The sequence below is a fragment of the Pelobates fuscus genome, chromosome 5 (genome assembly GCF_036172605.1).
Source record: "Pelobates fuscus isolate aPelFus1 chromosome 5, aPelFus1.pri, whole genome shotgun sequence".
Lineage (NCBI taxonomy): Eukaryota > Metazoa > Chordata > Amphibia > Anura > Pelobatidae > Pelobates > Pelobates fuscus.
Genome location: NC_086321.1, coordinates 335,150,779 through 335,222,867, shown reverse-complemented (window position 1 = coordinate 335,222,867; position 72,089 = coordinate 335,150,779). Strand labels below are relative to the sequence as shown.

The window sequence follows — 72,089 nt, the reverse complement described above, 5'->3', positions numbered from 1 at the left end:
TGCATAACAGCATGAGGAGTGTGGGTTTGTAAGTCTCTGACATAAGTAAGAATCCGTTCATTTGTAACCTGGAGATCTTGCATGCCTTGAGCAAGTGTATCGACTCTTTGATTCAACATCGTCAATTTTGAATCGAAATCTGCTGGATCCATTACAAGGCTGGATTAATCTGTCACGTTCACATAGAGTTTGAAGGAGCTCAACTGCAGATTTCTGATTAATTAGATGTGAATGTGAGGAGTTGAGAAATTGAAGAGATGACAGTTCACCAGGAAGTTAACTGATACTGTGTCTTTAATAATTTTGATTTAATAAACACAGGTACTGTATCTTTAAATGGTTCAAGTTGCTGGGTGGATTCTTAGATTAATTTATACAATTGAATTGAAGCAATAATATGAAGGAAGCAATGTAGCTTTAACTTGCAGAGATTCGTTTTAGCTTAATTGATAGAAAACATCTCATATGGAGGTAGAAAGGTAGATAATTAGGAATTACTCCTATAACGATAGGAGGATGTGTGAGCAGGCTGAGCCTGAGCTCAGTAGTCAGGGAAAGTTCATATAATACAGCGAGGTAACTTAGCTTCCAGAGGAGTTGAAGTTGGTTCCAGAGTGCCTTCCGGAGAGGTTCCGTGGAGAGAGGTCGAGAGGAGTCAAGTGCTAGCCGTGGTCGAGGAAGGAGAAGGAGGTTAGTCGTTTACGAGTCCGGTTCGGTACACAGGTAAGGTTTGAAGAGAAAAGTTGCAGCCGGTATAATTCCGCGGTACGCTGTTCATTAATCCAGCGTCTGTTGCCTGGCGCGGTCGCATTATGTAGCGCAATGAGACCGCGTCAGAGGGGGGTGTGGTTACAGTCCGTCAACCCGGAAGAGACAGGCAGTGCAGGTAACGGCCATGACAGTATCAGAACAAATTCAAATAGCACAGTGACAGCAGTCTGCTTTTATAAATATCTAGGTATGTTGCTAGACCCCAATCTATCCTTTGGCCTTCACATTGAAAACATCTCTTCAAAACTTTACCCAAAACTAAGTGCCCTGTACAGAAACAAATCCTGCCTAAGCTCTACAGTAAGGAAACAGATAGTGCAACAAATGCTAATGCCGGTCATTGATTATGGGGATGTAGTGTATGCACCCGCACCGCAAAGCCACCTTCATTAAATTAATACGTTATATAATTCCTTGTGCCACTTTGTACTAGAATGTAATTACTTTACCCACCACTGTGACATGTTAAAAGAGCTAAACTGGCTGTCGCTGGAATCCCGACGCACTCTTTATCTTTGCAACCTTGTGCATAAGAGCATTTCTGTGAAGCTCCCACCCTACCTGAGTAGAATGCTCTCCCCAGCTGTTCCCACCTCCTATAACCTCTGGTCCATTACTAGCGCGATATTTAGCATACCGCCATACAAAAATAAAGTGGCTCAATCATCCTTTTTTTCTACAGAGCACCACACCATTATGGAATAACCTCAAGTACACAGTCAAATCTTCATTTAATCTAAAATCTTTTAAGAGATCTATGGCAATATACCTCAGCACAGAATGCACCTGTCATGGTTGAATATATTTATTACCTGTAATGAAATAAATTTATATATGTGTGTATATATATATATATATATATATATATATAGTTTGTATATTGTATTTTTGTAATATTGTATCCTATTGTAACAATGCAATGTTTTGTGGACCCAGGACATACTTGAAAACGAGAGAAATCTTAACGTATCCATCCCGGTAAAATATTTTATAAATAAATAAATATAATGTTGTTGTTTGCTAATCTATGTTCGGGAATTTTCCCCGAACATAGATTTGCGGGATTCCATTCGCGAGTAAGCTAATCTATGTTCGGGGGAATTCCTCCGAACGTAGACCTGCTTTCTAGTGCATGCTTGCTACCGTTTTTCCCCCGAAACAAGACATCCCCAGAAAAAAGCCCCAGTGTGGTTTTCGGGGGAAAAATTAATATAACGGCATAAAAAGGGGGTAAAAGCCGTTTAGTAAATCTTCCCTTCCAGAGACACAGGCACAGCTACTGTAGACACCATTACACCGAACTGGAGAAGCATATGAATGCTCTCAAACATACAAATGCTGTAAAGAGCCTAATAGGAAAAACCATACGAATAGGTTTACACTCCTAGCAGTCAAACTGGAACAGCATACAATAAATCCCCCCAAGAACGAGACAAGGCTCCGTTTTGAGGGTCAAGCAGGAACAGACAGAGCTGTGGGTTTATTGTTCTTATATACACATTCTTTCACATTAGTACCACCCACAGGGTTTTGGAAAACAACCAATAAACATGTACAATACACTCAGACACTCCCACAGAAAATCCTCCACTCTGCCTGTGATACAATTACCTTACACAATGGGTAATGTAATTATCACCGGCAGAGAAATACAGTTTTTCCACATTATTCATAACTTTAAAAGTATGCATCACATTCACATACATTTTCAGAATCAGCATACTCCAAATACAAACATATGTCAAAACCATCCAAATTGGTCCATTGGTTCAAAAGTCCTTTGTGACCAAATGAAGCATGGCTTTTCTGCCCAAAACCAGTTCCACAGTCTTCTATCCTGGAGATAATTGAGAAGTAATCAAATTATCTCCAAGAACAGAGGCAAAACTCCATTAGCCACATGGTAGCAAAATACAGTAAAATCACAAGGTTACATTTATTACATAAAATACAGACATGCAACATATCCCCAGATAGCTTAGGTCTGAGCGCACATTATTACTGAATGGCGCTCATACCACACACATACAGTTCAATTGCCATGGAGCCAAAGTCTTTTATTACACGAATAGGCTCCATGTCATAGCTTTCTGGGTTAAATGAGTGTCAGGGTACCTGAAGCCTCTACCTCTAAGAGAGGTAGAGACTTAGAAGTTTATCCGTCCGGACGGCATGTCTCCTCGGTTCCTCGCGGTTCATCCGGTCTTGCAAACGCCGGCCGCGAGGGAGCCACTTCCTTTTATAGCAGGAGGCCCAGAGGCCGACGTCATGACGCCAACCCGGAACGCCCTGTCACTCAAATCTGTGGAGACGAATCAGGACTCGTCGGAGGCGTGTCTTCTCTCCCTAACCAGCATACTTAACAGTGGCTATCTCATTTACTCATTGCCCTGTCGTGGTTCTAGTCCGCCTAGTCACACAGTGCTTTGTTATTCTCTTGTCTTTTGGTTCCGACCCGGCTTTGATATTTACTCTCCTGTCTTTCTGTTATCCTTGACCCGGCTTGTCTCTCGCTTACCTGTCTTCTCGTTCCCTCGACCTCGGCTTGTCTCTGACCATTCTATCGTAGTTATACGTTAAGTCCGGCCATTCTAAGGACCGGTATACGTATCTGCTACTCTTTGTACTCTGCGTGTTGGATCCCTGACCCGATCCTGACATTACGACAGGGCCATGGATCCTGCAGGTACAAATTGTCAGCTTGGTTCTCCTGATCCTAGGTTTGACGCCATGGATCATAGGATGGATCAGATGGCTCTAGCACTACAGGCGCTGCTGTCTCGTCCTACTAATCCACCTGAGGAGATGCGTAATATGTCTGCTTCTTCTGTGGGTTCAGGGCTAGAGGTAGCTACTGTAGGTGCTTCTTCCCGAGTTACCCCACCTGTACGTTATGCTGGTTCTCCTGAGAGGTGTCGTGGCTTTTTGAACCAGATTAGTATTCATTTCGAACTACAGCCTCGTTCATACCCTACTGATAGGGCAAAAGTGGGATTTATTATTACCTTACTCATTGAGAAAGCTCTGAGATGGGCTAATCCGTTGTGGGAGAATGATAATCCATTAGTCTATAACTATAATGCCTTTGTAGCTGCTTTTAAAAGAACTTTTGATCCCCCTGGCAGGAGGGTCAATGCAGCCAGATTACTGTTGCGCCTTAGACAAGACAACCAAACACTTGTGGATTACGCACTAGAGTTCAGGTCTTTGGCGGCAGAGGTAAAATGGAATGAACAGGCCTATATAGACGTATTCTTAAATGGATTATCTGATGTAATACTTGATGAGGTAGCGACAAGAGAGCTTCCCGAGAATCTGGAGGACTTAATTTCCTTTATCTCTCGTATTGACGAACGTCTAAGGGAGAGACAAAATACTCGAGATAGAACCGGTAAATCTTCCTTTACACTAGCACCATCATTTCAAATTTCTGAAACCAAAAATTCACAGGGTTCGGAACCTATGCAGTTAGGCCTTACTCGTCTATCAGAGGAGGAGAAACAGTTCAGGAGAAGGGAGGGACTGTGTATGTATTGTGGGGCCAGAGGTCATGTACGTTTGAGCTGTCCCAGTCGTCCGGGAAACGCTCGCACCTAAGTTTCTCTAGAGGACAGACCTTGGGTGTTTCGATTTTGTCCTCTACTCATAACTACAAAGAACATAGACTCCTATTACCGGTCTCTTTAACTTGGGAGAAGGGAACTTTAGAGACTATGGCATTGATAGACTCCGGCGCTGCTGAGAGTTTTATCGACCAAGAGTTTCTTACCAAACACACTATCCCATCCCAGTTAAGGAAGACACCCTTGGCTGTTGAAGCCATTGATGGTAGACCTTTAGTTGAGCCTGTGATTTTCCGGGAGACCATACCTCTTTACTTAACTACTGGTATTCTACACAAGGAGGAAATATCCCTACTACTCATTTCATCTCCTTCTGTTCCCATAGTCCTGGGATACTCCTGGCTTAAGAGACATAACCCCGTTATAGATTGGAGATCAGGGGAGATAGTTTCGTGGGGTCAGGATTGTCAAGAGAATTGTTTAAAGAAAGTGTCACCTCTTTGTAGTGTCAACTCACTTAATAACGCTACCGACTCTACCAAAGTACAGATACCGTCCCTGTATCAAGATTTAAAGGCAGTATTTGACAAAGGAAAGGCTGATACCTTACCACCACATAGGCCTTTTGATTGCAAAATTAATCTACTTTCTGGTACCATGCCCCCCAGGGGTCATGTATACCCTTTGTCTACGAATGAAAACTTAGTTCTAGAGGAGTATATTCGTGAGAACCTAGACAAGGGGTTCATTAGAAGATCCTCCTCTCCTGCTGGGGCTGGATTTTTTTTTGTTAAAAAGAAGGATGGTTCTTTAAGACCCTGCATTGACTACCGAGGTCTTAACAAGATAACCATCAGAAATGTATATCCGATTCCCTTGATCACCGAGCTTTTTGATCGATTAAAAAGTTCTAAAATTTTCACTAAGTTAGACCTTAGAGGTGCTTATAATTTGGTGAGAATTCACGACGGTGACGAGTGGAAAACTGCATTCAATACTCGATATGGTCACTATGAGTATACTGTAATGCCTTTTGGTCTCTGCAATGCCCCGGCGGTATTTCAGGACCTTATTAATGAGGTTCTTAGGGAGTTTCAAGATGACTGTGTGATTGTATACCTTGATGATATACTTATACATTCCAGGGATATTGAGACTCACCACGGACAAGTCAGAAGGGTTTTACACAAACTTCTTCAGCATGGCTTATACTGCAAACTAGAGAAATGCAGCTTTGACCAATCACAAACTACCTTTCTTGGTTATGTGATTTCTGGGGAAGGGTTTGAAATGGACCCGGAGAAGCTCCAATCCATATTAGATTGGCCTTTACCTAAGGGTCTCAAGGCTATCCAGAGATTTATTGGTTTCTCCAATTACTACAGACGTTTCATTAAGGGATACTCATCTATCATTGCTCCCATCACCAATATGACCAAACAAGGGGCTGACACTAAGAATTGGTCTACTGAAGCACTTCTGGCTTTTAAGACACTCAAGGAGCTGTTTGCTTCCGCACCAATTTTAGTTCACCCTGATACTACTCTACCTTTCCTACTCGAAGTTGACGCTTCTGAGACAGGTATAGGTGCTGTTCTCTCCCAAAGGTTGGGTGTAGATAAACCATTACATCCTTGTGGATACTTTTCCAAAAAGTTGTCAGGTACTGAGAGCAGATATGACATTGGTGACAGGGAACTACTAGCGGTTATAATGGCCTTGAAGGAGTGGAGACATTTATTGGAGGGTACTTTGCATCCTGTTACTATTTTGACAGATCATAAAAACTTATCCTATATTGGAGAGGCTAAACGACTATCATCTAGACAGGCTCGTTGGTCCATATTTCTCACTCACTTCAACTACGTACTCACATATAGGCCAGGTTCTAAGAATTCTAAAGCCGACGCCTTATCTCGCCAGTATGAACCTGCTGCCGTATCTGAGCCGGTTTTGTCCTCTATAGTACCCAAGTGTAACATTATTGCTAACACTACTCTCAAAGTCCATTCCCCGCTACTTGATCAGATAAGGAGCTTGCAGCATCTGGCACCTAGACTGACTCCGGCTTCCAGACTTTTCGTTCCTCCTGAACTCCAATTGGAGCTCTTACAGTGTCTTCACGAGAGTAAGGTGGCCGGTCATCCGGGTGTTCGCAAGACGTATTCTTTGATCTCCAAAGATTTCTGGTGGCCTTCGCTACGGAAGGATATTAAGGATTTTATCGGAGTTTGTGTGGTCTGTACTAAAACTAAATTACCGCATTCGCTTCCTTGTGGTCTTCTGCAGCCTCTGGAAATTCCTGGCAAACCTTGGTCCTGTGTGGCAATGGACTTTATTGTGGATTTGCCTGTTTCTAAAAAGCACACTGTTATCCTCACCGTAGTCGATAGGTTTACCAAGATGGCACATTTCGTACCGTTGCCTAAACTCCCGACTTCTCCTGAATTGGCGGAAATCTTTGCTAAAGAAATTTTTCGCTTGCATGGGATTCCCTCGGAGATCACTTCTGATAGAGGCTCCCAATTTGTTTCACGCTTTTGGAGATCATTCTGTTCTCAATTAGGCATCAAATTGAATTTTTCCTCCGCCTATCATCCTCAGTCTAACGGAGCTGCCGAGCGTACCAACCAGAAGATTGAGCAATACCTACGTTGTTTTGTTTCCGAACACCAGGACGATTGGGTCGGTTTGATTCCTTGGGCGGAGTTTGCGCACAACAATCTCGTTTGTGACTCTACGCATTCAAGTCCCTTCTTCATGAACTATGGCTTTCACCCATCTATTCTTCCCTCGGTTTCTCCTTCCCAAGGAGTGCCGTCGGTTGATGTCCATGTGGCCAATTTGAGGAAGTTGTGAGATCAGACTCGACAGATTCTTCTACACAATTCTATGCTGGTTAAGAAACATGCTGACAAACGTAGGAGGGCGGCTCCGAATTTTGTTCCAGGCGATAGAGTTTGGTTGAGTACTAGGAATATTCGCCTTAAAGTTCCTTCCATGAAATTCGCTCCTCGTTATATTGGTCCCTACAGGATCTTGACTCGAATTAATCCAGTGGCGTATCGTCTAGCTCTTCCAGCCGCTTTACGCATCCCGAACTCCTTTCACGTGTCATTGCTGAAACCTCTAATCTGTAACAGATTCTCCTCCACAATCGCCCCTCCGCGCCCTGTTCAGGTGGAGGGTCAGGAGGAGTATGAGGTTAACTCCATTATTGATTCTCGTGTCTCCCGGGGGAGAGTACAATATTTGGTTAACTGGAAGGGTTATGGTCCTGAGGAGAGGAGTTGGGTACCACAAGAGGATGTTCATGCTCCTCACCTTCGCAGGGCATTTCACTCCCGTTTTCCATCTCGCCCCGGCTCCTTCCGCCCGGTGGGCGTATCTGAGGGGGGGGGGTACTGTCAGGGTACCTGAAGCCTCTACCTCTAAGAGAGGTAGAGACTTAGAAGTTTATCCGTCCGGACGGCATGTCTCCTCGGTTCCTCGCGGTTCATCCGGTCTTGCAAACGCCGGCCGCGAGGGAGCCACTTCCTTTTATAGCAGGAGGCCCAGAGGCCGACGTCATGACGCCAACCCGGAACGCCCTGTCACTCAAATCTGTGGAGACGAATCAGGACTCGTCGGAGGCGTGTCTTCTCTCCCTAACCAGCATACTTAACAGTGGCTATCTCATTTACTCATTGCCCTGTCGTGGTTCTAGTCCGCCTAGTCACACAGTGCTTTGTTATTCTCTTGTCTTTTGGTTCCGACCCGGCTTTGATATTTACTCTCCTGTCTTTCTGTTATCCTTGACCCGGCTTGTCTCTCGCTTACCTGTCTTCTCGTTCCCTCGACCTCGGCTTGTCTCTGACCATTCTATCGTAGTTATACGTTAAGTCCGGCCATTCTAAGGACCGGTATACGTATCTGCTACTCTTTGTACTCTGCGTGTTGGATCCCTGACCCGATCCTGACAATGAGTTAATTCAGTAAATCCGAGAATCTACCGAACGCCAGGCCAGAAATACATGAATAGACCTTTCTGCATAGGAAAATAAAGTATTTAAATGCCGGTCCATAGTCAAAAGACAGCAGGCAGGCAACCAGGCTCCTCCAATGCACAGTGGCGAGATTGGTCTCGTCACACACGGTATTATCATCTTAAATGAATTCAAGAACCTTCGATACATGAGTGAAGCCAAAATATTTAATCTGAGACAAGGCAGGTAAGATACTTTTTTTTATCCAGGTTCACCTATATTATTACCTATAGTTCAAAAAAATTCAAAGCTGATGCCCCTTTTATACAATTTGCAGATGAAGATATGGGATTTGCTTTTCCAGCTCCTCAAAGTAACCTTATTGCCTCGGTTTCTAGGACCACTGAATCTCCTTTGTTGAACCAAATTCATATTACTCAGGTCTCATCAGTACAGAGTTCCTCTGTTCAAACAAATGCATTGTTTAAAACCTGCTGGCCATCCAGATATATTTAAACCATTTTCTGTCTAGGACTTTTGGTGGCCTAATCTAAGGAAAGTCGTTTCAGAATTGGAGTCCGTCTGTGTGCCCTGTGCCAAGGTAAACATTCCTAGAATGGCTCCTTGTTGGTTATTACAACCTCTCTCTATTCCCTTGAAACCATGGATCCACTTGTCTATGGACGTCATAGTCGACCTACCTCCTTCCAGGGTGCATATTTTGTATTTATGGTGTTTGCTTGATTCTCCAAAGCAGCTCAACTTCTCAAGAACTATCGTTCATTTTTATTCGGTAGATATCGAGGATACAAGGGTTTCCCATGAACATTGTTTCTGATCGAGGTAGTCAGTATGTGCTTAGATTCTGGAGGTAGTTTTGCTCTGAGATTAATTACTTTAGAACCCTAAGAGAAAATATTCAGCAGAATTTAAATTCCATTCCAGACAGCTACTTATGGTTCCGATCAATTCAGGCTGGGTGATCTATAATTACGTACCTGGAGAAATTGCACAATAATGTCTACTGACGATTAATGGGTTTGCTGACGATGAAATAAGCAATTGTCTTTCTCATCTAGCAAATAAGAAGACTTGACCACCCGCATAGTTTTTCATCAGATTTGTCTAGACAAACTAATTGTTAATGTGATATTTCAGGGCACTAAAAACAAATTACCGGTACCAGACCACACGTGACAAAGAGCTGAATACGTAGCTTTTTAGCTTCTCAAGATAGGTAGTGGGTAACCTACCTAGCAACTGTATGCATCACTCTTTGTTATACATAGGCAGGGGTCCTACATTTTACTATTCAAGAACTGGCCATGCTGTGTATGCCTCAGACAACGCAGCTGTTGACATGGCTAATTTTTGAAAAACACTCAGTTTTTCTAAGAATATGTGATTTACCTGTTATCGCTTTGCATTTCTTTAGTATTCAGTATTTAATATAATTTGTTCATTAATATGTTATCTACAAATCAATACAAGTCTTTTGTTTGTTTTACCACTTTTTTAATATTTTAACAAAACACACACATAAAGTCAAATAAAAAATAAAATAAAAAACTATATATATAGTCATGGGAAAAAAGAAAGTATACCATCTTTGAATTATATGGTTTTACATATCAGGACATACTCAATCTGTTCCTTAGTAGGTCTTAAAATTAGGTAAATATAACCTCAGATGAACAACTCATTACATATTACACTGTGTCATGATCAGGGGAGGGCTGGCAGCCTCAGGCCTCGGGGGCAAATCCAGTCAAGTGGCCCATTGCACCCCCGAATCAGCTCACCATCCATGCCCACCTTTTTCTGGTTTTATAACGGATATTGATGTTATGCTAATCAGTAGCTCTTTGCCATACCCGCTCCTTCACGGCTCTGACTTGCAATGTTTTTAGAGCGCAGGCTGAGAATCTCTGAGCCTGTGCTCTGACTCACTAACTGAGCGCCGGAACCACGAGGGAGAGGATATGATCTGACTGCACCTACTGCTGGTGCGCACCAGTGGACCACTAAGGAATCATTTAAATTAAAGGGACACTCCAGTGCCAGGAAAACAAATCGGCTTCCTGGCACTGCAGGTCCCCTCTCCCTCCCACCCCCATCCCATGTTGCTGAAGGGGTTAGAATCCCTTCAGTGACATACCTGAGACCAGCGCCGATGTCCCTCTGGCAGGGGAGACCGGTTGCGCATGCGCGGCCCCTGGCGGGGGAGAGCTCTCCATAGGAAAGCATTGAAAATACTTTCATTGCTTTCCTATGAGGATTTTAGCGACGCTGGAGGTCCTCACATAGCGTGAGGACATCCAGCGACGCTATAGCACAGAAAACATGTGCTATAAACCAGGACGTAGAACTCAGACAGCCACTAGAGGAGGAGTTAACCATGTAATGTACTTATTGCAGTTTATGAAAACTGCAATATTTACAGTTGCCGGGTTAAGGTTAGGTTAAGGTTAAGTTAGTGGGAGTTGGCACCCAGATCACTCCAATGGGCAGAATGGGTCTGGGTGCCTGGAGTGTCCCTTCAATGTGCTGGTGTCCTAAACTTGTGAGCTGTGTTGGCCACCGGGTGCCTCTGTTGTCATGGCACCCTACGTGACCCCACAGCTTGCACACCTCAAAGGCTGGCCTGCTGACAGACACACTGACACTCACTCTCAATAACACACACACACACACACACAAACCCTGAAAGACAAACACTCACTGACAGGCAGGCACATACACACACACACACACACAAACACTGACAGGCAGACACACACTCACTTCCAGACACACACAAACTTACTCACAGACACACTTACTTTCAGACACACACACTCACTTCCAGACACACACACACACACACTTCCACACACACACACACTCACACTTCCAGACACACACACTCACACTTCCAGACACACACACTCAGCTTGCACACCTCAAAGGCTGGCCCTGCTGACAGGCACACTGGCACTCACTCTCAATAACACACACACAAACCCTGACAGACAAACACTCACTGACAGGCAGACACACACACCGACAGACACACACACACACACACACACACACACACACTTACTGACAGACACACTCACTTCCAGACACACACACACACACACACACACTCACTTCCAGACACACACACACTCACTTCCAGACACACACACACACTTCCAGACACACTCACACACACACACACTTCCAGACACACACACACACACACTTCCAGACACACACACACACACACTTCCAGACACACACACACACACACTTCCACACACACACACACACACACACTTCCAGAAACACACACACTTCCAGACACACACTCACTTCCAGACACACACACACTTCCAGACACACACACACACACACATACACACTTCCAGAAACACACACACACACACATACACACTTCCAGACACACACACACACACTTCCAGACACACACACACTTCCAGACACTCACACACTTCCAGACACTCACACACTTCCAGACACACACACACGCTTCCAGACACACACACACACACTTCCAGACACACACACACACACACTTCCAGACACACACACACACTTCCAGACACACACACACACTTCCAGACACACACACACTTCCAGACACTCACACACTTCCAGACACACACACACGCTTCCAGACACACACACACGCTTCCAGACACACACACACGCTTCCAGACACACACACACACTTCCAGACACACACACACACTTCCAGACACACACACACTTCCAGACACTCACACACTTCCAGACACACACACACGCTTCCAGACACACACACACGCTTCCAGACACACACACACTTCCAGACACACACACACTTCCAGACACACACACACACTTCCAGACACACACACACGCTTCCAGACACACACACACACACACTTCCAGACACACACACACACACTTCCAGACACTCACACACTTCCAGACAATCACACACTTCCAGACACACACACACACACACTTCCAGACACTCACACACTTCCAGACAATCACACACTTCCAGACACACACACACACACACTTCCAGACACACACACACACACTTCCAGACACACACACACACACACTTCCAGACACACACACACTTCCAGACACACACACACTTCCAGACACTCACACACTTCCAGACACACACACACGCTTCCAGACACACACACACACACACTTCCAGGCACACACACACACACACACTTCCAGACACACACACACTTCCAGACACACACACACACTTTCAGACACACACACAAACATTCCTTGTTGCTCCTACCTTTAGGAGTCTTCTGGGTCCTTTCCCCAGGGTCCAGTGACTTCCTGCTCTTCTCTGCTCCCTCGCGCAGTTTAGTGATGCGGGGCCGGAATTACGTCATATTCCGGCTCCCGGCATCACCAGAGAGGGCGCGCGAGGGAGCAGGAAGATCATCAGCAGAGGCAGTGCTCCCTCGCCGCCTGCCTCCTTCCTCACGCGGCCGGTATATTCCTGCAGAGTAGGCACCTGCTGTCTGGGACAAGCAGGTGCCTACTCTGCCTTGCTACCTGGGCGCCCTAGGTGGCCAGCTGACCACCTGCTGGGCTCCCTGTAACAGGCCATCATCCTGCTCCGCGCGGCACCCCCCCTCCTCCTGGCGCCCAGGACCGGCCCTGCAGCGGCCGTTTTGCAAACGATATAGGGCGGCCTGGGGGGCAATTGCCTCCCTGCCCCCCGGCCCAGCCCGCCCCTGGTCATGATCTAACATAAATAAAGCCAAAATGGAGAATTCATGTGTGAAAAACTAAGTCCTCCTCTAGTGGACGTCCTCGTCGCCAGAATCCCCATAGGAAAGCATTAAATAATTAAATAATGCTTTCCTATTGGGAGGTTAATGCGTGCGCGTGACCATTGCCGCGCATTAGGTCTCCCCCGCCGGCATACGTTGGCGGGGAGCCTGACCCAACGCCGAGGGACATCGGCGCTGGGTTCAGGTAAGTGTCTGAAGGGGTTTTAACCCCTTCAGCGACATGGGAGGGGCACTCCAGGATTCTGTAGGAAAACAGTTTTGTTTTCCTGGCACTAAAGAATCCCTTTAACCCCTTAAGGACCAAACTTCTGGAATAAAAGGGAATCATGACATGTCACACATGTCATGTGTCCTTAAGGCGTTAAAGTCCCGCAACAGCATTTCATTGAGGTCTGGACTTTGACAGGGTCATTGCAATACCTTGATTCTTTTTGTTTTTACACATTCTGTTGTAGGTTTGCTGGTGTGCTTGAGATCATTGTCCTGTTACATGACCCAATTTTGGCCAAGCTTGAGCTGTCGGACAGATGACCTCACATTTGACTCTAGAATACTTTGGTATACAAAGGAGTTCATGATCAACTCAATGACTGCAAGGCTCCCAGGTCCTGTAGTTGCAAAACAAGCCCTTTCCACCACTGTGCTTGACACTTGGTTTGAGATGTTTGTGCTGATATATTGGGTTTCACCAAACGTGATTCTGTGCATTATGGAGAAACATCTCCAGTTTGGTCTCATTTGTCCAACAGACATTGTTCCATTAGTCTTGTGGTTTGTTCAGATGCAAGTTTGCAAACCTATGCTGTGCTGTCATGTTCTTTTTAGAGAGAATAGGTCTTCTCCTGGCAACCCTTCTGAAAATCCATACTTTGACAGTCTTTTTTTAATTCTACGGTCTTGAACCTTAACATGATATGGCCTGCAAAGTCTGAGATGTAACCATTAGGTTTTTTGCAATTTGTCTGAGCTTTGCAGGGTCTGACATTTGGGGTGAATTTGCTGGGACGTCCATTCCTGGGAAGATTGGCAATTGTCCTGCATGTTTTACAATTTTGAATAATCTTTCTCACTGTAGAATGACAAACTTTAAATTGTTTGGAAATGGCCTTATAACCCTTACAAGTTTGATGAGCAGCAACAGTTACTTCTGTAAGATTATTGCTGATGTCTTTCCTCCTTGACATTATGTTAACACACACCTAAATGCTTCAGACAAGCAAACTGCTAGAACTTTGGCTTTTAAAAAGGTGGTCACACTTGCTGATGATGATCAATTAATCAAGGACAGTTGATTAGCAGCACCTGTTTGCTACGTAGCCTCTTAATTCCTATGGAAGCAGTAAGGGTGTACATGGATTCTCTGTTTTGGCTTTATTTTTGTTTAAAAAATCATGACACTGTATCTCTGCAAAGAAGTGCTCACTAACACGGATTTGTGAACAATATTTGAGAGAAATAGGCCTTTTGTGTACAGAAAAAGTCTTAGATCTCAGAGTTCAGCTCATGAAAAATGAGGGAAAAAACTAAAGTGTTGCGTTTATAATTTTGTTCAGTGTATAAAGGGTTTGCCAAAATTCAGAGTATGGTTTGAGGAGTCAATATTTTTTTTATTTTTATTAATGAACCAATTTCAATGATATTTGTTGGACAATAAATGCTTAACGTATGGAGATTTGTTTGACTATGTACAGAAGATGACATCTTTTAAATGAGCTCCATTTGCTGCCTCGCAAAGTTAGTCTCTTTCGAATGCATTGTTCATAACATTAGTTAATGTTTGAGGCTCTAGGGGGCGTGGTTCCGGCTCCGTCCAAGATGGCCGCTTGAAGACAGAGCTCCGCTCCACCGTTCCCCAATTACAGCTTTTAAGAGCGGCTAAGCAGACTTAATGGGGCGCACTAAACGCCCGGAGCACCCCCAGACCCCGGGGAATCCCCAGCAGGGTCCCCTGGACAATTACCTGCAGCAACAGCCCAGTGCGAGCGGCGACCCGGCTACTCCCAAGATGGCGCCTACGCCGGAGCAGGGCCCAGCGCTCACCGCTCTGGAGCGAATTGAAAACTCCCTCAGGGACCTGACTGCTGCCATGGCCACTAAAACTGATCTACAGGTCATGGAGGCGAATATTCAGGAAACTATGAGGAATGAAGTGGCAGGACTTCGCGCCGAGATCACAGCGCATACAGGCCGCATCACTGCACTTGAAGAAGCAGGCGCGGCCCTGTCTACCCGCATGGCATCCACGGACACAGCAGTTTCGAGACAGGGTGAACTGATCCTGGCTATGCGCCGTCATCTGGAGGATGTGGATAATAGGGGTAGACGATGCAACATACGTGTACGCGGGGTCCCAGAAGCTGAGGGCCCCGAGGTGGCAGCGGACACCCTCTTGGAGCTCTTCCACCTTATTATGCAGTCATCCCCGCCCCCACAGATCCACTTTGAAAGGGCACATAGGGCTCTGCGGCCCAGGAACGCGGATGACGGTCCGAGAGATCTTGTTTGCTGCCTCAGCTCATTCCCGGTGAAGAATGCCATCATGACGAAAGCCCGGGAGAGGCCATCCTGGCCCTTCAGAGGAGCCCAAGTTACACTCTTTAATGATTTGTCCCCCATCACCCTGGAAGCCAGACGAGCTCTCCGCCCTGTCACGGCAGCGCTACGGGATCATAATGTGGTCTACAAATGGGGTTTTCCCTTTGCCTTGATGGCGAGACATCAGAATCGCTGGATCACTATGCGATGGCCGGAGGAAGTCCCACGTTTCATGGGAGAGCTGGGTCTCCCGTCGCAACCTATCACTAATTGGATCCTAGGCCCGCTGGGCCCACCGCCGAGAGCCCAGAGGGAACCCAGACAACGACAAACCAGAGCTCCCTCTGCCCCCCGTGCGGGAAGGTACCGGGAACCGACATCACCAGAGGAATAACCGCCCCATCTCTCATAATTGATGCTGCAACTCCGCCGGATCTGGGTCTCGGAACTCCGCTTAAGATGGCTGACTCAACCCCGACCACCATGTGAGACGCACGTACTACACTGCATACCCTAAGGTACTGTGGGGCATGTTTTTGGCACTTGGGAGGGGGATATTGGGCCCAGTTGGGTTTCCTTGAGGACTCCTACGCTTATGTTCTCCATACCTGCTTTATGTACTACTATAACTTCCTCGATATCTCAGCTAAGAACAGGCTGTATATACACGTTTTTGGGGTTTGGGCGGGGGGGTTGGGGGGAGGGGGGGGTGGATGTCTACGCTTCAACTGGGTCGTCCTCTGGCAACGGAATTCTCCATGTACTGGGACATTCGGTTGAGCACTGGACCTTATGTTGGGGCTTTGGGTGGGGGGTTCGGGATTGGGGTGGGGGGGGATTTGGGGAAGTACACCTACACATTGTTATTGCTATTTACGGATGTTAGTGCCCGGTATACTGTATATTATTGTGTATTTCATTGCCACTCTTTGAGGGCCTTGCTCGGCTGCCTGCACTTGTGGCACGTTGCGCCGTGTAAACCTCCCTACCGAACTATGCAATCACTTTTGACAAGCGATTATATGCCGGGTTACGACCAATCTAACCCTTTTCGTTGTAAACCACTGCCCAGTTCGTTGTGTTAACATATTTCATTCAAAGGTGGGGTCCTCTTAGGTGGCAATCATCTGTGAATTTCTAGGTAGAGAACATACGCTTATATGTAGACAATCTATACGAGCTCACTATTGGCATAGGTACTGCTCTACATGATGTCCGCCCTTCTTCCCCCACCCCCTCCTTCCCCCCCCCCCCCCCCCTCATGCCGCCTCCTCTCCTCTCCCCTTCCCCTCCCTCATCCGTGCTTGCCCGTTCCGGGAGGAGTGTGCCTACTAACTATAATGCAAGTATGACTGCAGAATTCAATGGTAGAAAATGTTTATGCCGTTTATTAGTGTTTACCTATCTGTTTGAATATATGTGGAGATACAGGTATTGATAAATGTAACCCTTTAGGAGAGATGGGTCTTAGGGGTTCCCACGGGCCTTCCGGTACTGGGGGGTTGGATAAGTAAACGTCACCCGCTGTTACGCCACGAGATAGGATGCTGTCCGTATGAGATCCTAAGGGAGGAGCGGGTATGGGAATCCGATAGAGTGCCCTGCTATGGGGTAGTACCTGGGGTGTGCCGGTTGTCTCTGTTAGTTACTTAATGACCTGACTCATCTATATTTACTTTCCCTCTTGTTTTGATATTACCATCCATAAGCCTTGACCCCGCTGTCATTCTCTGGGGAATTTACATAGCCCTTTTACAGTAGACAGGGGGAACGGTTAGGAGCGGATGCCAATTGTCTTTCGGAGAGATAGTTTCCAGGCGGAGCTCGAGCTGTGCCTCCACATTCTTACACTCGTGCTGTAGTTGCGGCCACATAGAGAGTGCTTGGGTTTCCTGGGCTGGTACCGGAACGAAACACCTCTAGTGTTGGTCGCTGCACGGGAATACCCCCCTCCATTCGGGCGGGGGGCGTAGATTTGGGACACCCCCAAATTCTGTGAGGGTATCGACGACAAGGATACATACCTCCTTTTAACCTCCTAACGGACACCTGACCCTGGTCCCCGGTCTCCTGTGGCTGACCCACCTTACGCCCACTACTCTTATCTCTAACTTCTCTCTCATCTTCCCCCCCCCTCCCCCTACTCGCTATCCCCCCCTTTTTTCACCTAGCATTGGACTGACTGTCGCGTTACCTGAGAGTTCTACACGGCACCACGGCAGCCCTTGTTCGTAGTGATACTACGCATCATGGCTTACCACAAAGCACCCTTAAAGGTTATCTCGCAGAACTGCAGAGGACTCAACATCCCTGAACGTAGATCGCACCTATTAAGGGAATTGAAAAGAAAACAAGTTGCGATCGCACTGCTACAGGAAACTCATTTTAAAGGAGAGTCACACCCCAAATTACGCAATCGACACTTCCCTACTAACTACTTCTGCAACCACCCTTCCGCTCACAAAACTGGTGTGGCTATCCTACTGTCAGCTAACCTGGGATTCGAAGAACTAGATCGAGCGCAGGACTCATTGGGGAGATACCTCTTCCTTAAAGGAGTCATTGCTGATAAGATCTACACGATAGCCTCTATTTATGTTCCTAATAAGAGACAGGCACCATTTCTCCGCAATGCACTTCAACAATTGGAGGACTTCTCAGATGGGACCCTGATTGTTGGTGGCGACTTTAATACCCCGCTGGATCCTACGCTGGACTCTTCCACAGGTCATAGCTGTATCCCACAACGTCACATCAGGTCCATCCGACAATCGCTGGACTCTCTGAGATTGGTGGACAGCTGGCGGGTGCTGAATCCCACGGTGAAAGATTACACCTATTTTTCAGCACTTCACAACCGATATTCGCGGATAGATTACCTTTTTGTCACCCAAGAAGGACTCTCTCGCCTGTTGGGAGCCAACATTCTTCCGGCCACCTGGTCGGACCACGGATCAGTTGAGATGGAACTGGCCTCCCCTCTATACAAGCCGACTGGATGGACCTGGAGACTTAATGAAGCCTTACTACTGGATCGGGATGTCCAAGATCAGCTGCACCGGGAGTTAGAGCAATACTTTCGGGAAAATGATACCCCGGACATATCCCCGATTTCTTTGTGGGAAGCGCATAAGAGCGTGATCCGCGGCATATTTATTTGCATCGCCTCGCAAAAACGAAAGACGTTCATGGCAGAAATGACCGAACTACATCACACTATCTCGACACTTGAGCGCAGTCATAAACGTTCTCAGTTAAACGCTGTTTATGGAGAACTGATGGAGCATAGGAGACGACTTAAAGCACTCCTCCTGAAACGACACCTCAGGGCGGTGCAGCGAACCAAGGGCTTCTATTATGCCCACGCCAATAAAGGCGGTAAATATCTTGCCCGGCTACTAAAAGGCCCCATGCCTCACAGACAAATTCGCCAGCTAAAACTGACCTCAGGGGAAGTGTCTCCCTTCCCGGAGCTGATAGCAGAAGAATTCCGACTCTACTATGAGAAACTTTATAATCTACAAGCACCGATCGGGGAGAGCGAAGCTATGAGACACCGCGAGAAAATCCGCACCTATTTGTCAGACATGGACGTGGATAAGTTGGACCGAGACTCCGCAGGGCTCCTAAATACCCCAATTAGTGTGGATGAAATAGCCATGGCCTTGAAATCATCCAAGACTGGGAAGGCCCCAGGCCCGGATGGCTTCTCTGTGGGATATTATAAAAAGTTTTCGGGGTTGCTTATGCCTCGGCTAACCAACGCCATTAACGCGATCGGAGAAAGGGGACCTTTGGGCCGGGAGTCAGTTGCTGCTACCATCACTGTACTCCTGAAGCCCGGGAAGGACCCGCTACATTGCGGCAGTTACCGCCCGATATCTCTGATTAATGTGGATTCCAAACTATTTACAAACGTGTGGGCGAATCGCCTCAAACACCTTCTACCCGGACTGGTTCATTCTGATCAGACGGGATTCATCCCGGGTAGGGAAGCCAGGGATAGCACCCTAAGACTATTTGCTGTTCAACACCATGCTCGGAGACAGAGGACCCGGCTGATGCTTCTTTCCACGGATGCGGAGAAGGCATTTGACCGGGTCAACTGGTCGTACTTGCTGGAAATGCTACAATGGCAGGGGTGTGGAGAGAGGTTCCTCGCGTGGATTTCTGCCTTATACACTGATCCTCGAGCAACGGTACGGGTCAATGGGGCCACGACCGCCGACTTCGCTATCCGAAACGGTACCAGACAGGGATGCCCGCTCTCACCCCTGTTATTCGCACTCCACCTGGAACCACTTCTCCGAGCGATCAGACGGAATCCGGACATCCAGGGTTATGAATGGCATGGCACTCACCACAAAGTAGCGGCCTATGCTGATGACCTTCTCTTTTTTGTCCGCAATCCCAGAATTACACTACCTTGCCTCCTTTCGGAACTTGACAGATTCGGACAATTGTCCGGATTTAAACTTAATATTTCCAAATGTGAGGCGCTAAACATCACGCTCCCCCCGGAGGAATACCGGTCTCTGGAACCACAGTTTGCGTTCAATTGGCTATCTAGTAAAATGAAATACTTAGGGGTATGGGTGACCACGAACCCGGAAGAAGTTTACGACTGCAATTTTTCGCCCCTCCTTAAAAATATCCTAACGGATCTTTCCAACTGGTCCTATCCACATGTTACGTGGCACGGCAGGGTAGCAGTGCTTAAGATGAACATCCTTCTGAGGGTTCTCTACCTCCTACAGACTATACCCCTGGCCATTCCGGTGAGCTTCTTTGCTGCCCTAAAATCAGGAGTGCTCAAATATATTTGGCATGGGGGCCGCCCTCGGCTTCGTCATGACCTCTTGTGCCGGCCAAGGGCACAAGGCGGCCTAGCGCTCCCCGATTTCAAAAGGTATTATCATGCCAATGCAATAAACTTTATGTTGGAAAGACCTTCAGGCCCTTTAAAAGAAGGATTTTGGAACATATCAATTCCATTAAAACTAAGAGGCATATTGAAACCTCAGTCTCTAGACATGTGAAGAATTTTCATCAAGGTGACTATAAAGTACTCCAATTTCTAGGGATTGAATTGGTCAAACTTGACCAAAGGAGGGGAACCTCGATAAGCTCCTCAGGAGAAGAGAGTGCTTTTGGATTTATCGCCTGAGCACTCTATCACCGAGTGGGCTAAACGAAGGATTTTCCTACTCCCCTTTCATTAGTGATCTCTGACGACTAATAATACCATCTATACAATATATATGATTTACACTGAGAATTTTTTTACAACTCTATGATAATGACTTTTTTTGAGTTTTCTCTATATGTTCACATTTTTCACATTTAGTTTGTCTACAGACCTTTTTCCAGGATGGATTGACACCTCTATTTTTAGGCTAACTCCAGCCACTCTTCACTTTGATACTTAGCAGTTAGAGAAATCTCTGCTACTAATGAATGATTCTATAAGTATTAAAACATATTAGACATGTATATAGTTTTATTCATTCAACTGGGACACCCCCATCCTACTAACAATATGCAACTTCAAAGTAATAGCTCTTAGGCACAACGAATGAATATTTAAGCATTTATTATCTGTATAAATGTTGAGATACATAAGACAGATATACAGCCTCATGTTGCTAATTGGGTTATCCCCAATATTATGCAACACCCCTATATATAGAGGAAGAATAGAAAGATATACAGCTAGGGTCCTAAATAATTTAAAAGTGTCTCTATATAAAACTAATATTTAATACATGCAATCATTCAATAATTGATGTCCGCTTTGGAAGGCATTAGTACAATACATACTCTTCTTGAGATATATATTTAATATCTACATTGTACCAAACAGCATCATTTATTATTTATCCATTAATAAATTAATCCATTGTGATAAAGTGGGTGAGTTAGCCGCGAGGAGACATCCTAGCCGTCACTCTCGGCTCATGTCCCCGCCCATTACACGCCCCCACACACTCCGTACAGACGGAGAATCAGAATGGAGGAGGTTTTCTCTTCTTTTTGACTCTCCTCCTTTCCGCCTTCGGATCCCGCCCCTTTATACCCACGTGGGGCTGGACACTGGTATTAGACGTCATACGTCATACCTAGAGGGGATTGGTGGATGTCCGCCGTTTTCTCCGCCTACGTCACGCCCCTGGACTCACCTGCCGGTGGACCTGGTAATTGTGGGGTCACTTTGGTATTTTGGCGGCAACAAGAGGGTTTAAAAGCCATCCCTGGACAAGGTATTGTTAGCCCCTGACGAAGGTGCCTTAGAAAGCACCGAAACGCGCGTCGGTTTCAATATTTTTATTCACTTAACACTATGGGAACACTAGGTGGTTAATTTAATTTTGTTTTGGTTCACCTATTTTTGTCCAGATAGCACAGAGTGATGCTATTTAGAAGATACATGTTATAGGCATTTGGAGCAGTATTTATCCTTTTCTCCTCTCTACTCCTAGGGACAGTATAGAACACCCTCGAAGGTGTTTTCTTAGGAGTTATAGGGACATATAGTTGTTTCTCTCTACTTTGTCCTCTCTGTGGCTGCATCTGTATTTTTATTGATTGATTCTTTGATTCAACATTGATAGCCCAATACACCCTTGGGGGTGCCCTATTTTAGGAGATTTAAGACTCAGGATGTATACTCTATATGGTACCTCTTCTCCTTTTCACTCCTAGGGACAGTATAGAACACCCCTGAAGGTGCTTCCTTAGGAGCTGTAGGGATACATATTTGTTTCTTTCTACTTTGTGCCTTTTGGTGGCTGTATCTGTATACAGATCCTTTCATTTACATTGATAGCCCAGCACACCCTTGGAGGTGATTTATTTAGGAGTTTTAAGATTCAGGATTTATACCCTATATGGTACCATTTCGGTAAGTGTACCATCTATACTTTGGTGGACTCTCTAATTTTCCACTGTTTAGAGAATCCACCACTATTACTCCAGCCTTAACTACTCTATCTTCCCTTGTTTGTATCTTATCTCTTTGGTACTCCTTTGGTATTTGTGTGTTCTCTTGGATTTCTGTTCTGCTAAGAACATTATAAAGTATTTTGATTAGAACCCAATACCGTATACCTGGAGTTACCAATTAGATCATATAGATACTGCATCTATTTACAGTGCGTCTGGTTTAGTCATTATTATATGTATTAAGTTATTCACTATGTATTGTACTAAACCCAGCTTATGAGCCTCACCTCGGTGAGTCTCCAATATATTTAATTTTTGTTCAATACTTTATTTGGGTACAAGCCCTATATGGTGGAACTGGAACCACCAAACTGACCTCCGTTTGTCACACACTCTCATAACTATATGAGGTGTTTGACACACTTCCTCTATTTCATTCAAGCCGCTATCCTGCAGCGCGTTCTGGACTGGCACTCAACGTCGACACCTAAACAATGGGTGGCCCTCGATAGAGGTCTCATAGGCCCGACGCTGGAGGCGAGGGTCTGGGGATCCTCCAGAAGACGGCCCACCCTGACGCCTAGCGAGGGGTTAGTCTCGCAGACCCTGCTTGGCTGGCAAACCCTGAGGGAACAAGAACATGTGTCGCCGACGCCTAGCCCACTGTTACCGATTACTCACAATGAAGAAGTTGGAGGGGGGCTCCCGACTGAGGCATGGTCTATAGAGAGTGAACGTACATTTGTACCCATATACACGGTTCTTAGTGGCGGACGATTGCGAGATCTCTCATCGCTCCTAGGGGATAGACCTCCTACTTTTCTTTCACACTTCCGCCACCTACAACTGAAACATTTTCTAGCCTCCATACCACACAATGCACGACTCCACAGGGAACTTACGTGGTTTGAACAGCTTTGTGATCAAGGTACCACCCTAGACCACGCAATCTCGTCTCTATATTTGCACCTGCTCACCGGAGGCACCCCTACACGGATGGCATTTAAACGGCAGTGGGAAGGACAACTAGGGAAGGATCTCACCGCCCAACAATGGGAATCCGCGCTACTTTGGCAACATAAGAGCTCCATGAGCTCTTATTATCAGGAGCTAAATTATAAGCTGATATCCCTATGGTATAGGACACCGGTGTTGCTCCACCGCATCTTCCCTTCTACTCCTCCAACGTGCTGGAGATGTCAGGAGGAGCTCGGTACAGTGATACATATCTGGTGGGAGTGCAGGCTTATCACTCCCTACTGGGATATGATTAGAGAGGCGGTTCGGCTCATCCTAAGAGATATACCAACGTGGGATGCAGAACTGGCTTTATTACACATCTCCGCTCTACCCATACCAGTGTACAAGAAATCGATACTGCGGCACCTGCTTAACGCCGCAAAAGCTAACATTCCAGCACACTGGAAAACGGACATAGTACCGACTAGAAGTGAGTGGATAAACAGAGTGGAAGATATTCAGGGGGCAGAAGAAGCCCATGCTACCATCATGGGCCGGGTAGCCAGACACACTGAAATGTGGGCGCCATGGTTCTTCTATATTGCCAGCTGCCGACAGAACGGGGACAATCAGGGGCGCGCAGCGCAGCTTCCAATGCCCCCCCCTCTCTAACCTCTTTTCCTACCCTCTTCTCTCTGATCTCTGGGCCACGGGGGATCCGGGCCCGGGGCTGGCTAGACCATACACAGGACGGATAGTTGACATCTCACGGTACATGACTGACCTGACTACCGACTAACGACTTTCCTGTGGTCAGACTTGATGGCGGACGGTAAGCCATGATCTCCGGGGATGCCCTCGGAGACCCTGGAGACCTAGGTTACGCTGGACACTTATCAAATCTGGACAACCACCGCTCTAGCTCACCCCCTCAATGCCCCGGGGTGGCGCCCATACAAACTTATGCATTGAGAATTCGTAACCTTTGACATGGGCGATCAATTGACCCCTCTTTAAATGGTTTAGTGGTTTGCTGGGTGTACTAGCCGGTGGATATGTCTCGAGCTCCGCTGTGGAACACTGTCTTGAGGGATAATCTCCCACCAACGCAGAGTCTTCGATCCTGAATATTAGCTTTATCTGGGGATACACTAGGTAGAGGGGTTATGTATTGGAAGTGATGAGGAAGTACTCTATATCGTCTTCACAGACCCAGAATTCTAACCTCTACGTTGCTGACGGTTAACCCAATTTTCCTAACTCTGCTTTCATGGGATAGATCATGCCAATTGTTTCTGCCCAACCTAAAGCAACATCACACCTAGAATAGTCAGTGGTGCACCCACGCAAATATCTCTGGAATGTTCTGTGGTACTACTCATTTACATATCTGAACCTGACAGTTGGGGAACTGTTACTGACCCACAAGATGAAGCTCGGGTCTCCTGATCTGATATTGGTTAATCGTATTGCTCCTGTCTACATTGCAACTTACTAGATACTAAAACTTTGTATACATGTCTTGCTTATGTCTTGAAAACATTACTCGTTTATCTGGCCTGCGAGCCAACTCTGTGCTATTTACTATGCCTTAATAAACAGATTTACAAAAAAAAAATGTTTGAGGCTCTACAGTTCTAATTTCTGCACGTATATTTTCATTGAGCTGCTCAGGTGTAGATGATTTGTTCACGTACACCCGGTCCTTCATATATCCCCACAGGCAGAAATTGGAAGCTGAAATGTGTAAAAACCACATTTCAAGACGATTTTCCACTACAGGACGTAAACATTTTTAAAAAAATCATATACAGATATCTCACACCAATAAAATTCCGCTATTTCGGGGGGCGGAGCCAAGCTACTGAGCCGAACTTTCGCATGCAAGCCGTGCTCCATGACCAGACACCTATTTACTGCACTATTACTAACCTGTATCCCCCCCCCCCGCCCCCAAGTAAATCGACCACACCTGGACCCCCAGGCAACCAACATCGACATGGGTCGAAAAATTTAAAATAAAAAAACAGGACAAACCGAAACTGGGCACCAGCATCAGGGACTTTTTTATTTATTTTTTTATTCTTTATTTTTGTTGTGCACAATATTAACAAATAACCTTGGTGCGCCACAACAGCGGCATCAGGGTGAATTGGTGAACATTCTCAATACAAGTTGTGACATTCGCTAACAGGCATTATTTCGAGAGATTAGTATTTCAATAGTTTAGGTTCTCGTTTAAGTGGGTTAGCGAGGTGCACATGTCAGGAAAGGGTAAACAGAGGAGTGACATAGATACGAAGTATGACATGTGCAATCATTGAATGAACACGGCTTTACAATGTAGTATACGTTAATTCGTTAATTCTATCCTATCTCTTGTCTGGCTAGGCTGGGAATAAGTGGTTGCATATTGTGCTAGACTTAAACCAGAAATAAGCCTACAGGAAGCATATAACAAGCATGTGTGAAAATACTACTGATGGTTATAGATTTGAGGTGATCTAAACAAAGGAAACATGTAAGATACGAATAAAAGAGCCTCCGCAGACATGGAGCACGTGGAGTAAGAGAAGGCATTGAGAAACCATGTACAAAGAATTACATAAGCTTAACTAGCCTATATGGTTTCTTCTGAGTTGATTTACATGAGAAGATTGCTGCACATTCCAAAATCAAAGTAAAGGAAGTAATGAAAATGATAAAGAGGATGGAACCAGAAGAGAGCAAGAAAAAAAAACAGCCATATTGCTAATATTGCAGAACAAATGATATGTGACATTGCTCATACGATGGATCTGGTCTCTGCCTCAGTGTATCCCCGTAAGTGATAAGGATGGGGAACATTTTTGAGAGTTCCTGTTAGCGTCCATAGTGCAGTGCCAGAGTACTGTTCCCCTCCAGCCTGAATCATCCTTGGTCCACATGCTTGGAGACACTCTGGGGTCTGGGGTTTCCAGATGGTGAATTTCCCTGTCGGCGGTTCTTCTTCGGCCTGTGTGGTCGGTGCTTTAAGGCTAAGGCCCGTGAGGCTCTTTTCCCAGGAGGACGGGTTACAGGATAGGTAGGCCTTTGCGGGCGAGATTTGCCCTGAGGGGATTTTCTCCTCTCCATCACGGTGCTACTGTGTCATTCTGCCTGTAGCTTAAACACCGGTGTTATTTGCTGCTCTCTTAGTTTAAGCCAGCATCGCTGGGCTTGCTTTATCAGATACTTCTAAGCAGCAATAATATAGGGATATATACAGTGTAACAGTACATCGTGTTGCCATATAAGTATTAAGCATTTCAAACATTCAAGCCTTTCTAAAACAAAAACTTTATCAGTTTAATATCCTTTATATGGGATAATGAAAATAAAACAAAAAATATATAGAGTAAATTGATTATGATACAGTACAAATGTATAGGCATAAAAATGCAGATCTGTGCAGAAAATATATATATATACATCCACACATACCTGCAAAAAAATTGCATGCATATATGAATCTTTGCAAAAAAAATATATACATAAATAATCTACATATAAAAAATTATGAATAAACAATTATAGCTATAAAGGCAATTGAATGTTATTATGCCCAACACCTTTACAGAAATCACAAATAAATACAAATCTATACTAGACAAATTATTTTATTGTACATCAATATTCTAAAAAGAACTAAATGGTCTATCTGTGAATAGAGAACAGGTATTCGTTGCATCCATTGGACATATAAAAAAAAATATATATATATATATATATATATATATATATATGAATAATAAATAAAAATATAAATAAATAATAAAAATAAATATAAAAATAAATAATAAAAAAAATATATAAAAATGAAAATAAATATAAAAATGTATTTTTATTTTTATATTTATTTTCATTTTTATATTTATTTTTATTTATTATTTATTTTTATATTTATTTTTATTATTATTTATTTCTATTTTTATTTATTATTCATATATATATATATTTTTTTATATGTCCTATGGATGCAACTAATACCTGTTCTATATTCACAGATAGACCATTTAGTTCTTTTTATTATTATTATTATTGCCATTTACATAGCGCCAACAGATTCCGTAGCGCTTTACAATATTTTGAGAGGGGGGATGTAACAATAAATAGGACAATTACGAGAAAACTTACAGGAACAATAGGTTAAAGAGGACCCTGCTCAAACGAGCTTAGACTATAGGAGGTGGGGTATTAGAAACATTAGGACAGGAAATATCAAGTAGGAGTGAAGCAGAGCTGGAGGAGAGAGCAAAGCACTGTCCCATAGGAGAGAGCAAGAGACAGGTATGCAAGGTAGAGATTACTCTGGGAGGCCATACGCTTTCCTGAAGAGATGGGTTTTAAGGCCCTTCTTAAATGATTGAAGACTAGGGGAGAGTCTGATGGCAGTAGGCAAGCTATTCCATAGGAGAGGAGCTGCCCGCGAGAGATCCTGCAAGCGCGAGTTGGCCATACGGGTGCGAGCAGCGGTCAGGAGGTGGTCACGGGCAGAGCGGAGGGTACGAGGAGGGGCATACCTATGGATCAGTGAAGATATATAAGAGGGGCTAGAATTGTTCAGTGCTTTAAATGTATGGGTTAGCACTTTGAATTGACTCCTATAGGACACAGGGAGCCAATGTAAGGACTGGCAGAGGGGTGAGGTGTGAGAGGACCGACTAGAGAGGAAAATCAGTCTAGCTGCAGCATTCATTACAGACTGTAGCGGGGCAATACGGCTTTTGAGGAGACCAATCAGGAGAGGGTTACAGTAATCCATGCGGGAAATTACTAGAGCATGGACAAGCTCCTTGGTAGCATCTTGCGTAAGAAAGGGGCGGATGCGGGCTATGTTTTTGAGTTGGAACCTACAGGACTTGGCAACAAACTGGATGTGAGACTCAGAATATTGATGTACAATAAAAGAATTTGTATAGTATAGATTTGTATTTATTTGTGATTTCTGTAAAGGTGTTGGGCATAATAACATTCAATTGCCTTTATCGCTATAATTGTTTATTCATATTTTTTTATATGTATATTATTTATGTATATATTTTTTTGCAAAGATTCATATATGCATGCAATTTTTTTGCAGGTATGTGTGGATGTATATATATATATATTTTCTGCACAGATCTGCATTTTTATGCCTATACATTTGTACTGTATCATAATCAATTTACTCTATATATTTTTTGTTTTATTTTCATTATCCCATATGAAGGATATTAAACTGATAAAGTTTTTGTTTTAGAAAGGCTTGAATGTTTGAAATGCTTAATACTTATATGGCAACACTGTAACGGACCGTTTCACCCACAAGAGGATAAAAACCGTTTAGGCGATAATCCCCTTTCCCATAGACCAGCAGTTACTGCAAGCACCAATCTCCCGAACTGCAAACTGTACGAATCTCCCAACTCCCGAACTGGAAACAGACGAACCCTGGAATCAGCCGAACAGGAAAAGCATACAATCCGCTTACACTCCTGGCAGTCAGCATACAATCCAATTCCCCCAAAAACGAAACGACACATCGGTTTGAGGGTCAAGCAGAATCTGTTTTACTGAGGGCTACCTGCCCAGTATTTATGCAGGTCTCCCACCTGGTGGACACTCCTCTAAGGGACCAAATGGGAGACTGAAACAGCAGACAGACATGTATCACTTTAGTACATACAGCCACAATACTTTCCCACAATGCATCCTGGCTTCCTCCCCTCTGTCCTGGAGATAATTAGCGAAGTAATTCAATTATCTCCCAGGACAGAGGCAAGACTCCATTATGCACGTGGTGACACAAATACAGTATATCACTTTAAAATATACAATAGGACAAATGGCACAGAAAATACACACATTTAACATATCCCCAGATAGCTCAGGTCTGGGTGCACATTATTAGGTGAATGGCACTCAGACCACATGAATACAGTTTAATTGCCATGGAGCTAAAGTCTTTAATTACACGAACCGGCTCCATGGCATGGCTATCTGGGTTAAAACATTCACATAAAATAAACTACTGAATTAACATGCATTCGCTCAATCCGTACGAATAGAACCAGGGGTTGGAGGTTCAGCGGTGCCTGCACGTAACAGTGTCCGGGTTTGGTGCATGAAAGCCGGGCAGAAAAGCGCTGGCTGCCCGGGGAGCTCCAGAACACCGCCATCGCGTGGCGGCTAAGTGTAATCGCGACCACCCAGTAACAATCAATTAAGCTGCGGTTAACCGCAGCTACTGGGTGGTCAATTGCCGGCACACGCTTGTTAAGCCGCGGTTAACCACGGCTTCAGGGAGGTAGATGGGAGGCACACGCCAGCTTCTGGGTGGCCCATTAACAACGCCGGCCGGCTTCCCACGGCTCTGGGGAGGTTGGTAAAAGGCTGTTTGTTCGGTAGATGGAATCTACCGAACTGCTGTGCAGAAAGGGAGAAATAAATCCTTCTGCACAGTGAAATTAACCCTTTAGCTGCCGGTCCATAATCTAAAGGCAGCAGGCGGGCAACCAGGGTCCTCCAGTTCACAGTGGCGAGGTTGTTTTCGCTACAAACACGATGTACTGTTACACTGTATATATCCCTAAATTATTGCTGCTAAGAAGTATCTAATATCAAGTCCGTACTCGGTCCGCTATACCAGAAGTGACGTCACCCGGATGTTGCGAATGCGTTCCAGGGTGGAACGCACACTATCACCTGCGAGCGATTTCTTCATCTCCCGGCGGACATATAAGAAGAATCTATTTGGATTACAGTCATACATCCCTGAGGAAGTCCAAAGAAGGACGAAACACGTTGGAGTTGTTTATTGGTTCATATGAACTTTTATTTTATTTTATTTTACTGTTGATCCTGTTTACCATTTCCTGCCGTGATTCCATTGGCTGATTTACGTGGATACCACCTTGGTGTGGAGACAGGCTGTCTTTTATTTGAAACATTGTAAGTGCAATATTTGTAATAAATTGTAATCTTTTTTAAACAATCTGCACTATCAATTTTCTTCTTTTACTTTGAGTGGGCAAGAAGATTTGTCACTTTCTATTCAGAATTACATCGCTGGAGGTTCCTCACATCTCAATAATTCCCTAATACTAAGGGAGATACGCCTGAATTCATCCTAATCTTGTGAGTCGTCTACCACCCTCACCTTCCATATGTGTTAACAATATTACACTATTACACCACGCAGGCTCAAAATGGTCTTCATACCAAGATATAAAAATGGTGAATTGTGATTCCATGCTATGCCTTAACAACTCGATGTTAACTGTTCAATCGTATGTACATGCCTTTATGCACTCAAAAATAAAAAATTTCAAATAAAAAAATTCCAGTATTTTTACTTGTTGTTCTTTGTGAAATTACCCATGATCGCTCTCCCAAGACTCTGTTATATGTACCTGTAACAAAAAAAACTGAACTACCAACAAATAAGTTATATTTAAGTAAGTCCAATTTTGGTCCACTGTGTATTTTCTGTATAAATATGTATCAATTCACTTATTTATTTATTTTAAAAGTTACATTACAGCAAGATTTGAATCTCTGCTACCACTACAGCATATTGTACTATTTGTGGTGCTCACTGTAAAGGCACGTACACACACACACTATTTCAAAGTAAAGCAACCCCTACAGTAAATTGTAATGTTTTAGAAAACAGAGATGAAATGAATGTCAATGAACAAAAAAATTTAAACATTAATATCCATATGGTGACACAAAACTGTAAACTGTATATGATCCAGCAAAGTCTTCAAGTTTTGGAATATCACAACCTGGTGACTCCAAGCATGGGATTGTCTAACACGAGGATCTGTAAGCCTGTTTTCATGATATATTATGGATAAATGAGCAGGATTCATGGAAAAGAAATAAAATTGTATTGTTACTACACAAATAAGTCACACCATAACACATTATATAAAACAATACATAGATTAATTAATGGGACACTGTCAATGCTGGGCTCATGTGAAACACCATTCTCCTTCGGTTTAATCTCCAATTTACATTTTTCTTTTTTTATTAATAAATAATTATATAACATGTGCTCTGTACAAGCCCTCAATATACACAACAGGGGAAGCAAAGGTTTGTTCATACTAATAATTACTTGATAGACTATATTTAGTATTTTCAATAATTAAAAAAAAAAAAAAAAACATTTGAGTTGTTTTTTTTAAAAATCTTTTGCTCCAAATAAAATCTTACATTTCTGGATAAAAACTAATTAATAAATACAAACTATAATGGTTGACTATGTTTGCAAAATAATGTTAATTGATTGATTGATATTCACCTGTGTACAGGTACTTGTGCTGCACCTAGTCTCAAGTGCTGAAGGCAACCGACTTCTGGAAAAAAGAACACACAATAACATAAATGCTAACAACAATTTGGACAAAAAACAAAAACAAATATTTAACAGTTAAAGAGCAATGACTTTGAGTGAGAAAGTTGCAGAGACTGACATCTCCACAACCATTGGAATAACACAAACAAAACAAAAATGTGGCCAACAAGCCAACTCCAAGATCAGTCGTCCTAATACTAAGTGACCGGTTCTACGCCATAACATTGGTCAAATGGCTCAATACCGAACAGGCGCACAACCGTGATAAAACCAAAGAGGCTGATGTCTCCACAACCTTGTCACAGGCACTGAATGAGAGGCAGGCTGCCAGTTGCAACCTACCTTTAGCAGGCAGGGCCACGGACAACTTGCTACCACGGCTACCGCAAAACACTGTCCAATGGGCAAAAGACATGAGCAGAGAGAACACAAACAAAACAAAAATGCAGTCAACTCCAAGATTAGTTGGCCAAATGCTATGTGGTCGTATCCACGCCACAAATTTAGCAACATTTTAGTCAATAGAGCATGGAAAGGCAACATTCGGCATTCCAGATGTTTTGGACTTATATCTTACAGCCATAATGCTGGCAAAGCATCAGGGGAGATGTAGTCCACAACATCTGGAATGCTGAAGGTTGCCTATTCCTGCAACAGAGGCAAATACATGATGTACGTGTAATTTTATTCAATTTTCTTAAACATCTACAAATTTCTCAGGTCTTGGCTAGGTTGCTATATTGTGTGGTACTGCTTCACACAACGAATGCCAGTCAGTGATCAATAATCCATCACTTGCCCTGATTGCATGATCAACAATTCTTCAACATGGGAGTTTGACATTGGTTCATAGGGTTTTTCCCCCCACTACTAAATCAGCTAACATCACTTTTGCATAAATGGCATGGATTCCAAAATGTATTTGCTTTTTAGCATGTGGCTATGGAATTATCTGAATACCTCCTGTTTGGCAAAAGTTTGCCTGGCAATCGACATCCTTGGGAAGTTGATTACTTTTAAAGGAACACTAAAGCATTAGGAAGATAAACCTGTCCATAGATAAGTCCCTCCCGTATGTGCAAAAGAATAAAACAGAAGTTTTATTTCAATCACCTTTTTCCAGAGCCAAGGCTCGCTCGCTCAGTACTGCTTACTTCTCTGTATCCCCACAACATGATAGAGTAGGTACGGCCTCCTCCAGGATGGTCAAATTCAAAGCTCCTCATTGAGGAGCATTAAGCACCTGGTGCGCATGGGCAGCAAGGACCGTACAAGCAGCCAAGCTTCAGGAAAGCATCGTATCTATGCTGCCCTATGGCGTTCCACACCTTGTGACTGATTTTTACTCTGTCAGTGTTGTGGAAGCTAGGGATCGACCGATATTGATTTTTTAGAGCCGATACCGATAATCTGTGAACATTCGGGCCGATAGCCGATAACTTACCGATACTCTGTACATTTACCGTTTTGAAAAAATAAACTATTTTTACACAAATCTACTGTTAACTGAACATGTTTATTATTTTTATTTTTTTTGCAAATTTTTTTATTTAGGTAAATGCACAAAATACACATGACAGTCAGAAGTTAGGTTTTCAAGAATATGTGTGTGTGTGTAGTGGATGCAGTGATGGTATTTGATTAGTGAATGCAGTGTGTGTGTGTGTTTGTGTAGTGGATGCAGTGTGCGTGTTTGTGTAGTGTGTGTATAGTGAATGCAGTGTGTGTGTGTAGAGTGTATATAATGAATGCAGAGTGTGTGTTTGTGTAGTGTGTATAGTGAATGTGGTGTGTGTGTGTGTGTGTGTAAAGTGAATGCAGTCTGTGTATAGTGAATGCATAATGAATGCAGAGTGTGTGTATAGTGAATGCAGTGTATTTGTGTAGTGTGTATATAATGAATGCAGAGTGTGTGTGTTTGTGTAGTGTGTAAAGTGAATGCAGTGTGTGTGTAGAGTGAATGCAGTGTGTGTACAGTGAATGCAGTGTGTGTACAGTGAATGCAGTGTGTGTATAGTGAATGCAGTGTGTTTGTGTAGAGTGTATATAATGAATGCAGAGTGTGTGTGTTTGTGTAGTGTGTATAGTGGATGCAGTGTGCTTGTGTAAAGTGAATGCAGTGTGTATAGTGAATGCAGAGTGTGTGTTTGTGTAGTGTGTATAGTGAATGCAGTGTGTATATATAATGAATGCAGAGTGTGTGTAAAGTGAATGCAGTGTGTTTGTATATATAATGAGTGCAGAGTGTGTGTGTGTGTTTGTGTAGTCTGTTTAACACCCCAATGTAAACACTGCAGTTTCTATAAATAAAAAAAATAAAAAAATTCAAACTAAAAGACCACTGCACCAGGAATTTTGATAAGGACAGCTGTTGCAATTAACTTTTTTTTCCAGATCTCAATAAGCACATATACGATAATGCTCACTATAAGCTCATTTGTAAATGTTGTACAACATGTTCATGACTGACACCGTTCATGGAGTAGATTTTTTTTTATTTTCCACAAGCCTCAGACTACGTTTCCAAGTGCAGCAATAACCTGCATTTTACAAAATCTGAGGTTAAGGGCAGCTTTGAATACACTAAACCAGCGCTTGACAAATGTGCTTGGTATCTTGGAGCCAGCTAAAAAAAAAGTTAGGATACAGTTTTTTTTTTAAAATAAATATTTATTTTCAACGACAGAAATACAATTCTAAAAGGGGCACAATAGTCACCAGAACCATTACAGATTAATGTAGTGGTTCTGGTGTCTCTAGTCTGACAATGCAAGCTTTTCAGAGAAAAGGCAGGGTTTACATTGCTGCCTGGATACACCCCTAGTGACAGTCACTCATCCGCTCACTGTAGGTGATTCCTAGTCTAGTGCTGCACAGTGTGAATCACCTACATTCAGCATCTCCATGGTCTGCATGGAAGTGCTGAACATTCCCTATAGAGATGCACCTCTATGAGGAGATGCTAATTAGTGCATGCGCAGTAGCCTCCCAATGCTTTCCTATGGGAAAGCATTGACTTGGCTGAGATCATCAAGATTGATTATCTCAGGCATGGAGACGGGAACAACGGTAGCGAGACCAGCATGTGTGGGAAAAAGTGAGTAAAAATACCTTTCCCAATGCTATTGGAGGGGGGCCGGTCACTCACTCACTGACCGACATACACTCGCTGATCTGACACATGTATACATACATCTTTAGTAGATCCGATGCACTAGTACTGACATAACACCTAAATGGGAAGGTACATAAGAGGAACGCAGGAGCGTTCCACGAGATCACACAGACGGAAGAAATAGCAAGCCGGGAAAGGAAATGACGTAAGTGGAACATATATTCATTCCACCGAATCCAGAAGATGGAACTTTCTGGCGCGAGTATTAATTCTTCACCAACCAGGACAGGTGACTCAACGATTTTTGGATTGGCTCATGGCTCAAGTGGGGACTAGATTGGGTATATATTATGTGTGTCCTACGTTTTGTATTATGCTGCATATGTGTGCCCCTGAGGAAGTCTTGCTGGTAAAGACAAAATGCGTAGGGCCTTACAATACCAGATGCTGTACGGTCTATTATCTTAAATACGTTTGTATCTTGTTACATTTATCCCGAGGAGGTTAAAGAATGTCTGACATCCTGTTACTCTACGGATCTTTGCTGATAGGCTTTTATACCTTTCACTTCTTGTAAGTGTAATATAAATAAAGCGGTGATTTTAATTTTAGCTGTACTGTGCTATGGTTTTTATTACATGTACTCCTGCCTACCAAGAGGATTTTACTGAACAGACAACACCTTTGCTTTATATGCCTGTATACTCATGCATTTTTGTCACTATTTTCACTATTTAAAAATCCGATTGCTTTATTACACTATATGGTCTTTTTAATAATTTTCTAGATATCCTGTATTGTATGTATGTATTATAAGTCTTTATTCGCTCTGATGTACAATAATGCAGAATGTGTTGGTGCTAAATACCAAATAATGAATGTTCTTCGACCTTTGACATAACAACAGCTTGAGCACCACACAAAGAGTTAATAAAATAGTGTCAACGCATGACCCAAAAACAATACATTTATGAACCTTGACAATGTCAATTTCAGAGAGAAACTCCACTTACATACGTTTCTTCATATTCACTGGGAGCATCAGGATTAAAATATTTGTCTTCATTTTCAGACTTTATAGTAGGCTCTTTGAGTAGTGAGGTTTCTTTTGCAGGATCAGACGTACATGCTAATGGTGCAACGCGTTTGACATCTTCAACCATGTAGTCTTCATAATTTTCTTCTTGCTTTATATGTCTGATGGGGGTAAAATGTTGACTTTGGTCTTCATCTTCTTTTTCAGTCTTGATAAACTTTTCAAACTGTGAGGCTTCTTCTGAAGGACGCATCGTACATACCAATGGTGCAACATGATGGAAACCTTCAACCATGTAATCTTCATCATTGCTTTCTTGTTTTACATGTTTGATGGGGATAAAATTTTGACTTTGATCTTCATCTTCCTTTTCAGATTTGATAATAAACCCTTTAAACTGTGAGGCTTCTTCGGCAGGATGAGCCATACATACCAATGGTGCACCACGTTTGAAACCTTCAACCATGTAATCATCATTGCTTTCTATTTTTATATGTTTGGTGAGAGTAAAATTTGAACTTTGATCAACACCTAATTGGTCATCGGTCTCAGTGCTTGCATTTCGGGTTTCCAATTGCTCTGTGTTCATGCCACGATCCACCATGATAGTAGTTGTTGAGGTTTGGGCTTCTGAGACATTTATTTTTGGTCTTTTTCTTCTACTGGAGAAAATACGTTCTTTAACATTAGACTGAATTTCAAGATTCAGTTCTGGAATAGCAAATTCCGTCAGGCATTTACGGCTTCCTTTCATTGTATATACTGTCTCAGGAAAATGTGTGGAACAAATTCTGTACTTGTATCCCTTTTTGTCTTCAAGAACTTTTTCGGCAAAACCAGGAAGATCCTCCAGTTTATGGCCAGTTCTCTGCAACCATTCTGTTATACGTTTAATGTTTCGTGGAAACATATGAAGAAAGGCATCCGTTTGACCTCCGGTTTTGGAAGGACAGCCTTTTATCAAACACTTCGGCATTTTAAATATTTCCTGTGTGACAAAAAAATAAAATAAAACATGAATTTTTGTTTTTTCATTTTTCTAATAGTATAATTAAAATCTTTTAAGCAAAAATAACATATCAAAAATGATTGTCTCCTGGAAGTAAATTTTAATTATTGGATACAGAATGTAAAAAAAATAAATACATTTTGTAATTTTATATACAACACATGTTGAATAATAACATACATTTATAATTGTGGAACCAATATATTTATTTTTCAATTAGGAATGTGGAAAAAAAAAATGATATTTTCAGCTTACAAATTGATATCTGGCAGATACAGCATGTGGTCTTTTCATGACATGACAAAGGACCTATAAATATAATGTCCACAAGGAGAGAACATATACAAATGCATTATGGACTTTCTGTCCGATTATGTCTGCTAACATTTGTTAATAACAATGTATGTGTCTATATTTTTGCAAGTATAAAAGATGTTGGATGATTTTGAAAAGTTTGTAGAGTGAATTTGTATATTTACAGGTAAATGCTGTCTTAGTGTAGGAAGTTGTAAGAAGCAATGTTGTAGAATGCGTACGTACTAGTCACAGTTCGTAGACAGATAAGTATCAACTAGTCTTAAAAAGAAAAAGAATGTTGTTATAGCAAGTTGAAGGAAAACACACACCACAGTCTTTACACAATACTGCCACATTATATTTATGCCGGTGAATGGAAATATTATCCACTATAGAAATAGCAAGAAATAATTGCAGCCACTGTGAAATATACCAGTAGGCCTGAGTGTATAGCATTGAACCAATTTAACTGGTTACTCCAAACATTAGAACCACTGCAAACACCTATGTTGAATAGAACAGTAGTACCCTGTTTTATGGTAATGTGGAAAAACATTCTGCTGTTTGGAAAAAAAAACACCAAATATATAGATTAAATAAACACATAAAACAAATGTGTAGGTGTGATCACTTGATAGCATTATACAATCCAGCAGGGGTGAGGGCGGTGGTCTATACATTTGGATTATGGACATCATATATAGACATACATGTAAAAGAGAACTCCAAGCACCATGACCACTCCAGTGATTTGAAGTGATCATGGTGCCTAGAGTCTTTATGCGCAGCATTTGAATCACAGCACCTTAGGAGTTGCTGGAGGTGTAACTGGAGTGTCACCGGCCAGCCTGGAACTAGAGTCAATTCTGTGCAATTATTTTTATTACTTTCATTGACCAACAATGGTCAGCTTATTCTCGCAGCCAATGAATGGCAACTGCATCGGTTTACGGCTTCTAGAGAAGGCAGGACAGGAAACCAGGGGATACCCAGGTAAGGGGTCAAAGCATTTCTTTTTTTCTCAAGGATTTTATTTGAAAAATTTCCAAGGTACAGACAATAAAAATGCTTGATGACGTGTTACAAATTTCCAGTGGCTTATCTGTATGGCAAATTCAGCATCAGGCAATAAGGTGGAAACATACATGGTGAGAAAAGACAATAGGATTGTTTATATAGAAGTCATTAATATATTAACATTTGTTGTATTTGTAGGCCTCTTGTGTCTGGTGTGGTGGTCGGTTGTATTGTTTCGATTATTGGGGTCAAAGCATTTCTAAAAACGTTTTTTTCTTTAATTTTACACATATACATACATAAAAAGACATTTATATAAATGCCAAATGCATTATATGTGACTGTCAGGTGTCTTGTAAGCTCCAATAATCAAAAGAGGAAACTGTATTTTGGACAATGGGAAAATAATAAGATAAACATTTTTTTTTTTTTTTTAAACCACAAAATTAACCAGAGTGACAGATATGAATCCAAATGCATTAATAAATACATTACATATTTCAAGACAACTCTGGAAATGGAACGTTTAAAAAGACAATTATTTAAAAACCCATTTAACACTTACTTATAACTGGTCCAAATAATTATATTGGAGATAGGAACAATGCCTTTGGGGTTTCAATGCACTGGGCACATTATGCATACATTTCATGAAGAATTACAAATACCAGATTATTATAAATATTTAAAATTGAAAAAAAGGATGAGCACATTTATTAATCTCATTACAAACCATCCTGCTATACACCCTGTGTATTTATCAGCCATATATCAATGCCCACTGCTTGTATATCTGTGCTTACTATATATTTCAGAATGAGAGCAGGCGGAGTAACATTGATTTGCTGGGCAGGACTACACTATATGTCTACTTCCTTTCTTCTTTTATACTAACCGCGCAATACATGCTTACTACTGGCAACGCCAGCCCGCTGCCAGCAGTTAAAATGGACGCTGGGAGACGATGCGATCTTCGCGCATGCGCAGTTGCCATAATTGAAGCCGAGCAAGAGGTCAGCCTGTGGGCGTGATCTCTCGCTATCAGGCATCGGCATAGAGCCTATGCCGATAATCTGAACGGGATGGAGGGGTTATGGAAATCTATACATTGGCTAGCAATATCTGTAGCTCAATGTATGGATAGTATGGGGGGAGCTGTAAAGGGTACCTGGGGGGAGACTATGTACATGTCCCATAGATCACAATTCAGTCACTTACCCTGACAGCAGGTATGTGCACAGTATCCTATTGCCCTTCAGTCATGCCAAGTAGAGTGGTGCAAGGGATTCTGGGAATAGAACGTTGTTACCCAGCCTGCATTCACACAGCTCCTTCCCGCGGTAAGCCACGCCCACGTCGCCTTGTCGCCGGTGGCCACGCCCACTCCGCCCCTGATTGGTGGCGAAACGCAGCTCGCTTGCTATTGGTCGGCTCGCTGCCAGGTTTCTGGGAAGCGGAAGAGATGCTCAGGGAAACATGGCCGCTGCAGTGCTGCTCTGTCTGCTGCTGTCAGCCGCCTGGAGTCCCTGGACAGTGAGCTCGGAGGAACAGGGTGAGGGGAACACGTTCCGGGAAGAGCTGCTCCTCACCCCGCTTAGATCCGGAGACATTGCAGCGACCTTTCAATTCCGGACCCGCCTGGACTCAGACCTGCGGCAGGAGAGGGGTGAGTGGGCACTCTGGGGAGTGAGGTAGAGGGTACAGTGACTCGGCATTAGTGACTGTTAGGAGAGAGGCACTCTGGGGAGTAAGTGAGGTAGAGGGCACAGTGACTGGGCATTAGTGACTGTCAGGAGTGGGCACTCTGGGGAGTGAGTGAGGTAGAGGGCACTCTGGGGAGTGAGTGAGGTAGAGGGCACAGTGACTGGGCATTAGTGACTGTCAGGAGAGGGGTGAGTGGGCACTCTGGTGAGTGAGGTAGAGGGCACAGTGACTGGGCATTAGTGGCAGGCAGGAGAGGGGTGAGTGGGCACTCTGGGGAGTGAGTGAGGTAGAGGGCACAGTGACTGGGCATTAGTGACTGTCAGGAGAGGGGTGAGTGGGCACTCTGGTGAGTGAGGTAGAGGGCACAGTGACTGGGCATTAGTGGCAGACAGGAGAGGGGTGAGTGGGCACTCTGGGGAGTGAGTGAGGTAGAGGGCACAGTGACTGGGCATTAGTGGCAGGCAGGAGAGGGGTGAGTGAGGTAGAGGGCACAGTGACTGGGCATTAGTGGCAGGCAGGAGAGGGGTGAGTGGGCACTCTGGGGAGTGAGTGAGGTAGAGGGCACAGTGACTGGGCATTAGTGGCAGGCAGGAGAGGGGTGAGTGGGCACTCTGGGGAGTGAGTGAGGTAGAGGGCACAGTGACTGGGCATTAGTGGCGGGCAGGAGAGGGGTGAGTGGGCACTCTGGGGAGTGAGTGAGGTAGAGGGCACAGTGACTGGGCATTAGTGGCAGGCAGGAGAGGGGTGAGTGGGCACTCTGGGGAGTGAGTGAGGTAGAGGGCACAGTGACTGGGCATTAGTGGCAGGCAGGAGAGGGGTGAGTGGGCACTCTGGGGAGTGAGGTAGAGGGCACAGTGACTGGGCATTAGTGGCAGGCAGGAGAGAGGGGAGTGGGTGAGGTAGAGGTTGCAGTGATTTCGCATTAGTGGCAGGCAGGAAAGGGGTGAGTGGCCAGTCAGGTGAGGGGAATATATGTCACAGTGATTTACCAGGAAAGTGGGCTGTTGAAGTTACTTACTTGCTACTAGTTTAAAACCAGGACTATGGAAGTCGCAGTCGCTTGCCCTCAGTAGAGGGTCAGGAGAATGAACAGAAGTCACAGAGACTTTACATTAGTAGAAGGAAAAGAGTGGGCTATAAAAGTTACAATGGCTTGACATCAGTAGAAGGCCAGGAGATTGGGCTATAGAAGTTACAGTACCTTGCCCTCAGTAGAAGGCCAGTAGAGTGGGCTAAAGAAGTCACATTGGCATGACCACAGTAGAAGGCCAGGAGAGTGGTGTAACGGACCGTTTCGCCCACAGCAGGATAAAAACCGTTTAGGCGATAATCCCCTTTTCCATAGACCAGCAGCTACTGCAAGCACCAATCTCCCGAACTGCAAACTGTACGAATTAACCAACTCCCGAACTGGAAACACACGAACCCTGGGATCAGCCGAACAGGAAAAGCATACAATCCGCTTACACTCCTGGCAGTCAGCATACAATCCAATTCCCCCAAAAACGAGACGACACATCGGTTTGAGGGTCAAGCAGAATCTCAGGTGCTGGCACACCCAGCCTGGTTTTTATTACAGTTGTTGCAAATACAGGTCCGCCCACAGGGAGGTATAAAACAACCAACCAATCACATCACAGTTACATCCCACACATTCCCTCCCCTTATCCCGAGAGGAAACTCAATTACACATACAGTTAAAACATACTTTCTACCCAACTTTCATAACTCTAAAACCATACATCACATTCACATAAAAATACATACACAATCAATACATATCCACAATCAATCCATTCAGAGGAACAACATATTAAAAAATGGCATGAATCAGACCAGGGGTTCAAAAGTTAGTAAAGTATCTTTTAAAAACCCCTGCCAGCATGGCTTTCCAGCTCAGACCGGTTTTACAGAGCCCTCTCTCCTGGAGACAATGGAGAAGTAATCCAATTATATCCATGGATAGAGGCAGACTCCATTATGCACATGGGGACACAAAGACCGTAAAACACTTTAAAATACATAAAGTCACCTTTTACACGTAACACACAGACATTTCACATATCCCCAGATAGCTGGGATCTGAGCGCACAAAACTACCGAATCACGCTCAGATCCTATTCACATAGTTCAATTGCCATGGAGTTAAAGTCTTTCCCATAGTTTTTCATTATATGAATAGGCTCCATGGCATAGCTATCTGGGGTATCGCCGCTCACACAGGGCAAGTACCGAATGACCCCACTGTATTTAAAGGGCCAGAATGAGTGACATGCACTCTGTTAGGGCCGAATACGTTTTTTAAAGGGCCCAATCTCCCAGGGCCATAGTCCAAAGGCAGCAGGCGGGCAACCAGGCTTCTCCAGTTCACAGTGGCGAGGTTGGCTTCGCCACAAGTGGGATATATAAGTTAGTGGCTTATCCTCAGTAGAAGGTCAGGAGAGTGGGCTAAAGAAGTCAGTGGCTTGCCATTAATAGATGGCCAGGAGAGTGGGCTATAGAATTCACAGTGGCTTGCCCTCAGTAGAAGGCCAGGAGAGTGGGATATACGAGTCACCAGTGGCTTATCCTCAGTAGAAGGTCAGGAGAGTGGAATATAGAATTCACAGTGGCTTATCCTCAGTAGAAGGCTGGGAGAGTGGGCTAAAGAAGTCAGTGGCTTGCCATTAATAGATGGCCAGGAGAGTGGGCTATAGAAGTCACAGTGGCATGCCTTCTGTAGAAGGCCAGGAGAGTGGGCTATAGAAGTCACAGTGGCATGCCCTCTGTAGAAGGCCAGGAAAGTGGGCTATAGAAGTCACAGTGGCATGCCCTCTGTAGAAGGCCAGGAGAGTGGGCTATAGAAGTCACAGTGGCATGCCCTCTGTAGAAGGCCAGGAGAGTGGGCTATAGAAGTCACAGTGGCATGCCCTCTGTAGAAGGCCAGGAGAGTGGGCTATAGAAGTCACAGTGGCATGCCCTCTGTAGAAGGCCAGGAGAGTGGGCTATAGAAGTCACAGTGGCATGCCCTCTGTAGAAGGCCAGGAGAGTGGGCTATAGAAGTCACAGTGGCATGCCCTCTGTAGAAGGCCAGGAGAGTGGGCTATAGAAGTCACAGTGGCATGCCCTCTGTAGAAGGCCAGGAGAGTGGGCTATAGAAGTCACAGTGGCATGCCCTCTGTAGAAGGCCAGGAGAGTGGGATATAGATGTCACAGTTGTTTGCCCTCCGTAGAAGACCAGGAAAATGAACTATAGAAGTGGGCCATAGAAGTCACAGTGTCTTGATATCAGTAGAAGGCCAGTACAGTTGGCAATGGAAGTCACAGTGGATTTTCCTTAGTAGAAGGTCAGTAGAGTGGGCCATTGAAGTCACAGTGACTTGCCATTATTATAAGGCTAGAGCAGGGGTAGGCAACCTTCGGCTCTACAGATGTTTTGGACTACATCTCCCATAATGCTTTTACAGCCATATTGCTGGCAAAGCATCAAGGGAGATGTACCGTATTTTTCGCTCCATAAGACGCACTTTTTTTCCCCTCAAAAGTGAGGGGAAATGTCTGTGTGTCTTATGGAGCGAATATGAAGCTTTACTTACCTGTCTTGCAGCGTTGGCCGGCAGCACAGGGCGCACCGCGGTAGTGGAACTTGAATTTCATGTTCCGGTTTCCGGCGGGACTGAAAGGAAGTGTGCACAAGCTGAGTGCGCACTTCCTTTCAGTCCCGCCGGAAGCGGAACATGAAATTCAAGTTCCACTACCGCGGTGCGCCCTGTGCTGCCGGCCAACGCTACAAGACAGGTAAGTAATTATGGGACAAGGGGAGGGGGACAGTAAGGGGAGGGGGACAGTAAGGGGAGGGGGACAGTAAGGGGAGGGGGACAGTAAGGGGGGGGGGATGAAGTCTATGGGGAGGGGGGGGGATGAAGTCTATGGGGAGGGGGGGGATGAAGTCTATGGGGAGGGGGGGGATGAAGTCTATGGGGAGGGGGGGGATGAAGTCTATGGGGAGGGGGGGGATGAAGTCTATGGGGAGGGGGGGGATGAAGTCTATGGGGAGGGGGGGGATGAAGTCTATGGGGAGGGGGGGGATGAAGTCTATGGGGAGGGGGGGGATGAAGTCTATGGGGAGGGGGGGGATGAAGTCTATGGGGAGGGGGGGGATGAAGTCTATGGGGAGGGGGGGGATGAAGTCTATGGGGAGGGGGGGGATGAAGTCTATGGGGAGGGGGGGGATGAAGTCTATGGGGAGGGGGGGGATGAAGTCTATGGGGAGGGGGGGGATGAAGTCTATGGGGAGGGGGGGACACTATGGGACAGGGGAGAAAAAAAATATTCTGTACAAACTGTCCCATAGTAAGAAACACTATGGGACAGTTTGTTCAGAATATTTTTTTTCTGGATTTCTTCCTCTAAAAACTAGGTGCGTCTTATGGTGAGGTGCGTCTTATGGAGCGAAAAATACGGTAGTCCACAACATCTGTAGAGCCGAAGGTTGCCTACCCCTGGGCTAGAGAGTAGGCAATAGATGTCACAGTAATTTGCCATCAGGAGAAGGCCATGGGAGTGGGCTATTGGCAACCGGCAGGAGAGAGTGCTTTATGTAGGTCTCAATTGCCTTTAGTAGAGTGGTGGATAGGCTATAGAGATATCACAGTGACATGCCATTAGTGGCAGACAGGAGAGGAGTGGGTGGGTACTCAGGAAAGCGGGGTCCACATAAACCACAGTGATTTGTCACTAGTATTAGGCTGGAGAGAGGTGAGTGGGCTATAAGAGGTCACAAGTGGCTTGTCATTAGTAACAGACTTTCCTTCTGTTAGGTATTGTCCTATCCTATAAAAATTTGGATATAGGTTACTATAATGCTGTTTATGATCTCTCTTACTATGCAATTTGTATGTTTTTGTGTCTTTTTTTTAAGTCATAAAAAGCAGTTTGTGTGTTAATTCATAGTGCTATTGCTAAGAAGCTTGATTCATAAAACAATACAATTCCTCTATTACTTTTTATGAAGGGTGGAGTGATCTGTAACTGACTAGCTAAAGGGAGCTATAGTGCCAGGAAAACAATTTTGTTTTCCTGGCACTATACTTTTCCTTTAAGAATGGAATACTTTGACAGGAGTTTAATAAGCAATTACCCACCAGTGATATCGAAAGTAATTTCTGTAAGAGATGTCACTTTTTTATTTTCATGTCCATTTATATGTATGCAAATCTTGTTAACCCTTTTTTTCCCTGTTATCAGTCTCTCACTATAGGCTATTTCCAAAGGTGCTGGGGCAGGTTATCTCTAAATACTCCGTACAAGAATTGCACCTATCCTTTACTCAGGGCTTTTGGCGGACCAGATCCTGGGGACAACCACTCTTGCAAGCGCCAGCTGGGGCCGAACTTTGGGTCTGGTTTCAGGACTCTGTTACAGAGTGAGTACTGTTTTGTTTTTTCTTTTAGGAACCTGCAATTATAATTTTTATGTGTTTGGTAAACTACATAAAAAGCATTATTTAATGACTGGTTAAAGGGTTACACCAACCAATAAACGGTGTTTTAAGAAAACACTGTTTTTGGATAGAGTAAACTTTCCTTTCCTGTCCAGTCCCCATCCCCGAATTATATAAAAAAAAAAATTCAAAATGACATGAGTGGCACAGACAGGGTACCGTGCCACCATTGGATGGTTGTCACTAGCATACTGTGCGTGCTGGTCTTAGACATCCAAGTGTTTCCTAGGGAAATGTTGCATATACAGACTCTAGGCACCATGTCCACTTCAGATCGCTGAAGTGGTCATGGTACCTGGTGTAACCCTCTAAAGTGAGTTGTCCAGTTTGTTCCATATGTGTAAAACACAAGCTATGTATCCATCTATTTCCATGTTCAGTACGACATTCTATACTCCTAGCAATTTGAACCCTTACATTGTACGAAAGCTACACTCTAATTAAAAGGAAAAGGTTTTGTTGTTTAGGATACTGTTTCCAGAAGCTGCATTTTCTGAGTGAAAGGGGCAGTATCAGTGCACCAAATACAATGCATAAAGGTATATTGGTTTTGGTGCCTAGAGAGGCCATTAGTTCTTTACCACAGTCTGCAGGATGGCTTTTCTTTGCATCTCTGTGTCTTTATGTAAAGTATCTCTAGATTTAACATCTAAATGTCCCACTGAAATGTAAACACTGAATTTTAGAAAATTAAATCTGAATGGCAAATTTTAATGGACACTCCGAAACCATAACCACTGAATCACCCCAAAATCAGGACTGCTGATGAGCATGCTATACTGTAAGCATCTCTGTCTTGAATCATTCATTTCCTTATTCGCACAACAGGTCTTATATTACAGATGGGCACTATGCATTTTCTCGTAATACACTAGTAAATGCTGCCAATTCCAGTCTGGTATGCTCACTTTACTTCATTTTCAATTCTATTGTTTGGCTTTCCTCTTATTAATTAATACATTCTTTGAAATGTTTTTATGGTGCTTATTAATCATTAAACCAGCACTTTCAATGTGAAGGCTCATACAAGCAACACTCCTCAATTATATATTTATAACACAACTTGGTGAGTCCCTGTTCTGACACATGGTTCACATGGCAGGACCATTGTTGGATGCAATTTTGACAAACGTCACTTTTGTGTGACTCTTTAGCATCTGTCTCTACAAGTGCAGTTTGGCATAAAGATAATTCCATGTCTGCAATGTATGATTCTACTTGAACTGGATTAAAAAAAAAAATCCTTCCAATACATTTCTACAAACACCTTCTTTATGTATCCCTTAGATGTTTGTTTTTGTTTTTGTTTTTTATTTTTTTTGTTTTTTATATATATATATATCTCCGTTCTTGCAGTAATAACTTTATACATATGTTCCCTATCATCTTACTTCTTTATATCTCTGCAACTGCATGACTAATATTTTTATTATATGGACAACATAATAGATCAGCTTGAATTGATGGGTCAAAGGGTGTATTCATAAGTTTAATAATTCATTTTGTCATTTCTTAGTGTCGATAAAACCTGGAAGGAACTAAGTAACATTCTCTCAGGAATATTCTGTGCATCTCTGAATTTCATTGACTCCACCAATACAGTTACTCCAACTGCGTCATTCAAGCCCCTGGGGCTTGTCAATGGTAAGTAAAACATACATGCTGATGAGTTTGCTAAATATGTAGCTGACTGTCAGAATTCTTCTTTTTAATGCATAACTTCCTCAATAAAAGTAGTCCAACAAATAAATTGAAAATGTTTTGAATAGTGCTTTAAATTTGCAGTGCTGGGGCTGTAAATTCTCTCGCCTTCAGTCCTTGTAGGAAAGGTGAAATTCTCAAATTAGTTTGATAAAGCATTATGATTCATTCAGGTTAGCATTATGCCATTTTCATTTAATATTGTGAGGGTTATTTACTAATGTGAGAATTCAAAGTTAAATTTTCAAATTCTAAAGAGACACTAAAGTGCCAGGAGAACAAAAAAAACCTTCTCTCACTTACCTGTTTCCAGCGCTGATGTCACACGATGCTGGTTCAGGCTCTGCCTCCGTTCTTCCTACCCAACATCAGCCGGTGGGGAGGACCTAATGCGCATGTGTGTGCTCGCATTAGGACTTCCCCCATAGGTAAGCATTGTACAGTGGAACCTCGGTTAACGAACGCCTCGGTAAACGAAAAATTTGGTTTACGAATGAAAATTCGTAAAAAAAAATGCCTCGGTTTACAATTTTTTTTCGCAATACGAAACAAGTGTCCCGGTTTATAGCTCCGCCCCCTGCATACTGAAGTGTGGGTAGCACGTGAGTGTGTAGTGTGGAGGTGTTGGAGAGGTTTTGGAGCCATTTGCAGCAAGTTGTTGAGCCTTTTGGAGCCATTTGCAGCAAGTTGTTGAGCCTTTTGGAGTCATTTGCAGCAAGTTGTGGAGCCATTTGCAGCAAGTTGTGGAGCCATTTGCAGCAAGTTGTGGAGCCTTTTGGAGCCATTTGCAGCAAGTTGTGGAGCCTTTTGGAGCCATTTGCAGCAGGGTTTGGAGCCTTTTTGGTGCATCTCAAGAAGTGGAAAGGTAGGGAGCTGAGCTTGGTTGTTTGCATGCCTTTTACTGTGTGTTCTGCATTCTGGGGGTGATTTCCATGCCAGCTCATGTGCTGTGCATGCCTGTTACTGTGTGTTTTGCATTGTGGGGTTGCTTTTCATGCCAGCTCATGTGCTGTGCATGCCTGTTACAACTGTACTGTGTGTTTTGCAATGTGGGGTTGTTTTCCATGCCATCTCATGTGCTGTGCATGCCTGTTACAACTGTACTGTGTGTTTTGCAATGTGGGGTTGTTTTCCATGCCATCTCATGTGCTGTGCATGCCTGTTACAGCTCATGTGCTGTGCATGCCTGTTACAACTGTACTGTGTGTTTTGCAATGTGGGGTTGTTTTCCATGCCATCTCATGTGCTGTGCATGCCTGTTACAACTGTACTGTGTGTTTTGCAATGTGGGGTTGTTTTCCATGCCATCTCATGTGCTGTGCATGCCTGTTACAGCTCATGTGCTGTGCATGCCTGTTACAGCTCATGTGCTGTGCATGCCTGTTACAGCTCATGTGCTGTGCATGCCTGTTACAGCTCATGTGCTGTGCATGGCTTTTACTGTGTGTTTTGCATTGTGGGGTTGTTTTCCATGCCAGCTCATATGGGTGTAAAGCATCTTTAAATTTTTTTTTGCATACTTAGGGACGTTGGTGTCATGGCACCCAAGAAAGCAGCGGAAGCTGGGAAGAGGAAGAAGGTGATGATTCTGCTTGAGGACAAGAAGGAAATCATCAGGAAGCATGAAGGAGGAATGCGATTGACCGACCTTGCCAAAGAGTATGGAAGGAGTGCATCCACAATCGGTACAATCCTAAAAATGAAAGAGAAGATTACTGGGAGAGATGCAGCCAAGGGAGTCACCAGGGTCTCCAAGCAATGCCCACCTGTTCTGGACGAGGTCGAGAAGTTGCTCCTGCTCTGGATTGAACAGAAGCAGCGTGCAGGGGACTCAGTGACCAAGGCGATCATCTGCGAAAAAGCCAAGGCCTTGCACGCTGACCTCCTCAAACAGCCAGGAACGTCAGCAGATGCAGAAGGCTTCAAGGCCAGCAGGGGGTGGTTCGAAAGGTTCAAGAACAGATCTGGCATCCACAGTGTGGTCAGGCATGGAGAGGCTGCAAGTTCCGATGTTGCTGCAGCTGAAGAATTTGCTACGGAGTTCCTGGAGGTCATAGTTTCAGAGGGCTACCTTCCTCAGCAGGTCTTCAACTGCGACGAGACTGGACTCTTCTGGAAGAGGATGCCAAAGCGTACCTTCATCACAGAAGAGGAGACCTCATTGCCTGGCCACAAGCCGATGAAGGACCGTCTTACCCTCCTGTTCTGCGCCAACGCCAGTGGGGACCTTAAGATCAAGCCTCTGCTTGTCTACCATTCAGAGAACCCACGGGCCTTCAAGAAACACAAGGTGAACAAGGAGCAGTTGAGCGTTTTGTGGCAGTCTAACGCAAAGGCTTGGGTCACACGCCTCTTGTTTGTGAAGTGGGTCAATGCGGTTTTTGGTCCTGCTGTGAAGAAGTACCTTCTGGACAATAACCTGCCACTCAAGGCCATGCTGCTCATGGACAATGCTCCTGCCCATCCTCCAGGCCTCGAGGAAGACTTGCTGGAGGACTTTAATTTCATCAAGGTCATGTTCCTTCCGCCTAACACCACCCCACTACTCCAGCCAATGGACCAGCAGGTCATCTCCAATTTTAAAAAACTCTACACAAGGGAGCTTTTCCGGCGATGCTTTGAGATGACAGATCGCTCAAGCCTCACCCTCCATGAATTTTGGAGAGAGCATTTTGACATTGTGAGCTGTCTGCAGATTATCACCATTGCCTGGGCCGGGGTCAGCCAGACAAACCTAAATTCTGCTTGGCGCAACCTTTGGCCAGACTGTGTTGTAAAACCTGCCTCCAGTGCTTCTGCACCTGCACCAGAGTCAACAGTCTTGGAGGAAATTGTTTCCTTGGGGAGGACCATGGGCCTGGAGGTGACTGAGGAGGATGTCTACGAGCTGGTGGAGGAACACAACCGTGACCTAACCACCGAGGAGCTGGTGGAATTGCAGAAGGAGTCGATGGAGGAGCAGATCGCATTTGAGGAGGAGGAGGAAATCAGTGAGGAACAGCTCTCTTCCACGGAACTCAAGGAGGCATGCCAAATGTGGGTAAACCTACAGACTTTTGTACAGCAGCACCACCCAGATAAGGCTCTAGCCCACAGACTTGTGAGCAGTTTTGACACAGACATCATGTCCCCTTTCCGAGGGATGCTTAAAAGGCGCCAGAGGCAGCAGACAATGGAAAGGTTCCTACAAAAACAGCCTAGACATGAAGAAGAACCGGCTTGTGTTAGTGCTGCCCAATTGCCCTTGTCCTCCTCATCTTCCAAACAGTGTTGAAATTGTTTTGCTATTTTCCATGTTTTCCCTGTTGACATGTGATTTATGTACAATTAAAGTGTACTGTACCATGTTACCAACAGTCTGCCATGTTTTAAAAGTTGATGTGTGATGTTTTAAAACATTAAGTTGGATGTTTGAAATGTTATTTCTTGATTAACCATGTCCCTGTACAGTATTTATGCCTTTAAAGTGCACTTTATAAAGAGTTTTGAACAGATAAAATACTTTATTTGACTTTTTTCTCACCCCCGGAACGCATTAATTGGTTTTCAATGCATTCCTATGGGAAACCATGTTTCGGTTTACGAATTTTTCGCAATACGAAACGTCCTGGAGAACGCATTAAATTCGTAAACCGAGGTTCCACTGTATAATGCTTTCCTTATGGGGTTTTACATGACGCTGGATGCCCTCATGCTTTTTGTCTCCTACTCTAAATTGAACTTTAATCACACACAGGGGACTCTTGCAGGCTGTAGTATATTATTAGCAGATCAGGAGATAAGAAATTCTAAATGAAAGAGTGTGAATTAATGGAGCATTACACATTAGATGCCTCTTATATGAAGTGTTTAGGAAGGTTGTGCAAGTCACATGCTGGGAGGTGTCAGTAGGGTTCATAAACAAAGGGATTTATCTCCAAAATGGCAGAGGATTGGGCAGTAAAACTGCAGGAGTATAATTTTGTACAGCAAAACTGCTTCATTAAGCTAAAGTTGTTTTGGTGACTTTAGTGTCTCTTTTAAGGCCAGAGTAGCCAAATTGGCCTCAAAGCATAAAAGCAAGTGAATAATTTGCAAATGTGCCTCATGCTGGATACATTTGGTTCTGCATTTTAATAAAACCTGATGCTTTGTGACTTTTACTTTGTATAGGACTCGAATGCAAAAGCACTGATTTTAATCCTGACTTTCAACACATCCAGGTGATTGCTGCAGATTTGCTTGGGCCACCCAAATTTTGACTGTATTTGGATTTCAGAAATATTAGAATTGCCATTGCAGTCTGAATTCTGCAATTTTCACCAGATTTTGTCTGGACAAAATATGGTGTTTAGTGAATAACGTCGAAAATGTTGGTCTTTTAACCCCTTAAGGACACATAACATGTGTGACATGTCATGGTTCCCTTTTATTCCAGAAGTTTGGTCCTTAAGGGGTTAAAAAGTCTGTGGTTCTCAAGAATGGTATGCAGGCGAGATATGTCTTGCAGAAAGTGTAACACCCATTGATAATATGACTTGCTCTCGTTTGGAGACAGGGGTAATGTAAATTTACACTTTAATGCTTTAAAGGAACATTATAGTCACCTAAGTTACTTTAGCTAAATAAAGCAGTTTTAGTGTATAGATCATTCCCCTGCAATTTCACTGCTCAATTCACTGTCATTTAGGAGTTAAATCACTTTGTTTCTGTTTATGCAGCCCTAGCCACACCTCCCCTGGCTATGATTGACAGAGCCTGCATGAAAAAAATAACTGGTTTCACTTTCAAACAGATGTAATTTACCTTAAATAATTGTATCTCAATCTCTAAATTGAACTTTAATCACATACAGGAGGCTCTTGCAGGGTCTAGCAAGCTATCAACATAGCAGGGGATAAGAAAATCTTAATTAAACAGAACTAAATAGTGCTCTCTTTAGAGGAAGTGTTTATGGAAGGCTGTGCAAGTCACATGCAGGGAGGTGTGACTAAGGGTTCATAAACAAAGGGATTTAACTCCTAAATGGAAGAGAATTGAGCAGTGAGGCTGCAGGGGCATGTTCTATACACCAAAACTGCTTCATTAAGCTAAAGTTGTTCAGGTGACTATAGTGTCCCTTTAAGAAAAGAAACACATTGTATAACAATAAGAGGTGAAGAGATCTGTGAGGCATGTCTAACGCACTTTTCCAGCGTTCCTAGGGAAAGCACACTATTTGGTAACCCTGGACTGGGTGTTGAAAGCATAAGAAAGAAGCGGGTAAATCATAAAAAAAAATTGCCTGCTTTTATTTATTTTTTCAGCCTGCAGAGTTCGGCTCCTGCCTCATTCTCAAAGTGATGCATGCCCGGTTAATGTCTGTTTTATTTTGATTTCTTGTACTTATTGTTACTTCAGTGACCTTTATATCTGTAAATGGTACCACATACAATATGCTCTGAGGTTTCTGACATTGTCTATAGTGCCATATTCACAAAGTGTACCTTACCTTAAGATATATATATATATATATATATATATATATATATATATATATATATATATATCTTGTTATACCTATATATAATGTTCTAGCCATGAACATTTTTCCTTAAATTTTTTTGTTATTTGTTCCATAGTGACAAACCATAATCTCCTGAGATATGCCACCTTACCGAGAGAGATTGTATGCACAGAAAATCTTACGCCATGGAAAAAACTGTTGCCTTGTGGCTCTAAGGTCTGTAACTCTGCCAAAAAATAACCATCAATAGTTAATGCTACTACTTCTGTTGATCCTGCCCTCTGCATCCCTCACTTTTATGTTCCCACGTGGCTCTTCCCGGGCTTCGTGCAGAGTGCGACTGGCATTTGGCCCCTTCAAACTCATGTGTTTAAGCTACTCTATCACCATAACACTACTGGGGTCCTAAGTGCTTTTCTTATCCGGGTCCTATGCTATCCCTTTGGGACAATCCATGGCCTCATCTGCTTCCTGTTTTCAGGCACGTCCCTTCACAGGGTGTGCCGGATTTGGCGAGCCCCACATTCGACGTTGCCACTGTCTGAGCGGTGTCCGAACACAATTCGTACTTCAATTCACACTTTCACTCATGCTCAAATCTTGCACTGTTTAAGAAGAATCTCTGAATGACATTACCTAACATGAGAGCATACAACCTATGTGGCATTCTACAAACAGGGGCCCCTTGGCTTCATATTTTTAAATAGATTATAACCTGTTGGTAAATAATCAATACTCTGTCTTCCTGACCTGTAAGTGGGAGGGTGATGTGCTGGTCACTTTTACAGATGATGACTGGTCTAAGATCTTTAATCTGATTCATTAGACATCATGTATTTTTTTTTTTTTTTTTAAAGCTAGACTGAAGGAGACATATTACAAGCTTTGCACTTGATGGTACTCTGGCATATACTTTTCTGTGATACCATACCTGTTATATATGGATTCTTTTTCTGTAGTTGTTCCAGCCTTTTCAGTAAACTGCTATTAAACACCAACCTATATCTACTGTGAGATAAAGTGAGAGTGATAACCCTGTTTGTTTCTAAGCTCCTATTAACTCTATCCTTCTCCTTCCACCATGTCCTGGTTCTCTTCAATTCTGTTTAACACTCATTTGGTAGTTTTTGGATTACTCCTGGCATCCCCATCCTTCAATTTCCACTCCATCTGGAGCCCTACATCCCTTGTTCTGTAGCCAAAGTCCATTATCATCTGCCTATCACCTGTTGTGCTTGCTCTAATCTTTTTAAGACTCTGTTCCTGCATAACTCTGATCTCATTGGCTCTCTGTATCTCAACCCTACAATTCTTGACTCCACCCTTTTCTTGCCATGTGTTTCAGTTGCTTTGTGTAACCCCTTTGACCAATATAGACTCTATCTCCCTTCAACCGACTCCCTATAACTTAACAATCTTTTTCTGTTTTGCAGGCTGGCCTAGCTACCTTATTAAAAGCAGAACGTTTGTATTACAGCAGCTACCATTCTCAATCTGTGCACATCCGACCAATTTGCAGGGTAAGACCAAAAATTTGCAATTAAAATTGCTTTCTCCATTCATATTATCTAGGGTGAGCTGAGGTTAAACAGAGAAATTGCCCGGTGTTTACGTATGAAAACTATTTGTGTTTTTGTTTATCTTGTTTCAGTAAGGGCGTTATATGTTGTTGATAATATGTAATGGCAGTGATACAAATGTACATATTTTTAGAGTTTGTAAAGTAGTGAAAGAGGAACATTTTGTCTGGTATTGGTTTATAATATATAAAATAGTTTTCGTCTTGCCTAGTTCTAAAATGTAACTTATTTTTCAGAATGCCGATTGTTCTAAAGTTTCATGGGAGTTACGCCAAGCTCTTACTGTGGTCTTCGATATGTACTCCACCGGATTGGGGAAAAGAGGTAACTACAGAGCATGCAATTAGCTATAAAATGATTGTGTTCCATAAAAATGCGGTGGCTCATATCACCATGCGATTTCCCTACATTGTGTGGTGGAATGTGTCCTGCATCCTTCTCACGCCTGATTGCATGCTAATTGGTGACATTTTTAGAATTCTTTGAAGATTCATCTTCTCTCATTCTCCAGTTTTGCCTTTGCTTCACCTCCCACGTGTCTTTCACCAACCTCTTCAGTCTCCTCTTCCCTTGTTTCTCTCCTTATCACCCCTGCATTGTTAGTGGCAATCTTCCCGCATGCAGCATACCTGGAAAGTCGCTCATTTTCTCTGCTAGACCGATGCTCACTGAGCCATAAAGTTGAAATAAGAGACCTGTTGTCAGGTCTCCATTGACTGACTGTAGTGATGCAATTTCCTTTTATGGCAGGCACGCATGCTTCGTTATCTTGACAAGTTATTTTGTAGGCTGAAGGCTGCAGGCCAGTGGTCATGCATATGCGAGCCAGAGGTTGTGCACCCCTAATTTAAGCCAACAGATCCTCCATTGTTATTGGAAAGAATACAAAAATGTGTCTGCTGACATTCTGCTTAGTAGCTCAGTTTTAAATCTAAGTAGTTGACAGTTTCGAGTTCTGAGCTTGTTTCTATATATTTCTAGCCGCTGTTTGGATAGTTGCAGATCTACAATATGCTTTCAAACTTCTGCATCACTTTTGTCTCATTTCGTCAATAGCCCTTTTCTTATGCAATCCCATAGTCTCTATTATATCTTGTTATCCACTTGGTCAATATTGTCATAAACCGAATTCCCTCACTCTGGTATCAGATGTCTTTTCACACTTTGCTAGACTGGGTTGCTCATTTTGAAGAGATATGTACAGTGAAAGACCAGATCTGATTTATGGCATTTGCCTCTTCCCTTGACTTTCCTTTGTGATCCAGGTGAGTGAATTCTTCTAACTGAATTCTACCTATTCCCAATGCTTTGTTGGAGGGTGGATGTTGTCCTGCTTACCGCTTCTGTGACATAAATACTAGCGCTACGTAAGCAGACAGTCATTTCGTTTTCCCTCAATTACTTATTATAAAATAACCTTCTTTGCTATACTCAAGTTTAAACCTCACAATGTACAGATCAAAAATGGTGCTGTATAAAAGCTTGTGTCTAATGCAAATTAATACTGAGGGATTGCATGCCTTACACATTATGTTCCTTCCCTTTGTCTTTCAGATTGGTCGCTCTTCAAGATGTTCTCTCGTACAATAACGGAGCCGTGTCCTCTTGCAACACAGAGCAAAATTTATGTAGACCCCTCAGGCAGTGAGAAGGTAAAATTAATTGATTTTACAATTAGGATGCTAGGTTTACTTGGCCCGATGCCCCGGTAATGGAGCAAACCGTTTAGCAACAGTTTTTTTTTTTTTTTTTTTCCATTACCTGGGTCCCCACCGGGCTCTGATGCTCCCTGGTGGTCCGGTGATGTGACTCTAGTTTCTGCAAAGGTATGGTTGTTGACATTCATTGGTGTAAATCAATCAGCTGACGCACTCAGCCAATGAATGTAAATCTGTGTAGCGAAAGATGAACAGAATTGACATTCGTTGCCCTGAAACTACAATCTTGAAAACAGTGGTTAACCTCTGTATGTAAAACCAGGAGAGAGAGTAAGCGCTTAATAACAGATGAGGCAGCAACCCTTCAAGGGAATCCCTCAAAGACCCTTTGAATACAACAAGAATAAAAACAGAGATAAGGGCTGCGCCAAAATAAACCAATAAAATATGGGGGTAATTCAAATAAAAAAAGTCTTAGCTGAACAGATCTTCCTTAGATCAAATAGTCTATAAAGTGCTTTGTAAGGAACAATGTCCTCGCTTTCCTTCCCCAGGTGGATTCAATAATATATGAGAAAATTAAACAAATAGAAAACCAAATAGTGTGGTATGTCCAATAGGATACAACAAATGATAAAAGAAGATAGTAATGCACTCACATTTATTAGAGCTATAGCTAGCTCTAGTGTGGAAAGCATACAGCAGTATGATCCCCGCTTATGGGATATAGTGCGGGCTTCTTCATTCAGAGGTATGTTCAACACTCAAAGAGAATACTAAAAAGAGACAACCAATAGTGCTCTCTGGGTAAAACAGTAGTAAATAAAATATATTAAAAGGTACTCACAAGAATGGAGCAGGCAAACTGCTCTTTCATGATCGCGTTGGTGGTATGATCCCCACCTAGGATTACTTGGAGTCCAGAATAATAAAATGCCAGTTAAAAAATGTAAAGTGTATTAAAAGATGATTGGCACAATAAAAGGTGACCAAAGAATCTTTAATGAATAAAATATACAGTATAAAATATCCACAAATGCGTTTCGCCTACAGGGCTTCTTCAATATGGAATAGTTTTTTTGTTTTTTTTTAAATAAATATTGAAGCACTTTATAGACCTTTTTTTTTTTTTTATTTGAATTACCCCCATATTTTATTGGTTTATTTTGGCGCAGCCCTTATCTCTGTTTTTAACCTCTGTATGTGCAGCGTTTCAAAGTGAAACGCTGCACATACAGACTTCAGGCACCATCACCACTTCAAAATTACTGAAGTAGTCATGGTGCTTGGTGTAACCCTTTAAGGCTGGTCTTGATACATTTGCAGGGTTATGCCCCAAAATAGCCAAATTGGGAAAAGCTATGCTTCCAGATCAACTGCTTTGACCTAAAATGTTAAACACTCTCTAAAGCCTCACTTGAGTGAATAACCCTGTAATTCTGGTTGCAGTAAATAAGAGCTTAATACTAGAAACATGGCGTAAAGTGCCTGTTGTACCCACAGGATTTTCCTTTATGTTTTGGAGCTTGTAGAGCTTCTTGGTTTCCTGATGCATTCTGGTAGCAAAAAAACACATTGCCCAAAAAATGGTCAAGATTTAATTACACAGACAGGGAAAGAATGGACTTATCTAGAAAATGTCTTTCATACTTGTAAAAGGACAGAGACCATCTGTGGTGCATGCATCACAGGTCTCCTTTGGGTTGTCATCCTTTTAATTTATTTTTGATGTAAGCATCACAGGAGATTAAAGGAACCATCGCTGATTTCAGCTCCTCCCCGCCGGCATCCGGCTTCTGAAATTTCAGATTCTGGTAAAGCTGCAGCTGGGTAGGGGTAGGGGCGCTGCTGATTCACAAAACTGGCTTGGAAAAGATAATGTTCTTTCCAACCCAGTTTTGTGAATGCAGCGTCACTGATTGGCTGAGGGCATCAGCTGACTGCTCTCAGCCAACCAGCAGTGCCCTTGCCCAGCGGTTCTTCGCACTTCCTGCATCTGAATTTTCAGAAGCTGGATGCCGCCTGGAGGGGACTTGAGATCGGTTTAACCCCCTGAAGGTAAGAATGCTCTCCGGGGGCTCCTGGCACCATAACAACTTAATTAGTTGAAGTTGTTATGGTGCCTTATTAAGCCTAAACTGTCCCTTTAACATTCACTGGGATATTTCTTGTAATCTGTTTCTGAACAAATGTTTGTCATACTGACTGACCGCCTACTGAAATATATATTGTAGCCAATGCAAAATTCACAAGGCTCTCTTCTTACACTTATTAATGCTATGTGAACTTGTTTATTATACCTACCATTTTACACATTTCTGAAGGCTGCCCCCCATCTTTCTTTTCAGGACAGCGAGCTCTTTGATGTATCTCCTCTAACACAACTGGAGAGTCAGGTTCCTGTCCATGGAGAGAGAAAATTATACACCGTATACAACCTGCTAGAACCAGGAGTTTTCAACACTTCTAGGAACCTAAACATTGCTCTGAAGTGGAAGGGAGGAATTTCTGAGTCAAGTAAGCACAGCATGTTACTTATTGGCCTCTACATGGCATGTGTAAACATTAATCCTATTTGATCTCTTGAGTTTTTGTGTACCTAATGTTCTTGGTACCATCAGTACATTACAGTAAATTTTTTTTGTGCTACTGGAATCATTATTTTTGCTTTTTCTCTCCATTTGTCTCCACCCTCTACTTATATCTTTCTGACCCACTTTTCATTTGTGTCTCTCTATCTTGCCCTAATCCCTTCATCCCATCATTTTGTCATTACACCCTCATCTCCTGATGTGTCCACCATCAATACCTTCCTACTGTAACACTTCTTGCCCCCAGCTATCTGGATTGTAGATGGGCTGAGCAGGACTGTGTGTAACTGTGAACAGCCGAGTGTGCAGTATGCAATGTCATGTCCTCACCCAATCCGGTCACAATGCATGCTATGTAATGAGCTCCAGTGACTGGGTAGTAGAGCATATCTCAGTCCCACCTGACCACACTACAATTTTGATTGTGATAAGCCAAGAGGGGAGGGTGCTGTGTGCATCCCCTTTTTAGTTGTAACCCCCTAGTACAAATATAAGCATGTACGTTTATATTAAAGATCAAGAATATATATATACATTTTTTTTTTTTTTTTTTTTTTAATTTATGTTGCCAGACTTCTACTCCTGGATTCAGTTCCCCACCCTTAGAGGGAAGTATTTATTTACCATGCCCAAAAATCTCTTGATACCACCTGGGAACATTCTTTCAATTCATGACATTAGGAGAAGAGCCTGAAATTATGCTGTACATGAATCATTGCATTCTAATGTAGTAATAAAATGTTACTCCAAGCACCATGGCCACTTCAGTGATTGAAGTGGTCATGGTGCCTGGAGTCTGCATGTGAAGCATTTTACTATGAAACTTTGCACACACAGAGTTTAACCCCTTTACTGTCAGAGGTGTAACTCCACCTCCAAACAGCATAATTGGGGCGTTATTAGTTGGCCCTTATTATGAGTTCTGGACTGACTAATGTCAATTAGATACTTGTTGGGTGTCTGTTGTGAGGGTGTTCTTATTTCATTATACTGCCAACATTTAAGAGCATAACCTCTTTATTTTCATTTTCTCTGAAGTATAATAACATTATCTATACATTTTGGTCATCCAGGGGGAAAGTTTGCCAATAGCCTTCAGATAATTGTGTTTTGATTCATTTTCAGGTCCTCCACAGCCCCCGGTTTTTCATGCTGAACGTTATGTGAGTGGTTATGGACTACAGACAGGAGTTATTAATACCGTGGTGTATAACAATCACCCATTTAGAGCTTTTCCTGTTATGCTGTTGGAGACCGTGCCCTGGTACCTCCGTCTATACATTCACACGCTTACCATCACCACCAAAGGCAAAGAGAACAAGCCAAGTAAGTGATGTTGATTTAGATGTTTTCTTAGTCCTATGGTGGTGGTTTCTGCTAAAACTCCATAAAATTGTATTCTTGCATGAAATGTTCGAGCTTAATATTCCATCTATACCTGTAACATATTTGATGCCCTCCCCATCATTCTTTTTTAGGCTACATTTATTATGAGCCAGCGAAGGACCGGCAACGTCCTCATCTTCTTGAGATGCTCATACAGCTTCCTCCCAGTTCTGTTACCAAGATCAGCATTGAATTTGAGCGTGCTCTGCTGAAGTGGACAGAGTACCCACCTGATCCTAACCATGGCTTCTACATCAGGTAGATTTCCCTGGGGTTGAAAAGTGAAATAACAAAACTTGAACCTTTTGAAACTCATAGCTCAGTGTCGCATATGGCCTACTATGTGGTTTTTCTTGCTTGTTTGTATTTCCCCTCTGGAAAAATAAGCTCTGACTAATACTGAGCATGAACAGAGTGTACTCTACCTTGGTGCACTTTAAAAGGAGCCTATTTTCTTAGTAAGAGACAGAGTAGTGTTTAGGCTAGCTGGGGTGGCCTTTTATTTTTTTACCTTTTTATTCTTGTTTTTACTGATCATTCCATTTCTAAGTTCTTGCAGATGCTTTATCTTCTCAGTCACTTAATGACTGAAGCGTTTGTGGATGCTAGCTATAAATATAATGGGCCTCTCTTATAAAGTACCCTGCTCTGTAAGTTGTGGTCACATACCCATTTCATTCTTGTTTTTTCTTTTTCTTTAGTCCTTCGGTTTTGAGTGTTCTCATCCCCAGTGCAGCCACTATGAGAACAGATGAAATGGAGGAGAGTCCCCTCTTTACAACTTTGTAAGTGTATTTGTGTGGACACCACACCCTTACTGTACATTATTCTTGCATACTGGAAAAAAAACTTCTACCAAGGTGTTTTGGCGCTCTAAGCATAGTTGTGTAGTAGACTTGTATTATTGATGCAAACAGCAGCTAAGTGATATAGGGAGACATTTACGTCTGAAGTCCAAAAAGATAACAGATCATTAAAGAATAAGGTATGGGCTCCCCCAATACAAAGTCTAACTCATTCATTCATAAGTTCTTGATCAAAATCCAAAGTTCAGTCTCCATGTTATTTTCAGTAGAATATCATTAGGTGAAACAGGCATGTCCTCAAATTTGTCAGACCTTGGGCAACTGAAATAGTCATTTTGACACTAATTTAGTACCTGAACACATTTTGCTCCATTGAGTAATTCCGTCCGTGTATTTGTATTTTAATGATGTTGCAAAACTTCTATTTCCAACCATAATAAAAAAATGAAACTTTCCAAGATAACTGAACTCCTTTTACTACACTAAACTCTATATACCTCTTTGTGTTTTTATATTATGTAAGAAAAAGGTGTCTATAGAGCTTGTTGTAATGAGTTGACAAGAGTCTGTGACTGCTCGGGCTAACTGATAAAAGGGGAGATTCGGAACACACAGAAAGACGGCTTGAAACGGTTTATCAGGAGTTGGTTTTCATTTGCAGCTCTACTTCTTAAAAATGTGTTCTAAGGAACTGCAATTCTAGCCTGTGTTCAATGCACTGCCACATCCAAATTGCATTGCTTTATATTCTATATTTTACCATACCGGTAAGCTGTAATGTATTTTTATTTTTTATTTTATTTTTATTTTACCATAAAATGTGCAGTAACTTTTAAAAACACTGTCGGGATATGCATACAAACTAACACTTGTGTTGGGGTGTCTAATATTTTGTTCCTAGTTGGTCTTTATTCTCTGGTTTTGGGACAGTCACTGAGCATCTGTCATCTAAAACATTCATCTTATTATAGTATACAGATGAACTGGCACCCAAGTCCACCTTAAGCTAATTGATTTTAACAGCACGCAAACATTTGTTCTCAGTATGAGCTTTTTTTCAAGCCTTAGTAACAACATATATGAACCCTGCACAGTATTTTTATTTCTTTAATTTGTTACGGTAAGCAAGAGACACTTTAGAGTAAGTTTAAAAAAAAAAAAAAGTCTTGAATCTCCAAACGCTGTTGCTTGCTTTTTTGTTGCAAAATAATGGAGTATTGCTATTTCTTTAAATTAATATCATTTTTTTAATGGCAGCTTTTGGGAGTTCCTTCCTTTATCCACTCTAAAGCTTTAGACTTAATAAAGGAAAGAACTACAATACAAAACTCATCAATGTATTGTAGTCCAATTTAAAAAAAAAAATAAAAAAAAATTGTTTAACCCCTTAAGGACCAAACTTCTGGAATAAAAGGGAATCATGACATGTCACACATGTGATGTGTCCTTAAGGGGTTAAAGAAACTGGAATATTTCATTTTTTTCAGCTACATTACTGAACAAATGTGTCAATTTAAATATCATGTGTACTTTTAGGAAACATCAATTGTCATGTCACTGTAGCTATCCTCCCTTGCAAACTTGCCATCTTGATAATTTACACAAGTTTCTTTTTTTGCTTTGTGCAATTTGTAACAATAACTTGTGTTTTCTCTGGTTGACAGGTTCCCATCCTCCGATGGATCCAGTTACTTTATGCGCCTCTACACTGAACCCCTGCTGGTGAATTTACCCACCCCAGATTTTAGTATGCCATACAATGTAATATGTCTGACCTGCACAGTGGTGGCAGTGGGATATGGGTCCATCTACAATCTTCTTACGCGGACCTTTCAAGTTGAGGATAGCAAAGGGGGAGGCTTGGTCAAGAAGCTTGCCAATGTAATACGCAGAATTCGTGGTGTTCCTCCTTTGTGATAAACCATCCAAATGCATGAAATATGGATGAATAAACCTGTAAAAGGAACGTAAAAGTTGTTCCTCATTGACCCATATTGGGATTAAAATTACCATTCCATCCCACCGGAGAAAGAATCAAGTTATTGGGTTATAAACTACTCTCTCAATTTCAACTAAATGGCAGAGAACTTGTCAGAATCTACCCCCATCCCCTCCTGGTTTGGTGCTGGGTTGAGGTGAAAACAAGTCTTGAGCAGAAGAATGTCTTGTGGAAATGCACTATAAACCATTCGCACCACTCAGAAATGTAAAACGAACAACAGTTTTAGAGGTGGAACTAAGCCTTCCTGGATTCCCCTATCCCTGTTTCTCGGTTGTCCAATCCTGTGTGGACACATTTCTAGGAAAAGGGAACTGAATAGTTCTCAGGTGTCCTAATAGATTGCAGTTGAATTGCTACACTCCTCTGAGAACATTAGACCACAGTGATGGCCTCTATGTTGACTTTCATAACCCTTCTAATAAACACTTCTGCCAAATCCTCTTGTTTGCATTCTTTTCTGTTAGGACCTTGGTTTGCAATTGTAAGGATACATGTTTATAATCTGAAAGTACAAAACAAAAGGACTAAAAGAAATGTTATAGGGCACCTGTATATATTGCATATGTTGATTTACAGATCCACTTTTCAACTTTTTTTTTTTTTTTTGGAAGGGTTTCTCCAACCACCATGACCCACTTATGGTTTCAGAAGTGGCAGTAGGAATCTATATGTAGTATTTCTGCTTGAAGAAATGCTGCACAAACTGAGCTGGTGACTAGTTACATCCTTGGCACATATTACTTAGGCAGCCTGATATTGTCCCGGGCTGTCAAATGTTAATTTCATGCAATGGCAACAGATGTAATCGGGAACCGTACATGCAAGGGGACGTTTCAATGTCCTCTCCCTCCCTTATTCCAGCATTCTTGTGTTGCTTAATATTTGTCTATTGTTTATTTATTAATTGAATTATTATAATATCCCCCACTCCCTCTCTCCTCAATGGTGATGTGATCCCAGTGAGAACAATCCAATCAAATGCTTCTCTGTAAGATGCATTTGATTGGACCTTGCGAGGGAAGCAGTGACATCAGACAGGCATGGAAACCACCGAGGACAACTTTGCCTGGTGCTTGATCCTAGGTATGTTTATGCTTCTTTTACAGGTTTTTTTTTTAATGTTTTTATTCTTGGCTATGAAGGGAGGGGGGACTAAATTATAAGTGTCCAAGTGGGCACTCCAAATATAAAGAAAAGGTGTCTTAGACCCAGTGGGCAAGACTCCTGTATGGTTTAACGTCTTGCTGTTGTAAAACGCCTTAGGCATTGCTGGTCCCATAACCACTACAGCATGCCATATTGGTTATGGTGCTTGGAGTGTTCCTTTAATAATAATATTTTGGTATTGTTCTGATAAACCCCCCTACAATGCTGTTTTTTGTATTAAGCACATTAACTATTCTGTTATGTTTCTCGCCTTACATTTTATTAATGTTCTTGGACATATGATATTGACATTATAAAGCCAATAAAATAGGGAATTACAAATTTTCTGTGAAAATGGGAAATATAGTGTTGATACTTCAACAAATGTTTTCATGGTGGTGGCAATATTTTTGTTTCCATAGAGAATGTGCATTATCATTTCCCTGAAGTGCAAAGGGGAAGCAGTAGGTGGCAGTCAAGCGCTCAAATTCATACTAACATCAAATTGTGGCAAGCGGCTCCCTCCTTGTAATAAACTAAACAAAAAAAAAAGAATTGCAGGATGAATCGGTCTGGTACATATTTTTCCACGCATGCAACTTGGCACATATACTAACACAAAAAGCAGATGTAGTATAATGCAAATGAGTGTCCATTTAATCTTTCTGAGATCCCCTGTTTAAACAAAATGCCCACAGGGTTATGCACTAAAGTGAGAATCATCAGGAATTAAAAGTGAATTTCAAATTTAAGGCAAAAAATATCAGAGCTGGAAAAATTGTTAGCTATGCTTTGTGTTTCGCTATTTTGGCCTCAAATTTTTTTATTTTATTTTTTTATATTAGAATTTTCTAGACTGGATATATATATGCCTATATTAGCATTTTCGATTTCTGCTTTTGAACCTTTTTGCAGCAGCAGATGGTTTCAGTGAGTTCCTTACAAAGTGCTTTCTGTGTTCTGACATTTAATTATTTATATGCTTCTTGAACTATTACATTGCCATGTAACAGAACCGCAAACAAAAATAATTCAGATGATTGCTTTTGATTTCTAAGAGTGTTTGCAGCTCACATAATACCAGCATTATCCCTTAATGCAGACACTATGTGGTTTATGTACTAAAATAAAATCTTATGGATGTTCAGAAAAGTGGTGCAAGCATGGAAAAGAGGGGGTGAGGGAGGTTCGACAATGCAATGTGCCTACTGGTTTCCATGGTAACGACCCAACAAAATTTGCATTTCAACATTCAGATAAGTGTGGATGATAACAATGAGGATGTGGCTGCCTGCAAGGTTAAACCAGGACGTGCACACGTGAAAATATATTTATTTATACATGTATTACAAAAAATACACATGATGAGGCTATGTTGCCTGTAATATCTTATTTCCAATAAGAACTATGGTTTTATTTTGATGGAACTCATAAAATTTCTATGAAATAAGCTACAGTTGTAATCAAAATTATTTAACCCCCGTTGAAAATCAGGTTTGTCAAAAATGTATGGCCTTTGCAATGAGCAAATAATGAAGAATTCCAGTGGTTTCCCCAAATCCAACTGGAAATGCAGCTTATAATGATTTCTTCAGTCTCAAAATGATTCAACCTCCTGAATAGAATCCCTCACAACAGCACACCTATTCAAAAGAGGTGTTGTCTCAAGCACACCTGATGCAACTAGTCAAGGGCTTAATTAGTTGCACCATGTCAGCTTGAGCTGGAACACTTGAAATACCTGAACTGGCTTGGGGCTTGTTGAGTGTCACGTTTGACTGCTTGTTAGAAATATGGCTCAAAAGTCAAAAGAATGATCCACAAAGTTAAGAGATGAGATCACCCTTCACAAACAAGAAACCGGATACAAAAAAAAAAAAAATAGAGAAGACGCTGAATGTCCCTAGAGACACTGTTGGAAGCATAGTTTGCAAGTTCAAAGTTGAATGAACAGTGGTTACATTACTTGGACGGGGCAGAAAAAAAGTAATTAATGGCTGCATCCAGACTTCTAGAAATGCAGGTTCTGGAAAAAACCTTTGTGTGACTGCAAAAGACTCCTAGCAAGACTTGGTGACAACAGGCACCGAGGTTTCCATGAGCACAGTAAGAACTCCACTACTGACCAAAACGCACAAGAAAAGTGGCTGTTTTTCATCCTCTGGCACTGGAAACCAGTGTGTGGAAGGTAGGATGGATTCATTGAAATATCTGGAATTCCTAGGAGAAACTGTAATTCCGTCTGTGAGGAAGCGGAATTTGGGGCGTCATTGGACCTTCCAACAAGACTGATCCGAAGCATACATTAAATTCAACCAAGGCTTGGTTGCATAAGAAGTCCTAGAAAATTCTACAGTGGCCATCACAGTCGCCTAACTGTAACCCCATAAAAAAATATCTGGATGGGATTTGAAGAAGGCTGTTGCAGCACACAAACCTAACAATATTACTTAACTGGAGGCCATTGCTCTTGAGCAATGGGCTAAGATTCCTCAGGAACGCTGCCACAAGCTGGCGTCTGGTTATGCATCTCATTTGCAGTACTCTGTTACGTACTAAAGATGCTTGCCATGAAGGGGCTGAATTTGGAGAAACCACTTGAAGCATTCATTGTGTTGAACTATATCAATTGCTTTTGTTCATTGCAAACAGCAGAAAGTCTGTAAATTCTGACTTTTTTTCAATGGGACTTGAATAATTTTGATTATAACTGTATCTCAATGTTCTGTAAGTCCCCCTATTTTCTAACGTAAGAATGCAATGTGAATGTTAAGCGAATTTTAAGGTCAGAGTAGCTTTTTTGACCTTAAATTCAAAATTCACCTTGAATTATCATTTTAGTGAATAACTCTGATAAGGTATATTCAGCTATGGAAACTGGTGGTGAGCTTTGTGCAGCCTTGTTTTTGTAACACAGCATTATAATGAAAATTTTGATAAACCCAAATTACAGAGAACAGCATAACACGCCATGGAAATGGGTAAAGTAAATAAAGTGGTGAGAAGTACTGGCATATAGAACAAGATTAAATCTATCTGTTTTACGGTTTAACATCCCTCAATACAAAGAGATGACCAGTTGTGATTTGCAATAAAATGGAGAATGGCAAAGAAAAATGATGCGCACAAACCAAAACAGTGCTTGTGTATACGGAGAATGGACAACAACTAAAACAGCTTGCCCTTCAGTGGGTCATTGCAAAGATCTCAAGCTGGTTTAGGTCAACTTATGACATTATGAAAATAATTTGAAGCATTTGTCTATCAGAATAATCCCACCATAGACATCAGTCCAGATCTGAAATGCTGGCTGGTTCTCCATGCACGAGGGAGCTGACCTCGTGCGTGTTAAGGTTTTGTTTTTGACACATGATGGACACTGGGCATACCCTATGATTGTTATCCAAACATAACAATTGGCAACTGTAAATCGTTAATTGAGGTACATGTGGAACTGTGAAATAGGTTATGGATCTATATACACAAAGGGGTTGTACACGTACCACGTGGAATAGGTTTTCCATGTCCTGTAGTGCTTCAGGGTCTGTTTAAATTGAGACTGTGTAGGTATTTGTTAGTGAGTGGTTGATATAAGAGGATATAGGCTGAATAATATGTTATTACTGGGGGGAAGTATATATAATGGAATTATAAAATGTGAAGAAACATCTGTTTCCCATTAAATAGTACAAATAGATAACGTAGGGTGACAGAGACTATTTCTTTTTCTTTCATTTTTTTAAAACCATTTTATGGGTTGTGGCTTGGGTCATGCTGTTCAGAACAGAGCCTGTTTATTACATTTTTGTAATACTGCTGAGTTACAAAAAAAAAAAAATGGTCAGAAACAAAAATGTCTACACAGCCCCAGCTGGCAAACAGCATTTCGTTTAGATGCAGCTGTTCTGAAAAAAGGCAGCTGTTCTGAAGAAATGCAGCTGTTCCATGTTAGCATGCAATGCTAAATTTTATATTCAAATTAACTGAGGTCCTCTGTAACCTAACGCTTTCCAGATGTTGATGGACTGCAACTTCCATAACTCTCGCCCAAGATAGTGAACACTGCATATTTTTAACAGCTGGGAGATTATTACATTCAAATGAGTCTTAAGATACATTCACAATGGTTCTTTCTATTCCCTCATAAGATTGGTACAAGGAATGTGATGGTGGCCCTTAAAGTAGGGTTGCCACCTGGCCAATGTTTTACCGACAGAGACGGTATTTGAGGTTGCTTGGCTGGTGTCGCTATTGCCAAAATACCAGTAATACAATGCCAGTATTATTTCCTCTGATTAAGATTAAACTGAAATAAAGGCACTGGTCAGAAGGGGATGCCATGTGTGGCAGGGATAGAAAGTTATATAATTTCCCTGTCTCTCTATTGACTGAACCCCTGGGGAGCAGCTGCTTTCAGCCTGCAGACAGACTGCAGGTCAGGTAATGGAGGAATGGGGAGAGAAAAGTGGGAGGACAGCCTGCAAGGAGAGACACTGGGAGACAAGGAAAGACATGGGTGGGAGTTAACAGGTTAAGAGAGACATGGATCATGGAGATTAACAGGTGGAGAGAGACACATATGGGGGTTTGGACAGATGGAGAGACACATATGGGGGTTTGGACAGGTAGACAGACACATATGGGGGTTTGGACAGGTAGACAGACACATATGGGGGTTTGGACAGGTGGAGAGACACAGATGGAGTTTTGGACAGGTGGAGAGACACGGCAGGGAGTTTGCCTGGTATGAGAGACACAGACGGGGTTGATAAAGGAGGAGAGATACAGATGGAGGTTGAGTACGATGGAGAAAAGCAAGAGGGTAGTAAACTTTGGAGACATAAAATAAGAGGAGTTGTACAATGACATCCTTTAAAACATGATACTGAATTAGAGGAAAACTTTTGGGGGGGTTTTCCACCTAGTTAGTATATATACCATCACACATTAACAAGTTTTATTTTTATTTTTTCTTGCTGTCTGTAGCCTTTGCAAGTTTATGCTGGGGTCTGTGCTGGAAAACCGCATGCAGTCATATATGATCGCATTTTTCCAATGCATCTCAGTGAGCTGTAGTGTTGCCTATTAAGAAGGGGGAAGGCAGGCGTGCTCTGTTGCTGTAATGGTAACGGAAGCGGAAGAAAACGTTCTGTCTGTATGAGTCATAGCCGGGAGGTGTTCGACGTCCACTTGTAAAAGTGCTGATTTCTGTTGAAATCTACAATTTTATAAACCTTTTCTCTTTTTTTAAATGACAAACTCCAGATACATATAAAACACTTCATTAAGCTGAGTTGTGAATGAAGTGTGCCTATAACATGTCTTGTAAAAATCACCTCTCGATGCTTAAATGCATGAATGCATTCACGCAAAGCAACATTCAAAACAGAAAACAATTCAAGTCATAAATAGCCATACTGGGACTATAGCAGAACTGGAGAACGTTTCCAAGTCCACTACTTCGGCCTTAACTTTGTAGTTCGGTTTTCGATTTTTCTAAACTGAATTCTTTAGCTGTAGGGAATAACCTAAACACTTTTCTATCCTGGCTAGCATTAAGTTTTTCAGAAATGTGAGCTACAGTAGCTTTTCTGTGTGATCAGACCAGACAAGCAAGCCTTCGCTCCCCATGTGCATCAATGAGTCTTGGGCGCCAATGACTCTGATGCAGGTTCATCGATTGTCTAACCTTGCACCACTTTTGGTAGGTACTAGCTGCATACTGGGAACACCCCATTTTAAAGATGCTGTAACCCAGTCAGCTAGATATGACTATTTGGCCCTTGTCAAAGTCACTCAGATTTTTTTTGCTTGCCAATTTTTTTTCCTGCTTTCAACACATGAAATTGAAGAACTGACTGTTCATTTTGTAACAATATAATCAACGTTACTCAAGTCATCAGTCAGTGGTTTTAATGTTGTGGCTGATCAGTGTATAAACACACACCACGAACAAGTATCATTCAACCACCTACCAAACAAGCCCAATTCAAGCAAAGTAAAGTCCAAGGGAGCTGCAACACAAGATTTCCTTGTGACTTAATTCCTCAGAGATCCCGCAAGATCTTGTGAGGTCATCACATTGCGAATGTTCGGTCACATGACCACTCTGATACCAAGTAACTGTTGCTAAGCAACACGTGTAGCATAAAGAGAAGGGCAAATAAAAATACAATCTGCAGGAAACATTAAATCAATGCATGGGCTTTGCACAAATATTCAAGAGTACAACATAAAGCATTGTACTTAACTGAAAAAGCTTTCAAAGATCTTAATCATGGTTAGAAATCCTTATAGCATATTTACATAGTTTACTAGCTTAACGACACAAAGCACATAATTAGAAAATATGTATAATACATTACTGAAGGCATAACAGATTATTTTCTTGAGTGAATGAACATTACCACAATATTTTAAACCTCCATGAAGATGAAGTAAATCTATCAAGGCATCAAAGTGACAATCGTCAAACAAAGTAAAAACATACGCTATAGCAGAATATAAAAAAATAAACAAAAAGATATGATAGAGTTATTTAGCACAAATCTTCTTTAGCAAAGGTAAAGAGATTTGAATGTGGAGGAAAAATACAGCATGGCTATGATGCCCAAATCCAATGCTCGTAAACTGTGCCAGTGCCCAGAATATTTATTTTAAAGGGTAACTCCAAGCATTATAAACACAAGAGCCCCGCTGTACTGGTTATAATGGTAGGAGTACCCTGGCCCAGTACCCTAGTATAAGGGCCAACTGTTTAGCATCAGTTTGCCCCATTACATGGGTCCCCACCAGGCTTTAATGCTCCTTAGCGGTCACGTGACGTGCTTCTGCAAAGCTTCCGCTAAACAATCTCAGCAAATGACTGCCATTTAGTGCAACCGAAGATGCCCAGAATCGAGACTAGCCAGCCAGAATATTAATTAACTAATCAAAATCCATTAAGGTGTACAGTATTGTTACCTGGATTATCCCTTTTTAGTGACCCTTTGGTGTTTCTGGTTTCCATTTTTAAAAATTCATTTTCAAAATCTAAATGTTATTTCTTTCCAAATGTATCCTAATATTATAAGTTACCCCTGTTATTAGTAAATGCTTGCTAAATGGAAGAAATGACCACTTATCAAATGGCTATTAGTTCTGAAAGCTGCCTAAGGCCTAATCAGAATGTTAAAGCAGCTTTGTCACTTATAATATATGAAATACTATTGCTGACTGCATTGGAATGTTACTGAAATTCCAACGCATTCCAAAGATTCCATAAGACAAAATAGAGACTACTTTGTCTTATGGACAAGCAGGGCCGCCACCAGAAATTTTGGGGCCCCTAACTCAGCTCACGGTCTGGGCCCCCTGGGGCCCGCCTCCAATCCCGCCCACAGGGTCCGCCTCCAAATCCCGCCCACAGGAATACACACAGACACAAAAACACACACTGATACAAAAGGACACAGACACACACACACACACAAAAATACATACTAACAGACACACATACTGAAACAGAAATACACGCATATAGGCATACGTACTGACACACACATACTGAGACATACACACATATACAGACACACAGGCATACATAGTGACAGATAGACACATACTAACATACATACATACAGACACACATGCATGAGGACTTACACACACATACACCGACATCACATACGTACACACAGACATACATTAATTCATACTGGCATACATACATATAGACATACTGACATACACACACAGACAGTCACAGACATTCTGACATACACACAGACATTCTGACATACATACAGACATACGTACAGACATACTGACATACGTACAGACATACTGACATACACACAGACTTACTGAAACCAGCTTCGCCACTGTGAACTGGAGAGGCCTGGCTGCTAGCCTCCTGCCCTGCGACTATGGCCCCTGGACATATTGTACTGGAAAAACTATATTTGGGCATGTAATAATGTATATTACTGCTATTGGGCCTTTAAGGGCCATCCGTGGATCTATGGGGACTTTTGGGATACTGTACCTTTAAGACTGTGGAGCGTAGTACAGTAATCCTGCCTTTAATACTTTAATGTCATGTATGTATTTTTGTATGCAGTTTAACCTGGGATATGTATGCAGCATTCAACTGATTGTTCGGTAGAATCACTCCATTC

At 42.5% G+C, this 72,089-nt stretch overlaps 2 protein-coding genes across 2 annotated transcripts; one reads left to right on the top strand and one right to left on the bottom strand.

The window, feature by feature from the left end:
* Window positions 1–31,050: 31,050 nt before the first annotated feature.
* LOC134610313 (uncharacterized) lies at window positions 31,051–39,736 on the bottom strand. Its single transcript, XM_063453260.1, has 4 exons — window positions 39,608–39,736; window positions 36,044–37,054; window positions 31,862–31,916; window positions 31,051–31,383 (listed from the first exon to the last, which is right to left on the bottom strand). Exons 2-3 carry the CDS (start codon window positions 37,040–37,042, stop codon window positions 31,893–31,895), a joined length of 1,023 nt encoding a protein of 340 aa, XP_063309330.1. The 5' UTR covers window positions 37,043–37,054; window positions 39,608–39,736; the 3' UTR covers window positions 31,051–31,383; window positions 31,862–31,892.
* Window positions 39,737–39,828: 92 nt separating this feature from the next.
* On the top strand, window positions 39,829–63,212 carry PIGT (phosphatidylinositol glycan anchor biosynthesis class T). Its single transcript, XM_063455738.1, has 12 exons — window positions 39,829–40,055; window positions 45,320–45,497; window positions 47,092–47,219; window positions 52,877–52,977; window positions 54,195–54,281; window positions 54,578–54,665; window positions 55,896–55,993; window positions 58,348–58,516; window positions 59,716–59,916; window positions 60,069–60,234; window positions 60,678–60,761; window positions 62,447–63,212. Exons 1-12 carry the CDS (start codon window positions 39,866–39,868, stop codon window positions 62,697–62,699), a joined length of 1,743 nt encoding a protein of 580 aa, XP_063311808.1. The 5' UTR covers window positions 39,829–39,865; the 3' UTR covers window positions 62,700–63,212.
* Window positions 63,213–72,089: the final 8,877 nt, after the last annotated feature.

Coding starts and splice junctions, on each gene's coding strand:
- LOC134610313 (XM_063453260.1), bottom strand. CDS start 37,042: ATGCCGAAGTGTTTGATAAAAGGCTGTCCTTCCAAAACCGGAGGTCAA. Junction 31,917..36,043: donor GTGAATATGAAGAAACGTAT/GTAAGTGGAGTT, acceptor TCTTTTTTCCAG/AAGTCGGTTGCCTTCAGCAC.
- PIGT (XM_063455738.1), top strand. CDS start 39,866: ATGGCCGCTGCAGTGCTGCTCTGTCTGCTGCTGTCAGCCGCCTGGAGT. Junction 47,220..52,876: donor GCCCCTGGGGCTTGTCAATG/GTAAGTAAAACA, acceptor TTTGTTCCATAG/TGACAAACCATAATCTCCTG. Junction 55,994..58,347: donor ACCCCTCAGGCAGTGAGAAG/GTAAAATTAATT, acceptor CTTTCTTTTCAG/GACAGCGAGCTCTTTGATGT.